Source organism: Phragmites australis, chromosome 9 (genome assembly GCF_958298935.1).
Source record: "Phragmites australis chromosome 9, lpPhrAust1.1, whole genome shotgun sequence".
NCBI classification, from domain to species: Eukaryota; Viridiplantae; Streptophyta; class Magnoliopsida; order Poales; family Poaceae; genus Phragmites; species Phragmites australis.
Window position 1 is genome coordinate 18,397,036 of NC_084929.1, and position 72,089 is coordinate 18,469,124.

Consider the following 72,089-nt stretch of genomic DNA (forward strand, 5'->3'; position numbering starts at 1 on the left):
CAGAAGGTCCGGCGCTGGAAGAATTGCACTCACAGGAGCATTATGTCCAGAGGCAGTTTGCCCCACCAGATAATCCGGTGATAAAGAGTGTACACGCCGTAGCAATTCTATCAAAATGAGTCAAAGTGGATTGCACTCACCGAAAGGTTTGGCGATCAGAAGAGATATACACCGAACTACTTAACATAAGCTCAATATTTTCGGACGAAATGGATTATAAGGCACCGGATGATCCGGTGATGAGATGGATATCACACTGGAGCATTTTGTGACTTGTGTCACGGTGCAGAAGACTATAACTCACCGGATAGTCCGGTGATGAAGACAGTGCACACTGGAGTATTTTGTGCAGAGAAGAAGTTTGGCGTGGTCAGGCTCAAGTATAGTCATCGGATAGTCCGGTGATGGATTGAAGATTACACCTAACAATCCGGTGTTCAGAAGAACTCTGAAGGGATTTCTAACGGCTAGTTTCTGAGAATGTACACACCGGATGGTCCGGTGCGGATCATCCGGTGTTCACAAAATATTTGAGATGTTGGATATCGGCTAGTCCACGGGGTTGAGGTTATATATACCCCTCCACTCATTCATTTGGAGCTGCTAGAGTCCAGAGAAACCCTTGTACACCTAAGAAGACATCTAAGCCATCCAAGAGCATAAAGTGTTCATCCAAGGTGATTAAGCACACAATTAGTGAGTGATTAGTGCTTATAGGCCTAGAGAGAAGAGTTGTTAGGTGCTGCAACCTATGTGGATCAAGGAGTGATCCAAAAGTGTACCGAGAGGTACACCGGCGCCTTGGGTCTTTGTGACTCGCCGGTAACTTGTTGACCCTCTGAATTGGTGTGGAGCGGCGACAAGAGGATTATCCGGGGACACGGAGGCCATTGTCTTTGTGACTAAAGCTCCGGAGTGAAGACGGTGTACAAGTGACTGGAAGAGAGGTTGGTGGAGAGACCTCACCTTGGTGGCTTAGTGGCTTATCGTGATTGAGGCCTTATCTTGGTGACTTGGTATCTCAAGAGCCGTGACCGGAAGAGACTTGGTGACCGGGAGCATATCCTTTGTGGAGCTCCAAAGTGGACTAGTGGTGGTTTGTGTGTCACCGATACCATAGGATAAAAATCCCTCATGCCGAGTTTATCTCTCTACTTCATTTACATTTCCGCATTTACTTACTTGCAATTTACCTTGCAATTATCTTAAACGATAGAGTAGACACACTAGATAAGCCTAGAGCATATTTAGATAGAAATTGATATAGACTTATCTTGTGAAAGCTTTAGAGCCAATAGTTTTAAGTGTCCTAATTCACCCCCTTCTTAGGATGTCCTTGATTCCCTTCACCCGGGGGCCTCGACGGGGGGTGAATCCACGACAGCATCTTCCCTGTCGCCCTCCAAGTCTAAATCAAAGATAGTGTAAATATCTCAAACCACACGGGCGTTGTCGTGTGCGGGAGGTAAGGTAGTAAGAGGCGCCGCAACAATAGGAGAGTGGGCGGGAGCCTTTGGGGCGGATGAGGTAGCCACCGTATCACCATCGCCGACTGGTTTTGAAGACGCACCACTGCGATTATCACCATGGCCCTTGATGATGGGGACAACCAACTGCTTCTTCGGTCCTGGCTCGTTGAGTGATTCAGAGCAACAGCGGGGGACTTTCGTGGCAGTAGGAGAAGCAGAGCCATCGTTTGTGGTTGCGTCCATAATTTTCCACCTACGCCTAACCTCGGGGGGCGGAGAGCGGGGCCTGTAGGGCAAGGGTATGATGCAGTTGACCCGTCCAGCCTTCACCCTTGTAGTTAATTCCTCATGCTCAGACCGCGTATACGGCCCGAGTAGGACCACCACTTCCACCTCTACATCCTTAGTGCACCCTAAAATGAAGAGTAAGAGACCTAAGCATTTTCCCAAAAAGGGGGACATCGAACACCCGGAGACACTTACCTGGCGATCCCTCAAGATGAATTTTAAAAGTCTGAAGTGCATCTGAAGATGTTGCAGGTGACACGTCAAACTTCGAGCTGAAGGAGAGTAGGCTAACCCTAGCTGTATAGTACTCCTAAACGAGGTCACAGACGCTGAGATGCTTTGAGATAGTTGCGATGGTCTTAAGCCTCGCACCAACATCATCTGTCATTTCCACTGGTGTCCTCCTTCGGAACATGATTTCCTTCTTGTCTAAGGACATCTTCGAACCATGGGGAACCTTGTGGTAGAACCAGAAATTGGTCCAATCGTTATCCCATCGATTTCGTTGGGCCTTCACAGGCACCTGCACCCCTGCGAAAGGAACGAAGATGACGCTGCCGTATGACGTGATGTGCTCCTCCCTATTCAACACTAGCTTCTTTAGCTAGCAATGCACGTAGTTCTAGAATGCAAAAACCGCAGAGCTAGGTTTCTGGCCCTGTGAACGCCAGGCCCACACAAAAACCGATAACCGAACAATGGCGTTCAGCATCAGCTGTTGGATTTGCAGCTCATATCGGCTCAACACACTGGCTAGGATAAAGATCTAGGGGAAGCGAAGGCCAGCAAAGAAGAACTCGAGGAAGATGATGACCTTGCCTTCGCATACCTACAGCATCGTCTCCTCAGTCGAAGGCAACTAGGCATCGTCCGCATCACGAATACAACCCTTCTCCACCGGGGACTTGATATGTCCTTCATTGGACCGACTGACTCCGAAGTACGATGTTGACGAAGCCATGATGCTTGCACATTAAAGTTTGGCTTCATCATCTCGCCGAAGGGGAGAAAATGAATTACTAGATGAAACGAAGGATACTCCACCCGAAGGGTCGGGGCAACAACAAGGAGGTGAGTGACAGGACAAAAGAAGTCAATGGGAATGAGGAAAGAATTACCACAATGGTTATGGGTAGCCCATATATACCCCGCACCCAAAATGCATCACCAAAAAAACTTGGGACATGTTGAAGCACACCACTGCACGTACAATGTATTAGGGTGCGACGCGTGTCCTGATACATAGGGCCCATAACGTCTGTATCACGTCTGCACGATGAGAAAACTGCAGGACATGTGAGGGACATGTGGCAGCAAGAAGTGGGGCTGTGCAATGCCTAGAAATTACCCACACCTTCACATGGCACCATAATGACATACGACACAGGTATTGAGATGCACTAGATTCCATGGAGAATCGCAAGTGTCGCCACTAAATCCCAAGATGCGTGCGACTGTTCGCATTGTTAAACCAGGCATAACCCGCCACCTATAAATACAAAATTCACTGTTGTAATCTCCTCACTTTGCCCACGAGAACTAAAAACTCACTCAACTCTCCTCCCTCATTTGCTCTTCCTTGTTCAAGCTCATGCAACCCTCATCGGAGGCGGCCATGGACTGGCAGAACTCCAGTGGCCCACTTTCCGGGGCATTGTCGATCGTTTTGACGAACCAAGGGACTTCACATCCTTCAGGGCAGTGTGCGTCCAATGGTGCGCTATAGTCTGTCACAAGGAGCAACCACAGTTCGTCCCATGGGTGCTCCGGAGCGACGAAGTCCACAAAATGGGTGAAGTCTCCATCTACTCACTAGCAGAGGATAGAGTCTTCAATAAGTATGTCCCAGCGTTTATGAGGCACAGATGGAGGGCCTCAGTTTTTGAAGGAAGCTACCTTATCGGCCTCGACTACCAAGATGACTTAGCAGTAGTCACGAACCTGTTGACGGGAGAGACCTTTGAGTTGTCATATCTCCCAGAGTGGGCCAGCCATGACCCTGAAGGGCTTCTTCGTGCGCCCGAAGGCAGGGGCCAAACCAAGAACATTCATGGTCATCTATGCATATCGCAGCTGCTACCTTGAAATGGGTGAGTGGTTCGAAGAGGCATCGTGGTGGCATGTCGGTAGCATGACTGACTAGATCTTTGAGCCAAAAGAGAGTTTCTGGGAAAAGATATGGTCCGAGGAGGGAAACAACACGCACATCATTCATGTTGGGGGCCACGTCCTCCTCCTTCGTAGTGACAAGCTATGGGCACACTGGGAATGTCCGATGGATCCAGCCTCCGCGAGCACCGCACAGCTTCACAGACTACAACATGCTCGATGAAGGTTGTTGGAGGTTCGGGACGCGCGTAGGTTGGTAGAAAAACCCAAAGCTTCATGGAAAGATTATCCTGTAGAGTTGGGGCGATACATGGTATGTTCTCCAAGGAGACAAAGACCTCACGAGACTTCGCAAAGACTACGTCTACTTCCTCATATGGCTCGACCACCACGGTGGGGCCCAATACTATGTGTGGTAGTGGGACATCGCAGAGAATGTCCCTGCCGTCGTTAAGGCTATTCTCACGGCAACTCAGTGGGCACCAGGGACTTAGTTTATTCCAAGCCTGAGGTAGGATGCCTCGCGAGGCGGAGAGTGATAGTTTCTCATATATATCACGTGTAGCTATTTTGTATAGGTCGCAAAAATGATATATTTTGGAACTTTTAGTTGGTAGCCGAATAGCTGGTGTAGTCATGCGAAGGATGTATTTTGATTTCACCGCTTGATAGGGGAGGATTTTACCTTTGTTCAAATATGTCTTCTTCTTCTGGAACTTAAGTTAACTTTGCTGTTTTTGGGAGTTGACTTTGGCCGGCCGAAGGGGAGGACTGAGAGAAGGGTACCACCCCACGGTCTAAAGATTCTCAGCTTCAGCTCCCCAAAGTCAGGACCAAAACCGCGAAGCGACCACTGTTTGGGGAATGGTACCATGTGGGCCCCTGTTCGTTGGCCTCGGCCACAACAGTCAATCCAAAAGGGAAAGTAGCGAGGCTAACATAAAGGAAAAGATGTTTTTCCTTTGTGCTCTATAGGAGTTAGGCTCGAGAAAGTACAACGAAGCCTAGGGAACGAAGTTCCTATGTGAGGACTGAAGGGCGGAAGTGGTAGCGAAGCCCAAGTGACGAATCTCGGAGGCGAGGCCCGAAGGACGAAGGGGTGCAACGAAGCCCAAAGGCCGAAGGAAGGCGGCACATGGGCCTTCGGGAATAGAGCGAAGGCTCACCTAAGAAGGAGCCCGCGAGCTAGTCAGAACTTGACTAGGAGATGGCTGGAGGGAGGTCGCTAATAGCCCTGGTAGGGGGTTTTAATGTGGGTCCCTCTAGGACATGTGTCAGGATTAGGTTGCATAAGGCACCGTAGGTGCGCAATGATTGTACTACCCTAGGAATATTCTAGGATATTCCTTAGTATTAAAAGGAATATTCCTGTAGATAAGTGGTACAAGTGTAAAGATCACAGGGAGTGGTTGAGGTATTCCTATAAATACCCCACTCACCTGATGTAATAACAAGAGATGAACAATTATTACACAAACAGTTAAAAGTACTGTTCACTGTGTTGCAATCATGATCCCAACATGTCTGTTTGGAGCTTTTCCACGAGATAGCTCCTCTGGCGAGGGTGAGGATATAACATGTCATGAATTTCTCAGTATCCACACACCTCGCAAAGTCGGGATCCTTATTGGATTTTTTTTAAAATATGAGCATGTAGTGTTTAGTGCCTTACAAATAGTGAAGGACTTTCTTAACAGCTTTCCAGTGGTGCAGTCCTGGATTTCACTAATATCTGTCAAGTATCCCAGTTATGAAAACTAAAAACAGGGTGTTCACATAATGCTTTTGACAGTTGAAGCATAAGAGACCGACTTCATCTGATCAGTTTCATAATGGTTCCTCGGACATTGTATATTAAAATATCCCAAATTTATTGCTCTTAACAATAGGAGTAGGCGAGACATATCACTTATGCATATTGTATTTTTTTAACACTCTGTCCATGTATGCCTTTGAACCTATCTCGGTGAATCTTAATGCCAAGAACGTAAAAGGCTTCACTGAGATACTCTTTATGACTAAAATTGTGAAATTTTCCCTTTTAAACTTTACATAAATGCACTTTACATAAATACAGTTGCTTGCGACTTTATAAGGAATCCTTAATTGAGCTTCATTATGGTCAATCCCTGCTCTTTGTAAGAAGCCTTGAGCCTTTGAACATTTCGACGTTTCCCTTAGAGTCACGTTTTATTTTGTAGACCCATATACAGTCTACTGTTTTGGTTCCGTCAAGAATTTCTACTAAGTCTCATTCATTAAGCCACTCAAGCAAATGTTCTTTGTACGAGACGGAAGTGTCGAGGCTCATCGTTATGTGCTTTATTAGGAATTTAAAAAACCTTAATAGCTCCCTCTCAATCTATGCGATGATCAGAGTTAGAGAAGTCTAAAGGGTGGAGAATCTATTTCTTAATGAAACACTCTATTCTCCCCCTCGAAACGTGGTCGAAAAGACAGTGCCACTGTTTCGAATAAGTCTCATTATTCACATCACAAACATTTAGAGATATCTAGAATTCATTCAGAGGAAGCAAGACTAATAGTTCCTGAATTTCAACTTAATGATACACTTATTGTCTCTGAAATTACATTAATAACCATAATCGTCCAACGAAGAACATGAAAACATTATTAAGATGAAGAATGAAGCCGCTATCTAATATTAATGGAAGTGATATGATGGTTTCAACTTCAGCTTTCTTCTATTGGAGACTATAAGATTTTGCTCCCCCTTTCTTAGGGTTCTCACGGTATGGAATGCTTGTAATGAGTTGGCAACGTGCACAATGACACCTGAGTCAATTCACCAGGTAATAAGGGAGAAATTATCATAAGGAGATTCATTAATAAACGTTATTATATCATTACCCTTTCTTGCGAGACACTTTAGGAACCATTATAGTCTTTCTGGTAATGTCCTTTCTTGTGGCAGAAGTGGCAGCCATCATTCTCAGTTTCTTTAGTGTCAAGAACATAAGAAGCAGGTGCCTAGGGCGCCCTCTGCGCTGCCTTGTTGTGCTTAGCGATGAAATTCAACTTTTTCTTAGACTTGAAGTCCCCTTGGAATTTTCTTTTATTGTTGGGGTTGTTAACATGATTGTGGTCAAATCGCTCATGGTCCACTTCTCCTTCTGAGTGTTGTAATTGATTTTAAATGACGTAAACTTAGGAGGTAGAGAGATCACAATGAAGTGGATAAGAAAACTTTCAGAGATTTCCTTATCCATGCACTTGAGCTTGTCAGCCATGTTAGTTATCATCACAATATGCTCTCTTATGTTGTTAGACTCATCATACTTAATGCTCAAAAGTCTTTGAATGAGTGTACTGGCATAAACACTGGAGGTGCCTTTGAATTGCTCCTCTACGGACGCCAAGCACTTTTTAGTTGTATCGGAGTAAGAAATTGCTCCCCTTATCCCAACTGAGATAGAATTCTTCATAACCATCAAAGACAAACTGTTCGATCGCTCCCACTTATTAGCAATTGCATCATAGCTTTTCTTTAGTTCATCAAAATTCTCCTCACCAACGGCAGGAGCAGTAGGACTATCAACCCTAAATGCATAATCAAAGTTTAGAACGCCAAGGACAACCGTTACTTTAGCTTTTCAAACGGAAAGATTGTTCCTCGTGAGCTACTCTATACCGTCAATTGTGGCGGTAGTGAAAGCATTAAGAGCTTAAGGAAAATTTAGGTCAAATTAGAACATTATTTTAAAGAAATATTTGCACGATAATAACCCTACATTGGTCTGATTAAAATCATGCAAAAAAAGAATTCCAATCTGGATCACCATTAGGGAAAAAAGGAAAATAATTTAATAAATACATAAATGTCACATAATTACAATCAACGTTGGTTAGAAAGTAATTATGGATATTCAAAAAATTAATCGTAAAATTTAGTGTATGATTGCAAACAACATTGGTCAGTATGAAACCATGGCCAAAACAACATCAAAATTCTCTAAATAAATTTTTCCATTGGTTCCAATTTACTCAGAGAAATGTTCGTAAATTTTGGTGCATAAAATATCGTTATTTAGGCCACATTAGTCAATTAAACCAGTGCATAAAAGGAAAACATTGAGTTTACCAAAAATAGAAAACACTTCATAGAAATAATCTTCAGTTTTTGTATATTAAACCTTAATTATTTGGGTCATATTTATAAAAAATTCTAGTGCATAAATGGAAAATCATTAAAAACCACTGGAAAACGGCTCGAGCGGCCCGGCCTATCTCACCGCACAGATGCCAAATCTCATCTGCCCGAAATTCATCCGACGGCATAGCTTCAATTTCGGTCGCAATAAAATGTCGCCGGGGCGAAAAACCCTAACCCTAACCCTAATTCTCCTCCCCCATTTCCCGTCCTCCTCCGAGAAAAAACACGCGGCCGAGAGAATTGCGAGAAGGAGAGCGGCGGCGAGAGAGAAGCTCTGGTGAGCGAGCGCCGCCGAGAGGGGAGAGTGCAAGGTAGAGAAGAAGACCCCCCACCCCCGGTCCCGTGGACATGCTCGCCGGCGCACGCGTGCTACCGAAGTCGCTCAGTGCTCCGTTGACCAGATCTCCGCTGAGGAGCATGAAAACGGTGCGCGTGGCAAGAAGAAAGGGACGCCGGTGGAGCTCCGAACCTGCGCACGCAAGAAGGCGACATTGGCGACGAGATGGAGACACCGGTGGCTGAAGACCTGCGCGCAACCGAGACGGAGGAGGCAGATCCGCCGGAGAAAGAGCGGGTATCAGCTCCTGCGACTTCAACAACGACAATAGTGCTCTCCAAAACAACGTAAGCATGACTCCTCCCATTACATTAGGGTTTCTGATTCGGTGCATGTGGATATGGAGTTTCAAGCAATGGTAAATTAGATAGGGGCTTCGGATTTGGGGATATTTCTTAGGGATTGCCTTTAGGGTTCTAAAAAGTCCCCAATCCCCTCCTTCTATATGCTGCCCGAGCCTGATTCAACCCCATCCGACCCCCAAAATTGCCCAAAACCGTGCCAACTTTAGCACATAAACATACATATGCATGAAAAACGTCTGATCCGGTCCACATTACTTAAAAACTGACAAACATGCACATAAACACATAAAAGATGTTTAATGTTTGAACACATAGCTCTAATCCGAGGCTAATTAGATCCAAACATGACCAATTGCGCCTAACTCACATCAATTGAACCTAAATTTGATCATTCTGAGCTAATACATGAACAATTTTGCATAAACATACCTAATATCACTTATCCGAGACTAAACACTAACATTAACATTAACAAAAGGCTTAAACATGGTTAACTTGCGCTAATCCGTGAGAATTTAGGGCTTAAAAATCCAAGATTAGCACTGATCCGAGTTCAATTAGACTATAAATTGATCACCAAACAGCTTCATCCCAACATGAGTGCGTACGTGAGGGACGGGCATCCCCTTTTCTCTTGATTCGGTTAGGATACTTGTCAGGTAGCCGAGATCAAATCCAACGCCAGGACGAGCTCATCTAGAGAGAGAGCTTATGTATTTAACATGGCTATCATGTCCTTTTCTGCAAATGCGCCTACATTATGAAGTCCTCCAAGCATGTTGCTTGCATGCCTGATTGTCCACGCTAACTTAGCGACATGCAAGTACGAACTCTGGCTACCTGTGATAAAATTTTTTAGGTGTCGATAAAGTATTCGTAGGAGATAGTAAAATGGTGTTTGGTTGGGTTGTTTTGAGCTAGAATCCGTTTATTGGGGTATCCAATACCGTTACTTCCTGTTTCAGGTGGGCCATAATCGGATCACACTGGGATCGGTAGGTTACTCGGCTGTGGAAAACCGAGTTTTTTATTTTTATATTTCGAAAATAAAAAATTGCAAAACTAGATGTACGTTTGAAAAAAATGCAAAAATTGAAGGAAACATGCAATCCTAACTAACATGCGCGAGGATTATCCAACAAAAATAGGCAATTGCCGCCCGTTGGAAGGGCGGCAACAAGGTGATGCCCTTCCAACGGGCGACACCTTTAATAAAATAAAGATGTCACCCTTACAACAGGCGATAGGATAAAAAATAAAAAAACAATGTGTTTTATTGCTCTCAAAATTCAAAACGCTATCAAAATAGTTATGATTTTTTTTTTTAAAAAATTATGTTGTAGAGGATGCCATATTCTATCTCTCCAAAAATTCAACTCAAACAATTACTTTTACAATGAGAAACAAAAAAGACAAATTTCATTATGTGTATAATGAAATTTGTCCTTTTTGTTTCTCATTGTACAAATTATATTTTTTTTGAATTTTTTTTGCAATTTTTATTTTTGAAATATAAAATAAGATTTGCAATTTTTTATTTTTTTTCCAATAGGTGACAATAGCCTATTTTTATTATTTTTTTCAAATCAAACGTCTAGTTTTGCAATTTTTTGATTTTTGAAATATAAAAATATATTGGTGTATGGAAAACCCATACCTCCCGACCTCCTAGTGTAAAAGCAGTACCGTTAATAGCGTTGATCCCTCCCAACTTTGCCCATCGGCTTTTCGTGAGCTCGCCAGCGACAGCAACAGCAACAACGATCTCTGTTCCCACAAGATCTTCGTCGTTGGCGACTTGCTGCTTCAGCCGCATCCTCGCCGGTGAGGAGCACCACACTTGTTGTCGCTTCCTCCCTCTCCCTCTCCTTCCAAACCTTTTTCTCTAACCAGATTTGGAGAGGGGCAAGCACCGCAAGAGGGGCACCACCAGCCAGGTCCGCTCTTGCGTGCTGCTCAACCACAAACTCCAGTGTTGATTGACAAGCCTCCGCGCGCCGGCGTTGCATCTTGTCTCAGGTGATAGACTGACAACCTCTCGAGCTTCTCGGGTTATCGGCCTTTGGCCATCTGCACCCTCCTTACAGTGCTTAACCAAACAAACCGTGGGATTTGCTTAATCCTCTCTCGACGGTGGGAATTGATTTTTTTGCCACCATCAAGAACTGACTTCACTTATTCGCCACTTTCCCATTCGCTTATTTACCACTCGCAACATTGCTTCTTTGATTTTCTTGCCATTATCACATTTTAAGTCGTTTTCTTTTTCTTTTCTCCTCTCAGGCCAAGTAAATGGACCAAATAGCCCTTTTTCATCCCGACCAGTCGAACCTTGGTGCCTACTCGTCCTCTCCACTGCCCCTCCCTGTTGCGAGGCCTCCCCTGCCACCGGCCTCCCCTCACCCGCAGCCCCTGGGAGGCAAAGGTGCTGGTAGATGGCAAGCTTGGCTAATTACTTCTTGGCGTCCGCCCACAGATTAGCAGTAGCCTGGCCGTCCGTCAAGTAGCCGCAAAGCCCATCCAACCCTAGCACAGCAACATCCTCTCCACACGTAGATCTGAAGGTCAAGGCTGTAGGCCTTGGTCTGAGGCTAGCTCGTGTGGAAGCAGGCAGCCACAGGGCCTACGACATCTAGGAACTTATTGAAGGCGAGCTTCCTTGTTATAGATGAATGAAGAAACTACAGTTAACCCATGTTTTTGTCTAGTTAGAGGAAATTGAGTAGTTGTTACCAGAGTTCAGAGCATCTCTAGCTGAAATCTGAAATCTGAATGTAAAGCTTTGTTCTCTGTAAGGCTTTGTTCTGAAATCTGAATGTTATATCTCAAGTGCAGAGCCTCGTGACTGTGCTGCGAATACTTGATTTCTTTTGTTCTTTTGGATGTAATGGCTATGAAAGGGACCAACGACTAGTGTGTTCTTACAAGAATTCTGATCCTACTCTCGAAAAAAATTAATTCTGATGCAGTTGTATCACAATAGTTTGGCACTGTCTTATCGCTCTAATATGCGGTCAGAACAATAAAACAGATCCTTCACAGCAGCTATTAGCACTGTAGCAAAAATACTATGGCAAAATTCAGGGAGCAAAATGGAGGGGGCATATAAAACAGATTGTACACCATCACTAACAGATTGTACACCATCACTAATAGATTGTACATCAAGCATTCATACATTGCTTCACTTTACAACCATCACTAACATACTGTACATCAAGCATTCATACATCGCTACGTTGTTGAGATGATGATGGACAACAGACTAATTTTGGGGCTCTCTTTCTGTCCTCCTGAACCAGGCAACGGTTTACCTGGGATGTTAGAGATCACACTAGTTTCTACAGGTTCTACCCCAATAACCTGAAATGATAGGAGGAAAATATATAAATACAATCAAACAGTTTCAGGTGTGCTAAATTTTAAGCCAGCTTCCTGGTCAGATAAATCACAGACAAATATCAGATGTGTGGAAATCACTGTATTTCCTGAAACTATGGTAGTTGAACAACTTTAGAATGAAAAAACAGAAGAGCATTCAAGGCTCAATGACTTCAAAAAGGTATAAAATCTAAGCACAACAGCATTGAACAGGAAATCAAAAGCTCCTTTTAGTCTGTTGCTAGGATCATTTAACACAATCTCTACTCCAAATGCACATAGAAGAATGCGTATCTCGACTTATATTGATGAAGGCATAGTTGCTATCAGCTTGTATCCTCTAGCTGCAGCCACAGAAGCGATGCATAACCAGTGTTCCCAGTGGTTGATTCTACCAAAATGGTCTGCGTAGGTACAAAATATCTACATAAATTCCAATATTCATGGTAATAATATTGCAAATTATATATGAATGGTCTGTAACCTTTTTTGGATATAAATTAATCCCTTCTCTTCAGCATCATAAATCATGCTTAACCCAATCCTGTAAACATACACATGAGAGGTGACACATAAAAATTTGCATCATGGGCATTAAATAATACTGAAATCACAATTGCGTAGCTATCTTTGACGCTCATGCTCCATTTCAGCCTGATGATAGGCAGGAGGAGGGGAGGGGCATGCCACGGGAGAAGGGTCGGTGACGGGGAGGGGCAGGTGGCGGCCTGCTAGAGGATGAGCACGTATCTATGTCTGGCTGGGAGTCGATCTGGATCGGGTTCGACCGACCAGTGCATATGGATGAGCATGGGCAATTTGGTCCATTTACTTGGCTTGAGAGGGGAAAAGAAAAAGAAAACGAATTATGGTAACATATTCAAAAGTCATTCTTAGTAGCAAACAAATGAAGACAATGGTGGGATTGGCAAATAAGAAGGAAAAAAAATATCAATTCTGTCCTCTAGACGTGTCCTCCGTTGCATCTTTTCCTGTTGGCCCCTGCAGTAGGGGTTTCACTCAACTGTGCTGCGGCTGGGACGCGACGGAGTTCCGTTCCTTGTCCGGCAATCTGCGAACGCCGTCTCTTCTTACGCTGTCCACTGCCCTTTGCGCCCCCTCAGATCAAGGCAGACATCTCTCCACCGCAATGCCATCTCTCTTCCTCTCTCGTCGGGGTTGTCGCCGCCTTCAACCCCAACCTGGACCATCTTGGAGAGGGGATCCATCCGTGCTTGTGTTGATATCTTCTCTCGGTTGTAAGGAATCCTACTCTTACCCCAGCTTGCTTGGATGGACTGTTCGTTTTCTTCTGCAAGATCCTTTATTTGCTGCGAACCCTGAACTCCAAATTGATGAATTTGCAAATTTGTCTGTTGCGTGCTGGAAGACTACTAGCAGCAGTTCATTCATTTTCCAAGTTTCTTTTGGGGGTTAAATTGAATCCCCATGCTCCCTTGTTAAACCCGTCTATTCTCTGATCTGTTCCCCTCTCCTGGCAGGATAAGAAGGTAGACTAAGAATGGCTGCATGGAACACTTCAATGGCCTCTGAGGATGATTATGAGGTAAGAAAGAAATGAATTCCAGTTCTTTGTTACCTTCCTGTTGCTGTATTTCCCTATTTTCGATTGGTATCAAGTTTGTACTGGTTTAGGCAAGCATTTGTGGAGTTACGGCCTTATTTATCAACTGCTAGATGGTGGTTGAACAAATGACATCTTTAACTACTTAGGAAGAATTGGATTACCTTCTAATTGTTGGAAGAGTTCATCTTGAGTTTGTGCCTCTACTTGGGTATATTTCTTGATTGATGACATCTTCAACTTGTACAATATTCAAGTATACTTCTGTTTCGGCAGAGTATACTAGCTTCAAACCACCTTTCATTTACCATTATTTGGCTTCGATTATATTGATTAGAAACATGAGCACAGTTGTCAATGCTCTGTTGGGCATGTAAGCAAACTTCTTAAAGGGCTAGAGCTGACCTCATAGAACTGTACAACTGTATTGACTTACTGAGGAATAGTTCAGAATGTAGAATCGAAACAGCTATCGTGAAAATAATAAGATGGGTGAAGAAATATATGTGGCAGAATAATGGGTTTGGTAGAGGATGCAATCCCATCCACAGGGTAACATAGCACTTCTTTTTGTTTTTTGAAAAAAGATCACTTATCCATATATCTGAATTTACTAAGAATTGTGCTTGATATATGCTGTTATTGTGAACTATGTGTTGCAGACTGAGCAGAAGAAAGAAGCTGCTGCAGATGTTCTTTTCCACTATTCTCAGTTTGTTATGGTGTGCATTGGTGAGGGTGTTCGGTCAACTGATCTCAGGTGTATTTTTTTTTTATCTTGAGTTTAAATTTTGTGTCTCCTCCATGTTGTGCATTTATCACACATTTTTTGTTTTTGAAAAAAGTGCTCCCTGAGGCCAGAGCAGATGAATGCATTGTTCTCTTTAGAGCTTCTTTCTTTCTTTTCGTTCCATGCATTGTCTAGATACTAAAGTTAAGGGTGTTTCAACCCACACGATGAGTAAACGATAACAATGCTTCACTACTCCAAGTGAAGTTCCAACATGTTCCCGAAGTTAATAGAGGTCAATGCCTTTATAGACTAAATATCTTAACACCTTCTGTTTTGTCTTGTAATCAACTTTGCACCTCCCCTCTCTATTCTTTTGTTGCTCAGTGATGAGACATAGAAAACAAAGCAGTGCAATTTGGCTAGAATAGAATCTCCATTTTCTTGCAAGGTGATTCAACTCAAAAGACTGAAATGATGACCATGTTAACTCTATACAACGCAATACAGGCTTATCCTTCCTTGAGAACACACTAGTGGCACCCTGTTTAGCAATTTAGGCTTCGAGTGTATTTAAAGTTAAGTGTTAAGTGGGAAGACTCACAAAATAAAAATAATGTGGTACTTTTGACAAATTTGTGCCTTGGCGTTCAGGCTATGTGATAAAGAAATTCCTCAAACCTTGTAGGGTATAAGGTGTGTCATTATGGGTCAGCACATCAGTGACTGCACCAGTCAGTTCATAAACTGCATGAATCGTTTGGGCGTTCAAAATGTCACGGATTTCAGTTGGTGTAATGGCTGTATAGTGCACATACAGTTTCTGCTGTTAATATGCATTTTCTTCTGTAAAGAATAGAATTCTCAGCTGTTATTCTTTTTTTCTTTAATGCAGTATTGTTCTTGATGCTTGCTGCAGTCCATAAGTCATATGATGCTAGCTCAGATCATTTGCTCTCTTTACATCAGGAAGTTTCAGGATTGCCCATTTCTCTAAGGAGCCACAACAGGCTGCTGCCTCACCGGATTCTAGCGGTGAACCGTCCTCCTCTGGAACAATGAAAGGGGACAAGAACGAAATCTCATAAGCTTCTTCACTCATCCCTCCAGTCTCCTGGTGTTCCTGATGCTGTGAGATGACAACGATCTTCGGAGGATGAGGCCGGCTCGCTGCTAGTGCTTTCAACAAGCATTAATGGATCATAGGAATGTAAATATGTTGTTTTTTTTTTTGCTTTTTTTTTGGTTTTGTTTTCCAAAAATAGACCATATACAAAACTATTTCTAGTTTTGACCCCTAAGCTCAACGCCAAACCCTAAGGCACATAAACTTGAATGTGGTAGTGGCAGGGTCTAGCGCAAACTCTTATGCCACACTGGTTCTGAGATGGACGAGCCCAGGTGATGCATCAGACCTCAGCGCCTTGAGTCATTAGCGAGGGTATGACGTGCCTGTCTCGTTGGAAGCAGGGTTCCATTTACCGACCGGAGCTCGGTTACCGAGCTCCGGCGGTAACCGAAAATGCGTGATAACCGCGGTTACCGGTCAAAAATTCAAAAAAATTTGGAGAAAATTTATTTGGCAAATTTTAAATTTTTACGAAAAAATCATGTTTTTGCCCTCTCGGTAACCGAGCGGTTTGGGGCGGTTACCGAGCGATTTTCTCGTATTTTTGGTTCGGTCGGTTACCGAGCGGTTTGGGTCGGTAACCGCTCGGTTTTCTCGATTTATCGAGCGGTTTTATCGAATTTCAGTGCAGTTCAACAAAAAACCTAAAAAAGGGTTCAATCTTGTAAAATCAATAACTAATTCATCCGAGCTTCAAATCAAGTGAAACAAATTTTGTTGGCTTTCTTGTAACATGATCTACATGATAAAAGTATTTATACTCATAAAAAAGATAAAAGTATTTATACTCATAAAAAAGTTCAAAATTTTCTGTGAGAAATTTTATTTGTTAAACCAAAGTAAATGCATAGTTTACTCTTTGCTAATCCAAAAATCATGAAACTAATTTTGTTAGTCTTCTTACATGATCCTATATCTTTTAAAAATATATGAACTCATGAATTAGTTATTGTAACATGCATGATTGTGTAAATGTGTTGCGACTAGATTAATTCATAACTGACCCATCACACCTTAAAAATTAGTGAAACCACTTTCATTAGCTTATTTATATTATGATTTACGCAGAAAAAATAATAGTAGACATGAAAAAATCAATTACAGTGATGTTTCTTAACATATTCACTTTATGCTTGTGAACTTTGTAAAAATCATAGAGAATTTAATAAAACTCTAAATAAAGTGAAATCAATTTTAAAGATTCTCTTAAAATACGTTTTATACAAGAAAAATATGTGTTTGCATGTTACACTTTTCCTTAACGTGAGTTAATAATTGAGCCGCACGCTTCAATTTTTTTCATTTTTTTCAAACTTTCTCCCTATAGAATATGATGCAAACGACATTATTTTTGAAATTTTTTTTCACAGAAGTTCTTAGAATTATGTCTAGTTTTTTTTTTGAATTTTTTTGAATTTTTTTGAATTTTTTGAATTTTTTGAATTCAAATTTCGGTTACCGAGCGGTTTTTGAAATCGGACCGGACCGGGAAGGTCGGTAACCGCGATTTTTGAGCGGTTACCGACGGTTTTTTGAACCCTGGTTGGAAGTGGATGTGTCATTGTAACCCTAAAGGTGCTGCTGTAGACGAGATGCCTGGGAGGGTTTAGTTGATGTCTTTATGTGTTAGGGATCAGGTCATTCTCTTAACAAGATTACCGCAGCTCTCCAATTGCTAGGTTTACTTTAGTTTGCAATTGTATCTGTGTTCTTAATTCGTGCTAATTTTAGTTGATTAGTTCGTCACTAAGATTCTCTAATTCTCCAACAGAAACAACACAGACAAAGCTGGTCTTTTTATTTTTATTTTTCATGTTCTATCTTGCGTTGTTGTGACTCCTTCCCGACCCACGCGCCTCATGTTGGATCTGGGGAACCAGCGGCTTCCATCACGACTCCATTAGTCTCCTCCGAATGTTGCAAAAAGAAAATTTGCTCTCCCTTTACCTTCCAGATGAGATTTGTGCTCAGCGTATGCTGAAACTCCCAAAGGAAATCTGATGTTCCGACTGAGGTTGTTGATGGATCAGAACCTAGGTCCTTTCAGAAAAAATAGTCTGTACTTTTAGAGTACATGCTCTCTACTATGATATACTACATAAATAAATTAGATATACTCTTTTATCATTATGAACATATTTAGGCAGGACAGTTGCAATATCAAAAAGTAGAACAGTTGGAACATGCAAGGCAGTGTAGTTACTAGCAACACAGTATACCAGTTACTACAAACATAATATATCAGTTGCTACCGATATAGTATACCAGTTACTACAAACACAGTATATCAGTTACTATCAACGTAGTATACCAGTTACTACAAACACAATATACTAATTATCAGTAACTACAGTATAACACAAAGCGCAACTGGTAACTTACATGGATGTAATTCTTTGTAGTAACTGACCTATCCAGTGGATCGCAACTATACTATTTTTGAAATCGTAACTGGGGTGTCTACCATGTTGTAACTATGTTGTTGAGCATGTTGTAACTCAGCTGTTTATGAATTACACTATAACCCAGGTCATAACTGTAGTATAGCACAAAGCGCAACTAGTGACTTACATGAACGTAACTCCTGGCTCAGTCGGAAGCATGCGAGAGGGAGGAAGGCTCGGTCGAGGGCGTGCGGGAGGAAGGAAGGTTAGACCGGAACGTGCGCGGGGAGAAACGGGCTCATTAACTGGCTAGGCGCAATGTCAAGCTACACGTACGTACACTTCTTCAAGGCTGGCTGGCTCACGCACGCCAGCTGAGAGAGTCACGTCTTGTGCCGTTGCTCAACTGAGGGGTGCTGCCGCCGTTTTTCATTCCGCCGTTTTTCATCGACGAAGCGGAAGGCGGCTTCTTGCCAAGGAAAACATCAGTGAGCACAGTCTTGGACTGCAGCGACGCCCTGAGAATCTCCAAACCCTGCAAATGCATTAGCATCATCAGTGAGCATGCATCTAGGCATCTAGCACGATTGGTGATGATTATCAACCGAGAGAAGTCACCTCCTTGTACCCAATCTGCACGGTCCTCTCCTGGAGCATTCCGAAATCCCTCACCCCGCAGGCGTTGAGCAGCGCGATGGTGGAGACGTTCGACATGGGCGAGATCACGAGGTCGTCCGTCACCGTGTACACCACCATGCCGCCCTGCACGAACCCTTTCCTCACCGGTTCTTTCGCGTCCACTGGTTGTGGCGACCCTACAAGATTGGTCTCCGTGTACATCCGGTTGCCGCAGTTGGGGCAACAAGTGCCACTCACCTCCGTCACGTAGGACCCGCAGTTGTTTCTGTAGTAGCTGTTGCCGCAGTTGTAGAACTTCTTCGGGGCCGGGGCCGGGGCCGCCGGCGCCGGCGCCGGCAAGGGGAAAACCCAGCTGTTGGGTCGCACCGCCGCGGGGGGCGGCATGGCGGCGCCGAGGATCACGTCCTTGGCCGCGCCGGGCTGGACGTAGGGCTCCTCGAGCCTCTCGGCACTGCCGTAGAGGTTCCCCATGCAGCCGACCATGGACTCCTTCCCCAGCAGCTTCACGGACGTGCCGGCCGGCACGGCGAGGAGGGAGAAGAGGAAGTCGACCGTGTCTTTGCCGGCCTCCGCGAACACCACGCGCCAGCGTTGGGAATCGACGAGTAGCTTCATGGTGAGCGCGGTGCTCGGCGTGGTGGTGGTGGCGGCTGCCATCTTACAGCTCAACGACTTATTGCTACTCTGTCTGGCTACCTTTACCTATGGCGCGGTGACCTATATAGCATCTGGACGTAGTGTGAGCAACTTTTCAACGGAATGGTATCTATGGCAAGCTGGTCTGGCCCTGATATTTCGATGGGCCGGAACGAGACTAAAAATGAGATTTTATTATTAAATATAAATCACTTAGATCTAATTTTTTTAGTTTGATTTTAGACTGATATACACAGTATACATATACATATGAGACCTTTGAATTTTAGGGGTCCGGAGCGGTCGCACCGCTCGACCCCTCCTCTGGACCGGCCCTGATGGCAAGTAGTAAGTGAATGAGAGATTAAACTCAGTTAATAAAGTAGAAAGAATGAAATTCTTGTAGCAAGTAGTAAGTGAACGAGAGATAAACTCAGTGAATAGAGTAGAAAGAATGAAAGTCTTGTATTGATTCAATGAGATATTTACATATATATATACATGATGAAGGGGTGTATATCTCTCCAATAGACATAATGAAAGGGTCAATCCCTTTGCTAATTGATCACACTAACTATAATCTAATTCAAACACTCCCCCTTGATCAATTATCTGTAATGTAAATTTCTTGTTAGAACTTCTCCAAAAAACCTTGTGGGAAAAATATGAGGAGAAAATAATATGTTGATTTGCCATCAAAACTCCTTCAAAACCCAATGAAAAAAGTAAGGAAAAAATAATATGACACATATTGGTTATTGCCTTATTGTAAGCTCATATGAGAAACCTAAATAGAAAAAACTCATTTTGGTGAGCTTAGAGAACAATAATTATGATCTATGGATCATATTAAAATCTCCGAAAACCTCTTGAAAAAACAAGAGGAATAATAATGATATGTTGTTAAAACTCCTTTAAAACCTAGTGGAAAAATAAGGAGAAAATGGTACATCATATATTAATTATTGTGTCTTTGTAAACTCGTATAAGAAAACTTTAAAAGGAAAAACCTATAAGCGATTTATGGAACAATAGATATGTCTCTGATACTTCCTTAAAAAACCCCGAAGGGAAAATAGGAGATATGACATATGTTCTTGTGTAGATATTGCCTTATAGAAAACCTTATGTGAGAAATTGTATAGGAAAAACTTATAAAGGAAATGAGTGCAATATAATTATGAACAGGTTATTATTTAGGGATAAACTCCCTCTGAACCTTGTAAATCTTGGAGTCGCCGCATACCAATTCCATAAATACATTTTGGAATGTGGAAGTTGGTAAGGACTTAGTGAATAAATCAGCGAGATTATTACATGATTTAGTTTGCAAGATTTCTATCTTCTCATTATGAGGATAGAACAATTTAGGAGCAATATGTTTGGTTATATTGCTCTTTATGTAACCTATTTGTATTTGAGAAATACATGCAGCATTATCTTCATAGATAATGGTTGGTGATTCAATGGAACCAATACCACATGACTTTTTATGTGGTTGATTATTCTGCGAAGACATACACATGTATGTGATGTTTCAGAATGATAGGTGGAAGTAGCCACTGGAATCTGTTTGATGACTCCTGTGAGATGGCTATATCACCATGATATTAGTCTGTGATACGACGTTATGGGGGTTAGTTATATAGCCACTGTCAGAATATCTCACTATGGTCATAACTTGATTTTCTGATAGAAAAACTTAGATCTTTGGTGCCATAAAGATATATGTTGATATCTTGTTTGACTCTCGCCTAAGGGCGTTGTTAGAACTGCGCTATTTAAGCTAGCAAGTTATCTGCAAATGCAATATCAGACATGTTGCGATTTGCAAGATATATGAGCGCTTTGATGGCACTAAGATATAGAACTTTAGGTTCAATATCTTTTCATTGTCAATCCAATGTATGAATTGATATTAATTTATATTAGGGATTGAATGACCATATGTATTTTGATAGATATGGTTGTCCAATATCATTTAGATATTGATGGACTGATGGATAAATGTTCCTGAGGGGATATGCTCAAGTTGTAGTCTTAAGCGAAATTTGGTTTTAATCAAATCATTCATCTCAAATTCCATCATAAGATGATTGTATACTTTGTCATGTGTGGTTTAGAGATGATACAAAATCCAATTACGATTTTATTATGAACACACATATGCAATCATTGCAGTTGGAATAACTCTTCTGTGGAAGGAACTCATTTAGTCAGTTGTACCACAATCAACTTAACTATTTGAAGTCATGAAGTGACTTACAAAATATATATTATGATTTGTATTTAGATTCAGAATGTGAAGCCCATTAGGGACTTATATGTTCGAATCCATCCAATTCATTTTATTTGCCAATTATATTGAATATGAGAACATAATTTCCACACATACCTTGGGGTATGTAGCATCGCAATTGATGCCGGGTCTCTGCGTGAACCCTTTTTGCTACTAACCCCATTATTTCACCACCTTATGGAATAAAAATCCATTTTGCTTCCGTAGGAAGATATTAGATGTGTAGGTATTACTTTTGTGAATACCTATCTTTTTGTGAGCAAGTGCAATTCTACCTCAATTGCTTCCTTCTATTTGGTCTAGTCCGAGTGCTTAAGGCACCCTGCCATGACCATAGACTTTGGCCTGGATTCAATTGAAGATCTTCCGCAATTTTCGAGGAGAAATTATTTGTCGACAATTTGTAGTCTTTAGTATTGATTGATTCTATGGAATCAATATAGTTTGTGGAAATATATTCCATTTAACTCCATGTATTTCTCAAAACAATGGAGTTAGGGTGTTCTCATGACCCAGCGCCTGAATTTGTGTACACATTTGTGCTGGGTATTTGGATGCTGAACATCCGTAGGCATTTGGATAGTGAATATCCATAAGGTGTCTATCAACTTGATATTGTTGATTTACATTTACTGTCGTAGATGAGGGATTCCTCTGTTTCCGCGGTAGCTTGCAAAAAGCTTTATCCTTTGTGACTGTACTTCTCCCCCTCTTATTTTGATTTGGGAGTTGAGTAGTTTTGTTTGGTACCTCCACTCTTTCCGGCACGCTCTTAGTAGGAATGTAGGATTTGATGACACCTTTATGACGAGTAAATACATCTGGCAGATGATTTGCAATATGTTGCAAATATAAGATGGTCTGCTAATGATTCAGATCTCAGATACGTGGATATGAGGACTGAATGTGAACGTGTGTGACATTCTCTTATGATTTCTGGCATTCTTTGTGGTATTAATCTCCCCATAATACCTGGAATTGTCCTCAAAATGTTATGAGCATACATGCAATAAATATGTCCTCTGTGAGGGACTTGAGGTATTATATGATTTATGGATAATTATACCTCATATAGATCCCCAATGCCCTTTGATGTATGTTGTACGGTGGTGATATCGATACGTGCAGAACGTAATCGATTCACAGATGGGAAATACTTGACTGAGGCCAAATTTCCAAGTATTAAATGCAACAGAGGGAGCCGTCTGATTGCAGTTAGATGAATTTGGTATAATGATGCGGTGTGTAAAGTTTCATGTCACCAACAAGATGTTGACCAATTACAATTCTTTAGTCGGTCAGGCAAATGATTTGATTCTCTTGATGAGAGATTCAGCTAGACCATTTTGAATGTGCACATATGGTACTTAATGCAGTAGTGCCCAAAACCAAACAATAATTGAATGCACGTTAAGGAACGGCATTATCCATGTGAATGGATTTGATCCCGCGTCTAGGATTATTTGCTCTAATTTTGATAATTTGAGCAATGAATTTGGCGTAAGTGTGGTGCCTTATGTATAAGGGACACATTTGAGACTATTTTGTAGATGCATCAATCAGCATTGTAGACTACCTAGATGGTCCATAAAATTACCGAATAGAGCCACATGTATGTTCTTGAGTGCGTTCAAGAAAATTGGGTGGCGCATTATGAATTTTAAGGTAAGAGGGCCTTAAAATTAAATTCCCTGTGACACATGCGGTGCACACAAATCTAAAGATATTGGGAATTGTTATTATGACCAATAGAGTTGTTAATAATTTTTCTCATCATCTCTAAGGTAGAGTGGCCAAGGCAATAATGCCAAGTCTTGATTTGATCAAGATAGAAAAATTATTTTGTACGCAGTATGTGGTACGAGATTTGATGTATGTGTAGTACAATCCAGATGGTATATAGGGAAGCTTGCCATATCCGTTGATTAATAGGAGAAATTCCTCTTTTGTTGTCATCATGGGTTTCAATATGGAAACCATTCTGACGGATATCTCTATAACTTAGTAAGGTACGGGTTGAATCGAGATACTATAGAGCATCATCGATTTGACTTGAGTACTCATAGGGAGAGTAATTATGGCACGACTAGAGCCAACAATCACTGCATTGCGTCCAGCGATCGTCAAAATATAGAGTTTGTGGTGCAATTGTCCACAAGGCACATTTCCTCCTCCATCGGATTGACTCCCGTAAAAATCTATATATAGAATTGAAGAATTTAATATGAAATTCTTTATCAGATATATAGAATACATACATACTTTATTATAGTACCATAGTGCTGATACAATATTGTATTACAATATTTAATGGGATGTAGATAACATGGTATCTAAGGAATTGGGAGACTATGTAAGATCTCCAAACATGTCGTGCGAAGAAAATTCGACAAACATGTTTTCCGTGCTAATGGGATCTTCTGGTTGGAGAAGAGTCTGGTTGTTACTTGGTTCTTGTAGAACTTGTTGTGAATAACTAGCCTTCTTGGTGGAGTCAGTTTGAAGATTGAAGTGTGCTTCAAATCTTTGTCCATGAGCAGGTCGGTTACGTCCCACAGATTGGAAATAGAGATCAATGAAATGTCTTGGGTGCAGCATTTCTTAGTGGAGTGCTTGTAGCATCCATACTTGTGACAAACAATAGATTTGTCAAGTTTGGAAATACCTTTCCCCTGTTCCGGTGCATATAGCTTCTGCTTCCTGTTGCGTTTACGTTTACCATTGAAGTTCTTTGGATAGCGTCTAAAAGAGCCATCAAACTTGTTGTTATTCTGGACATTAGTATGAACTTCAGGTAAAGGAGCAGCGCCGATTGGACGCTAATGATGATTCCTCAGAAGGACTTCATCATACTTTTTGGCTTGAAGTAATAAATGAATTAATTCAGAATAAACTTTGTATTATTTTGCACGGTTTTGTTGCTGTAAGATCCTATCAGCGGGAAGCATAGTAGCTCTATCTTTTCCACATCTGTAGGTTCTTGTTCGCAGAAACGTAATTTTGAGCAGATTTTATGAACAGCATGATCGTAATCTCTGACGGATATAAAGTCTTGAAGTCGAAGATGTGTCTATTCATGACTTGCATTGGTGCAGAATGACTACCTTTTGCTCTTCATATTTAGCCATAGAGTGCTCGGATTCTCTTCCATCAGATACTCAGATTTGAGATCCGGATGGATATGGTACCTTATTATGTATACAGCTCCATATTTAACTTGATCTGGTAGCGGTTGGTCTCTCTCTTAGGGAGGTTGGAGTGCCGCTACTTTTTTGCGGGACACAAGAATGACCTTGATGTCCATTACCCATGTTAGATAATTGTGACCATCAAGCGCGAGTTCATCAAACTCTTGGCCGGTCATTGTATCGTACATGGATTTTGAACCATAGATTTGATTAATTTACTATAGGTAAATTAAAAATCATCATGGTAATGTTGTAATAATGATGAAAAATTTATAAAGTCAAGTTGAGACTTGAATTACATAGTGTAGACCTCAAATTATGTAGCTAACACGTTGAAGATAATCACCAAATGTGGTATGGATCTCGCAGTAGTAGGAAGCATAATCTCACATTTATCAGTAGATACCTATGTTCCTATTACCTTGTGTTATGCTAATTATAATATTTGGAAGAACGCATTGAAGGTAATCATTAAGTCAAGATGACTAAACGTTGACCTCACAGTAATGGTGGATAATCTGCAAATATGCAGTAGATGCCATTGTTCCATTACCTTGTGTTTCGCAAATATTAAATGGAGGTAATCACATAGAAGGTAATCACCAAAATGGTGTAGACTTCAAATGTAGTGCTTAAACCCTTTGACAGTAGTCACCAAAAATGGTGTAGACCGCATTGTAATGGTTTAACACTTTGACGGTAGTCACCGAAATAGTGTAGACCGCATAGTAGTGGGCGAGTAATTCGCTGTTATGAGCATAATATGCAAATATTGTAGTAGATTTCATAACATCCACGATCTTGTATTATACCGATATTAGTTGAGGTAGTCACTTAAAATTTTGCATTGTAATTCTGCTTGAATTAAGCACTTTTGGGCATAAAAGCTCTTTGGGCTTAATTAAGGTGAATTACTATGTAATTCTGCAAGAAAGTAATCTCAATTGCAAAATTAACATGGTCGTTAATTCAACTGCATGTTATAGGGATTACATGAAGCAAACATATTGAACATTGCACAATATTCCAGAAAAACATGGTCTGGAATACAGTTTTACATCAGTAAATAACACAATGGGTAATTACTGAAAACACCGAGGGACTAAACGTGAAAAGTACTAGGTACAGAGTACTATTCAGTTGGATGATCTTGCAAAATATTAGAAACCCAGGGGGTCATCTGCAAAATAATCATAGGTCTCGGGCAGCCAACCGAATGGGCTGAATTAACCTGGGCTGAGGCTCGGTTGGCTTTTTAGCCCATTCGGCCCATGTGGACTGCATCTTATAAAAGGGCTGGAGGTGGGCGGTTAGGGTTTCCCACCCTCAACTTCCCACAGCCACTGGTTGGCCGGCCGCCAGGCTTAGGTTGGTCACCGCCTTGCCTCCGCTGTTTTTGGCTCGGCTTGCCAGGCACGGCCGCCGTTTCATGGCTGGCCGGGCGCCGCCCGCACGGTCACTGAGCTGATGCGAGTCGCCGCCGTTCGGGCTGTGCGGGTCGTCACCGCTCAGTTTATGCGGGCCGCTTGATCTGGCCAGGGTTAGGCGCGGATGGGCGCCATGCACCCCTGAAGGGACGTAGCTGGCTTGTTGCAGCGCCACCAGGAGGGTGGGCGCCACCGGAAATCAAGTGCTGCCGGAGGCCAGAGGGCTGCCGTTGCGGGAGCTTCACCGCGTTGCGATGAGGGCCGCCATCGTCCTGCACTAGAGCCAGCATGCTGGCTCGAGCGGCGTCGGCACGGAGATCGGAGGTGGCCACGTCAGACAGGATGGATTTCGTGTCGCTGTGGAGTGCGGCGCTGTTGCGGGCGTGTTGCCACGTTGCGTGGAGCAGCTGCGTCGCGATGGGACGGAGGCCGCCGGATCCCGACGCACCACCACGGAGCCCTACGACCATAGAGTCCGTCAAGCACTTTGGCCCGGATAGAAACACCGATGGGCGCTCCAGCAAGGGGGCTCATCGGTAGCTGAGGGGATCCAGGTGCGCATGGCCTGGATATGCATGCTGGCCGGTGGCGCTCTAGCCTAGTGCTTTGCAACATTATCAACGTACGTGCTAGACGAGAACGTGCTGGCCCAAGGTCACATGCTGCCGCCATCCAGAGGTGTGCCGACAAGGGAGCCGCATTGGGTTGCCTCACTGTGAGGGGTTCTTCCATGCATTCAATCAAGGCAAGTCTTTCCTCTATGTTGTTGAATGCGTGAGGATTTGCCATGGTTGGCAGTAGATCTTACTCATTTGAGGCGACCGGAGGCCTTTGCTGTTTAGCATAGATGTAGTGGATTGTCCTACGAGCGTTGTTCTCTGTTGGCGTCATGCATCATCGTTCTGTGTTGCCGAACGCTGCTAAATTGATCCGAATCCGGTGAACGGGCTTTCCTAGGTTCGGATTTGGTCAAGGAGGCGGAAGATCATGTTCTGAATATCCACAGGAGTCTTCTCATGGCTCAATCCCGGCAAAAGAGCTATGCGGATCGTCGCCACCGAGACCTCGAGTTCGCAATTGGAGATCATATGTATCTCAAGGTTTCACCGCTCAAGGGTGTTCACCGATTCCAAGTCCGAGGCAAGTTAGCGCCTCAATACGTGGGACCATTCCAGATTGTTGCTCGACGTGGAGAGGTGGCATATCAACTGGAGTTTCCTTCTTCCCTCTACACCGTGCATAACATCTTCCATGTGTCGCAATTGAAGAAATGCCTCCGAGTTCCAACTGAGGTTATTGATGTTGCACCTCAGGAGTTGCAACCAGACTTGACATATTATGAGCGGCCACTCTGTATCTTGAACGAAGCCGAACGCAAGACACGGTGAAGTTCAATCAAGTTCTTGAAAGTTCAATGGAGCAATCACATGGAAGCCGAAGCGACATGGGAGCGGGAAGATAAGCTCCGCTCCGAGTATTTGAGAACTTGTAAATATGGATGTAATATAGCATATTTGGAATCTCTCACGTGTCCAAGTTATCGCCATGTGAATGAAAATATGCATGGATTCTATCTCTCACAGCGTGGTTCCTAGACTCATCGTGCTCTTCCCCAACTCGTACCGAATCTCGGGGTGAGATTCGTTTTAAGGGGGGGGGGGGGAGGTTTGTCACGTCCCAAATCCTTAATCACATATTTAAGCATAATTATGCTTCTTAAGCATTATGTTTAATTTTGTGTAATTTGTTTTGTAACTCTAGAGCAATTCATTTCAAGTCAATTGGATGAGAGGATGAGATCTAGGAGAGAAAAGAATGAAATTTGCAGTTAAAATGGACCTATTTCTCTAGCATATGGGACCCACCAGCTGGCCGGCCCCACACCTCACTCTCTCTCCCTCACTCGGCTGCCAACCCCACAACAGCCCCACCTCACTCTTGTGCCTCTCCCGTGCAAGCCAAGGGAGCAGCCCCCTCTCACCCCCTCTCTCTCAAACTCTCTCTTCCTCCCTCAAATCCGAGCTCAAGAGGAGGAATTAAGGTATGCATGTGGTATTCACGCGATCACAAGCTCATGAGCTATCCATCCCTCCAATTCATTTTCGTTTTCCCGGAGGATTTGAGCTGGATTTGGTGTCTTTTGGTGTTTAGGGTGGAAATGTGAAGAACACCGGATTTCTTCACCTCCCGAGCTTTTCCCTCCATTTTCTCCTTCAATCGGTGGTCCACAACCTCGGTAAAGGCCATTGGGTAAGTCCCCTAAACTCCCATGACAAGAATTCGCCTTTTGGATGGTTGGATTTCGAATTTTGAGCTAGGGGTTTGAAGTTCATGAGTTCTTGATGAATTAGAAGAAATAACCGAGTTTTGGTCGATTTCTGCGTATACATGTTGTCCTACGCGGTAGAGGAAGTCAATGTGATGCTCTAGGTCCAAGTCCCCACTCTAAATGTCGCCGAAATCGTCGTCGGTGAGCTCCCAAAGTGCCCCAGGCGACTCCCAGCGGTCTGACTGCCACCCCAAAGTCGGTCAGACCACCAGGGGCCAAAACCTTCTGCATGGGGGCGGTCTGACCGCGTTTTCGGCAGTCTGACCATGACTCTTGGCGGTCTGACCGCTGTATACCCAGACAGCACAATTACTGCTTGCTGAAATTTGTAAAATTTATAATAAATTCTCTGTAGCTCCAAATATTATGAAACAAATTTTTTGGGTTTCATAATAACCTACTCTACCTACTACAAATATCCCCAGCCATTCTGAGATTAATTAATTAGGTTAAAGTTTCATTAATTCACCGTTAATTCATCATAAGTCCAAAATCGATGAATCCAATTTTGCTAGTTTCCTTATGACATTTTCTATCTAGGAAAAATGTTTTCATCTATTATATGCATATTGTGGCATATATTTGCACTTTATTCATACTCATTGTATTGCACGCGTTGATCCTTTTTAGAGAACGTCGATCCGTCGATCCCGGAGGCCGAAGGCGATCCCGTTGCGCCGTATCTTTCTGATTCAGGGCAGCAAGGCAAGCATCTATCATATTGCACCATGTTAACTTGAAAGTCTAAAGTGTTATCTATGCTTATGTATGTATGTGTCGGGTACCTTTGGGTAGAACCTATGCCGTTGCATTCTTCTACCTTGGTCACGAGTTCATGTATGTTCCTTGAAGCCTAGAGGTGATGTAGATGTCTAAAGGTCTTCACTATGCTTAGCAATGCTTAGGTATTTCGGTAGAAGTCGAACGACGGCGTTCTCTGTTGTTCGCGAGGATAGGATCTACTACTGTCTACAATTACATGTTGTTGGTGATAGTATGGTTGGTGAGTGGTGAGTATGAGGCGAGGTGTGAGCGGTGCTAGGAGGGTGTTTAGCCTGCCCGGATGTGGAGTTCCCCTGGGTAGGATGGTAGAGGAAAACCACGCACCGTAGACCGTTTGCACCGGTTAAGCACCGATCGTCGGTGTAGTCGGCTTTAGCACTTAACTTACTCACCACACGTTGATATAATGGTAGGCAAGCCGAATACCTTTGCAGCTGTGGCTTTGTGGGTATGAACAACGACGGTGTGAGCGGGCGGGCTTGTAAGCGGTACTAGTTTGCTCAGAGAGTAATTCTTGTACCGCCGCACCAAGCGTTGCATGCCCCACACGGTTGGGGCTGGTTGGAAAAGGTTGTGACGAGTACCCCCTTGTGTGCACTTTGGCCGGTGGCACAAGCCGAATGGTCTTCGTGTCGTGTGGGTCCAGGAGTATCCCCTTGCAGGGTGTAAAAACAATTCAAACTGCCGCGCTCTCGGTTATGAGCATGTCTATCGCTTATCTGCATCGGTCGTAGAGTCTCGGTTGTGGGCAATGGTTTGGCTACGTGTTTGTGGATCGGTTATGTTGGAGTTATGATGGAGTGATAGTGGTGTTGGTTCAGATATGAGATGGTTTGGTGTGGTTATGGTTCGGATATGTGGATGTGGTTCGGATACAGTGTGGTGGTTTGGGCATGGTGATCGAGTTGGCACCGGTTATACTTTGATACACTTGTTGGTTATGTTTATATATGTTCAGTTGGTGGTGCGGGGTTGTTTCATATATGTTGGTTAAGCTAGTTGCTCACACCTACGTCTAGGTTGCTTATCGCTTAATTAACTTAACCATGTTAATTCTTGCTACCAGCTTAATGCATGATCCTTGGAGTCAGGAATATATATACCCATACTGTGTAAGACTTGCGAGTACCTTCGTACTCAGGGTGCTGCCCTTAAGTTGTTGCAGGTTCACAGGTTGGCGAGGAAGAGGCGCTGTTTGGCTACTTTGTGCCTGCCGATCAGGGTGGCAGGCAGGAGTAGCACATTCTACTCCGAACTCAGTGCTCTTGGTATGGAGCCTAAGGGCATGTGGCTCCATATCCTTTTGTTGTATAGTTTATTTTCCTCCGCTGTGTAGATCTTTTGTTGGTTAGGAGTTGAGGGGTTTTGTCTCCTCCTAGCTCGCTTTCGCTGTAAATTATTGAAATCAGTTGCATGCTTAAATTGTAATATAAATGTTTATTACTCGCTCTTTATTAAGCTATGTTGTGATGTACCTGTTGGAAGGCATGTGTTCCGATCCTTGGGCACAAAACACGTGCTGGGACTGCCGGAGCGGTATTTTGATTAATCATCGAGGTTGTGATTATGTTAATGATCCGCCTGATGATTAGTTTGAATACTGTTTGGTCGGGTCCTCACAATCTTGTTCTTGCAATTGCTCAGTGGAGAACAAGCGTGTCTGATAACGCATTGTAAGTAGTAAGTGAACGAGAGATTAAACTCAGTGAATAGAGTAGAAAGAATGAAATTCTTGTATTGATTCAATGAGATGTTTACATATATATACATGATGAAGGGGTGCCATTGGAGAGACATATCTCTCTCCAATGGACACAATGAAAGGGTCATGTCCCTTTGCTAATTGATCACACTAACTGTAATCTAATTCTAATAGTATCCTCTAATTTAGGGCTTATTTGTTTGAGCCGTGGCTTTTCTAAAAAATGTTTCTGCCTAATAGCACTAGAGAAGTTGATTTTTCGAAAGCTTGCTTATGTAAAAGTTGTGTCCGTTTGTCAGCTCTGCTTTTGGATGACCTGGCTGATGCCTTTTGTAGTTTGGAGTAATTATATTTGTTTATGTAAACTAGTTATAAGTGACTATTGTTAATATTTGTATAGAAAAATTAATATATAAGGTGTATATACATATAACTAGTATCATTGGAAATGTAAATAGTTGATCATCCATATATTTTAGTTTTTCAAAACATGCTTGAGTCCCAAAATATGTTGAGATAATTCCCTTGATTACAAAAGTAAAAAATTATGACAAGGAACATATGCATACATGAGAACTAAGAACAGTGAATTGCTATTCCAAAATCAAGGAATTTAACATAAACCTATGTAACATCCCGGGGACCACCACGAGTTCGGAATGTCACTTACACCAACCTACAGGGCTGCCAAAGCTTAAAGGAAATTTTAGCAGCACCTCCTCTAAAACTGGAGGTATAATTGGTAGCAAACATACATAGACACAGATAAAAGTTTATAGAACATCACATTAGCAATATATATATATATCCTAGCAATGGAGGAACAAGTCTCGATCACATCCAAGCCACCACGGGCCAAAACATAACATCACAGGGCAAAGTGACGCTATCTAACAACATATCAAGTTTAACGAAAAGATAAATGTGAATGTGCAAGCGACGTGCAACTACCCATCCCACATGCGCGCCATCACCTCAAAAAGTACCTGGAAAGAAAGCAAGCGTGAGATTTAAAAATCTCAGCAAGCGAATTTGCTTTAAAGAGTTAATGAGCCACAGTTAATTAAGCAATCATCTTTAATTAAAACTAGAACCAAAACATACTAGCAACATCTAGAAAATATGACTAAGCAAGACCAATAGCAACATCAACCCTTATAACATCCTCTAGTTTGGTTCTTCACAACCACATCATATACAAGAAAAAAGAAAGACCTCCTTGCAAAGTAAGACATTGATGCGATTAAATTAAAGAACTTCATATGAATGCATATGTATGCACATAACATGCTCTTCCTCACCCTTTCTCCTCTTCGGGTAACGTAAGGGTGTGCACCATACCATTTCTTAGGTAACATATGGTACTGTACTGGTATGTTTGTGGCCAGAAGATGGTGACAGAACTTCCAATGCATAAGATACATATGTATGACATACTTCATGCATAACCAACAACATAACTTCAAAGATGTGCTTAAGATTTCAAAAATTGCATAATGTAGTAATAAACAACCGCAAGTGACATATCACACTTACTGTACTTCATAAATCAAGAATCGAGTAAACTTCTGAAAGGTAAACAACATGGTAACAAGCTCATAATCAATTTATCAGGTTAGATGTATGAATTACAGTTAAAAGAATAGAGGCAACCAAATAACATGTTAAAGCGTAGCCATTCGCTACATTCACTTACCTTCACCAGCGTTGAAGGCGGGTACTAGCTGCGACTTGGAGCAGCACCACCTGAACAAACACCCAATTAGCACCAAGACGCCGCAACAGTGAAACAAAAGAAGGCACACGCTTCTATGCCCCAAAGCCCCGCAAATCAGACAACCGAAGGCTACGAAAAGACATCTACCAAAAAGCTCACTAGACGCTGAGCAAGAACCTCCTCTAGCTTGGTTTAAGACCGAAGAACAAGACACAACGCACGGCTAAACCTCGCCAGAACACTAACATCGATTATCCAAAAACGCATAAACCACTTACCAAAAAGAACAACGCCAACACCACTGGAAAGCGCACGACAAGAAGTACAAGTTCCATTATAACCATACACTCGCATCCAATGTCGGTTAGGCCTCAAATGAATTAACCCGCTACTTTCTAAACGTACCAACAAAAGCCCTCAACCGACGATGAGAATGACCAATATCGACTACCTATGAGCATCTAAAGACTACGAAGGAGTCATCTTTGGAGCGAAACTACAAATTAGCTAAGAAACTGAAGAACTCGCGGAATACCACCTTCTCCTTCCTTCCTCTTTCTTCCTTCTTCTTCTTGTTTCTTCTTCTTGTTTCTTTTCTTCCTTTCTTTCCTCTTCCCTTCTTGTCTGGCCGGTCCCCCTCACAACATCCCCACAGCACCCTCCCACGCCCTCCTGCACCCCTCGTGCCACTCGTCGACGGCACAATAGCGGGGAGGGGCACTGGCTGGACACAGCAGCCGAGGCAGCGGGAGGCGGGGGCGACGGTCGGGGTGGCAGCTAGGGTTGGGAGGCTGGGCGGATGGGGGCAGGTCAGGCCGAGCGAGTGCGAGGTGAGATAGGATGGGAGCCGATCCCACCGAGCCTTATCTTTTTTTTTCATTTTAACCAACGGTCTAAACTCATTGGGCTCGCCACAGACCCACTGGGTGCCCAAACACGACGTTAGGTAGCAAAATGGAATTGTCTCAACGATATATACGCATTTGCGATCTCCGATCGTCCATCTGAGCAATGATTCAAAACATTAAAATTCGTACTCCTTGTTGGTCCCACGGTCACAAATGCATTTTGCATTTTCTTCAGGTATTACATTCTCCCCTCCTTAAAAGAATTTGTCCCCAAATCTACCGCTCCAAATCTATGATAAGAAAAGGATAACAAAGCATATATACAATGATAAACAATGATTAACACTCACCAGCTTCAAAGAGCTCAATGTACTTCTTTCGCACTTGATCCTCAAGTTCCCATGTTGCTTCACGCTCAGACTGATTCAACCAAAGGACCTTCACATACTTGATGGTCCTCCTCCTCCTCGTGACTCGCTTAGATGAGTCCAAGATGCTCACTGTGATAGACTCCAGATCAATCTTATGCTCAGGGTCGCGTGGGAACTCGACAGTCAGATTCTGCTCCACTGTGATAGACTCCAGATCAATCTTATGCTCAGGGTCGTGGAGATACTTCCATAGCATAGAGACATGGAACACATTATTCACTCCCCTCATCGAGTCCGGCAACTCTAGACGATAGGACAAACTACCAACACGTGCTACAACAGGAAATGGGCTAATGTACAGTGGGATGAGCTTCCCGGGTACCAAAGTGAACAATGCCCTTAGTCGGTGACACCCTGAGAAGCACGTGATCCCCAACATCAAACTCCAGATCAAGACGCCTAACATTAGCATAACTTTTTTTGTTGGCTCTGAGCGACCAACAGATTGTAGCGAATCTCCTGCACCTTCTTTGAGGTCTACTGAATGAAGTCTGGACCAAGCAAGGATCTCTCACCCACAACATCCCAACAAAGAGGAGAAACACACTTTTGACCATACAAAGCCTCAAGAGGAGCCATCTTGATACTTGCCTGAAAGCTATTATTATAAGCAAACTCAACCAAAGCTAGATGGTCTCCTAACTGCCCTTCCAAGAAAAAATGTAGGCATGCAACATATCCTGTAGAGTCTGAATAGTCCGCTCTAACCGACCGTCCGTCTGAGGATGGAAGGTTGTACTAGGAGTGAGCTTCATGCCCAAGGCACTCTGCAAGCTCTGCCAAAAGTGGGACACAAACTTGGAGTCCTGATTCGAAACAATTGACTTTGGCACTCCATGCAATCTGACTACTTCCCCAATATACAAGGGAGCCAAATCCTATGCAGAGTTAGTCGTCTTCATGGGAATAAAGTGCGCACACTTGGTAAGCTTGTCCACGAAAACCCATATAGCATCTCGACCACGAGGAGAGTGAGGCAACCCAACCACAAAGTCCATCGTGACATGCTCCTATTTCCACTCAGATTGGTAAAGGCTGCAACAAACGGGTAGGCCGCTTATGCTCGGCCTTCACTTGCTGGCACACACCACAAGAAGCAACATACTTAGCGATCTCAACCCTCATATGCTTCCACCAGAAGATCTACTTCAGATCACGGTACATCTTAGTCTCACCCAGATGCACAGAGTATGGCATCCGGTGAGCCTCACGAAGGATATCTGCCTTCACTTTTATCTTCTGGGGCACACAAAGATGGACTCTGAAACGAACTGCACCATCCTCATCTAAACTGAAATCTCAAGACCGACCCTCTGAGATCTTCTTCTTGACACTAGAAAGAAGCTGATCATGCTGCTGATCCTCACGAACACGCTCGGGGTATGGTAGATTGAATGATCATCTATATCTCCTCCTGTGCAACACTGGAAAAACAGAAAGAGATATGCATCTGCTCAAACTCTGAGATCAAAGACATCACAGTCCTAGGGACAACTGTCCTGCTTATAGCATCAGCCACCACATTGGCCTTGCTTGGATGGTACTGAATTGTCAAATCATAATCCTTTATCAAATCTAGCCATCTACGCTGCCTCAAATTAAGTTCTCGCAAAGTGAAGATGTACTTGAGACTCTTATAGTCGGTGAAAATGTCACATGACTACCCATAAAAGTAGTGCCTTCAAGTTTTCAATGCAAAGACAACAACAGCTAACTCAAGATCATGCGTGGGATACTTCTACTCATGAGACTTCAACTGCCTGGAAGCATAAGCGATGACACGTCCCTCCTGCATTAGCACGCAACCCAAACCAATCCGAGAAGCATCCATGTACACAGTGTAGTGCTTGCCACTCATAGGTAGAGAAAGAATAGGTGCAGTAATGAACTTATTATTCAATGTCTGGAAGTATGCTTCACACTCATCAGTCCAAGTAAAAGGAACCCCCTTCTGAGTGAGCTAGGTCATTGTCTTAGCAATGATGGAGAAATCTTGCACGAAACGCTGATAATAGCCCACAAGCCCAAGGAAACTCCTGACCTCAGTCACACTGATCAGCCTCTACCATTTGACTATTGTTGCAACATTCTTCGAGTCAACGGTGATACCATTATCATTGATAACATGCCCAAGAAAACCCACTTTAGACAGCCAGAAGGCACACTTATTGAGCGTCGCATAAAACTTGTTCTCCCGAAGAGTGTCCAGTACCAAGCCAAGATGCATAACATGCTCCTCCTTAGTCTTTGAATAGACAAGGATGTCATCGATAAACCACCACGAAGACATCAAGGTACTCATGAAACATCTTGTTCATTGCCTCCATAAAAATAGTAGGGGCATTCATTAGTCCAAAGGACATAACTACAAACTCAAAGTGCCTATACCTCATGCTGAAAGCCGTCTTCTCAATATCCTCCTCTCTAATCTACAACTGATGGTAACCAGACTGACCTTTTGTCCTGAGTGAAATGCTCCAACTTGATATGCATCTTGTTGAGGAAAGCGGTAGGGTGGAACTACCTCTCGTATTAGCAGGCAAATTCCTCCCAAGAAGGACTACCCAACACGATGAACCTGAAGGCCAACTCACCGTCCCACTAGATATGAGCCTCTCCCTTTATCAGCTGAGTCACAAAGTGCACACGATCCTGCATCCCCACCTCAGAAGCCTAAAACTGCTTCACCATATAGGCCAACCAATCTGTTGCCTGGATCGGACTGCCAGACCCGATGAAGCTATTGAGCTTCAACCTGACCCAGCCTCGTAGCATCATCCCACTACCACTCATAGTTGTAGTAGTCCTGGGCGCCACAGCGGCGCGACCAGCACCAGCAGCCTTACCCTGGCTTTGCCCCAGCGTCCTCAACACCACTTCCTGCATCTCTCTTATGGCAGCAACAAGGTCTACCTGACATCCAACCTCTGGCACAGGCGACTCAACCACCGACTACGCATTGCCATGCCCAGGCGCCACAGTGCGATCACGTCCTCCCCGCCCTCCACGACTAGATCGATGACCCCGAACCTTAGGCGGCATGTACAAACCACAACCAACAGCTCAGCATACAACAATAACACTTAAGGAACAATTGAACAAATAGACTTAGGTAAATAGACGCATGCAATGAAAATGCAACCAAAACCCTTCCTACAAGTGTAAGTGTGTTAGTTTTAGCATTTAATCACCTAGAATCTAAAGCCTAGACTCTAATACCAAATGTAACACCCCGGGGACCACCATAAGCCCAGAATGTCACTCAGACCAACCTACAGGGCTGTGGAAGCTTAAAGGAAATTTTGGCAACACCTCCCCTAAAACTAGAGGTATATCTGACAGCAAACATACACAGAGACAGATAAAAGTTTATAGAACATCACACTAGCAACATATACATCCTAGCATGGAGGAACATGCCTCGATCACATCCCAGCCACCGCTAGCCAAAACATAACATCACAAGGGAAAGTGATGCCATCTAACAACATAACAAGTTTAACAAAAAGAGAAAGGTGAATGTGCAAGCGACTTGCATCTACCCATCCCACATCCGCGCCATCACCTCAAAAAGTACTTAGAAAGAAAGCAAGGGTGAGATTCGAAAATCTCAGCAAGCGAATTTGCTTTAAAGAGCTAATTAACCATAGTTAATTAAACAATCATGTTTAATCAAAACTAAAACCCAAACATACTAGCAACATGTAGAAAATATGGCTAAGCAAGACCAACAACAACCTCAACCCTTATAACATCCTCTAGCTTGGTTCTTCACAACCGCATCATATATAAGTAAAAAGAATACTACTACAGAAAGGGTCATCCGTGCCCCTTCTTCACTGCCGGTTCAACAATAATTGGCAGTGGTAAGGTATCACTGCTGGTTCACAAGGTCCAACCGCTGATCAATCAATGAGCAGTTGAGAATCGGCTGTGATAAGTACTATGACTGATGGTTTTTGTTACAAACTGGCCATGATACAACACTGCTGGTTCGTATAATAGACCGGCAGTGATACTTATGTTATCACTACCAGTTGGTTAGAAGAACCGATAGTGTTGAATCACTGCCGGTTGGTGTTATGGAACGACAATGATAAAGAAGTATCACTCCTAGTTGGTGTCATGGACCAGCAGTGATGTGTCACAGGATATAATGGTTCTGTCTATGAGACCGAGCAGAATAGAGGAGCTCTATTCTTCTCGGTGGCTCTGCTCGACGCGCGATGGCTCTTTGCGGCGAGCTTACACGTCGAGGCTTCAAAATTTGGTGGAATCCACGTGACCTAGGTGCTCCAAGGTTAGTATGTTCATCTACATTTAATTTTTACCTTGATTTACTTGCTAGATTGCTCTAGAATTTGGAAATCAGTGCTTGTTCCATGATGATGAATTTTGAAGGAGCTAGAGCTCCAAGTGACTTAGTGAATTTAAGCTAATTTATTTTAGGTATACAATATCCAGGTAATTAAGTTGATCTACATTTTATTTGTACTTAGATTTATTTGTTAGATTTCTCTAGATTTTGAAAAATGGTGCTTGTTCCATGATGATGAATTTTGAAGGAGCTAGAGCTCAAATTGACTTAGTGAATTTAAGATAATCGATTTTAGGTTTTCATATTCTAGGTATGAATTTATTATCATTATTTAGCATTATATTCTATTTTGTTGATAATAATTAATTAAATTGATTGTTGTTTCACATTAATGCAATGGATTTATAATGATTGATAAAATTGTTGATGGACTGAATTTGGATGTACGATGTTGATTGTAGTGGCCCAGAGTTTTTTAATGGCATGAAAGCATTTTTTAGTGTTGCCGTGGCATACAAGTCAATTAATTGTGATGACTAAATATGTTGTCCATGCACTGATTGCAAGAATGAGAAGCAGTCTTCAAGTATAGAGTAGATCCATGCACACTTGCTTCGGAGGGGTTTCAAGCCTGGCTATACACTTTATATTAGACACGGTAAAGATGAGGAGTTTGAACATGAAGATAACACACTATCGAAGAAGATAGAGGCAATGATATGATGGCTGATGAAGACAATGATATGCTAGCGTTCGAAGATACTTTCGTCCACGATGATGAAGATGATATAGATCAGATGTTGCGTGATGGGGAGGGGGACTTCACCAGTTAGAGACAACATCAAAAGTTCCAGCATATGATAGCGGAATCTAAAACACCCTTATTCCCAAACTATAAGGATGAGCACACAAAGCTGCATACAATGTTGACACTGCTACAATTGAAGGCTAGCAACGATTGGTCAGATAAGAGCTTCAACGAGTTGTTACGTTTCTTGGGTGAGTTGCTACCAAAGGGGAACATGTTGCCTGAAACCACGCACTAGGCCAAGCAAGTTGTATGCTTATTGGGTTTGGAAATAGAGAAAATACATGCATGTCCAAATGATTGCATACTGTATCACAAAGATTTTGTAGAATTGGATGCATGTTCGGTGTGTGGAGTATCACAAAATAAGTGGCGCAACAATGATGATGATGTGGGGGGTGAACCATAAGAAGAAAAGACCCCCCCGCTAAGGTGGTGTGGTATTTCCCTATAATCTCCTATTTGAATCAATTGTTTGTGAACAAAAGACATGCCCAGTTGATGCGATGGCATGCCAAAGAGCGCAAGAAAGACAGAATGCTCAGACAACTCGCTGATGGCATGCAATGGCGGAACATCGATAGAAAATGCAAGAAGACATTCGCACATAACGTGAGAAATATAAGGTTCGGGTTGAGTACAAATGGGATGAATCCTTTCGGCAATATGAGCAGTAATCATAGCAGTTGGCCCGTGACTCTATGTATCTACAACCTTCCAACTTATGTGTATGAAGCAGAAGTACCTTATGATGCCGTTGTTGATCGAAGGGCTGAGTCAACTTGGAAACGATATCGATGTGTACTTGAAACCGTTGGTTGAAGATCATCTTATAATGTGGGACGATGGTGTACGGTTATGGGATGAGTACAAACATGAGAACTTCACCCTAAAGCAATGTTGTTCGTAACAATCCAAGATTGTGTTGGGGAATGGGTAGGCTATTCTAGACTAAAACAAAAAATTTCTACCGCATTCACCCAGGAAACCTTGCTAGTAGGAGATCATCGTGTGCGTCAATCTTCCCGATTAGCTCCGCGACCAGCCCCACGACAATCTCCGTGCAGGTGGTCACCCTCCTCGACCAGTTCCGAGCAGGTGATCGCGCTTCTCAACCAGTTCCTTGACCAGCCATCGAGCAAGCCTATCGCGTGTTCGACCAGCTTCAAGTGGTTGTGTCGTCCTCCTCGACCAGTCCCAAGTGGTCATGTCGTGTTCTTCGACTAGTCTCGAGTTGTTTTGTCATGCACCTCGACCAGCCGAGCGGCGGTGTCAAGATCTTCACGCTGAGGAGATAAGCGTCGCAATAGTAGAAACACCTCTACGGTATCCACACGTACTAGCCAAGATCGCCGTGTGCCAATGTGCTAGCACAACGCGCACTAGTAGGGTTTTGGAAGATCAGGTGGAAGGTTGTGGCTAGGGTTTCAGAGTGACTCACACCTCATGCTACCCCCACCCTACTCCTTATATAGAGCTCACCAATGGGCTTCCACATTGGAAGCCTTTAGGACTCTAACTCCTCATGGATCACAATCTAGTCAAACCCATATATGAATCCAATCCGTATGTTTTGTTCCAACCCATTAAGTGTGTGACCCATTAGATCCATGTACAAATAGTGGTCCCTAGCGGGACATGTTGAGTTCTGAGTATACACAAAGATCATATTGACTGAACATTGATATACACATGCACCGATCCCTTTGCCTCATGATACCAGTCAAGCTCAAGGCGAGATAAGTGACACCCTTGTGATAGCTCGACCATTCACTCGATCATGTAGTGGATTCATCATGATTAACTCTTTAATCATATATTGTCATGACCATGCACTTTCCCAATCCAACTACTTTGATGGGCTCAGAGATATCTCTCCCGTTATTAAGGAGGGGCAAATTCTATCTTGATTGCTCACACCGCATGACCTGTTTTATGATAAACCCAAAAACTACCTTTATGACTACCCAGTATGGAGTAGCGTTTGGCAGCCCTAAAGTATGCCACTACACATTATGGGAATCTACGATGATCTCAGGTCTAAGGATCCTGCAGGTACACTATTTGAGATGAAAACTAATGGTGCATTATAAATAACAATCCTAGCAGTATCTCAAGGTGTGTAATACCCTAAATCTCAATTTTTGCAATAATTTAAAATTTTGCTAGAAATTAATTAGGTGGTTGCAATTTTGTTCAATAGGAAAAATTAATTTCTAAATTTAATTGGCCTAGGTTAAATGTTTGTTGCATTCATGCCGTTGTAGATGCATTAAGGTTTTATTGTGTGGAAAAAAGTTTGCCAAAATTCGCTAGAATTCGCTCGTTTAAAACTCCCTTTTGAAAATGTGTTGAAAATCAATTTGGAAAAGCCTTTAGAAATTAGAAAATGCCTTTGGGACGATTCTCTCTCCCTCGGCCCATCTCCCCTCCCTTCTTTCTCTCCTTTCCCGCGTGGGCCTCCTTTCTCCCGCGCCGGCCCGTAAGGCCAGCCGGCCTCCCAGCCCGCTTAGCCAGACCCCTTTCCCGCCCTTGCCGCTGCCAGGTGGGGCCCAGCCAAGCTGCTCCCCTCCCTGCCTCTCTCTCCCTGCGGGCGGGCTCGGTCGAGCCGCCAGTCGAGCCGCCGAGCCGAGCCGCACGCTGGTCGGCTTGCCTTCTTCCTTCCGCCAAAACCGAATTGCCCCCAATTTTTGCGCGCCTGCTTCAAATCCTGCCGCCCCGGTCCGTATCTCCCCAATTAATGTGCATGGCTGTCACGGCTGGTTTTTCAAAAGAACAACCAGGTGCATTCCACATGTATGCCATGATCAGTTTCATCATACATGCGGTGACATATCAGTGATATACAGTTTTATATCGATCAAAAACAACTTTATTGAAATAAATACCAGAGTTACAAGGCAGCGGCGGAAGAGCTCAAGATGACTCCTATGAATCTTCTGGGCACACCACAGGCAATCGATTGGGGACAACGCGATCTGGAACACTCCATCTCCAAACAATGGTCTTTAGCTTCCTTGATTTCCTTGTAGTCTTCTCCCACTGAGCAGCATTTATTATTGAAAATAGCAAGTGTGAGTACATTTCATACTCCGCAAGTGTGGGAAAGCATGACATGGGGCTAATAACAAGAATGGCTTAACTTAGAGGTTTATTTGCATAAAATGCCATTTTAGTAGTTATAAAAGCAATCTATTTACTACATAAAAGATTCTTTAAGGCTTGAGCCAAGGTTCCAACCACCTTGCTCCTCAACTCATGTTCCATTCACCTGAAACCAAAACCAAGGTCGAATCACAGTTCCCACTACTATGAACCACCCGGTCCAACTAAAGACCATCCAAACCATCCGAAACCACCCGACTAATCATGTGAGGGTCCATGCCGCTCATGACCGTGAGCACGGCTGAATATTCAGTTTGACACTCTGCAGAGTTTGTACACTTTACCCACGAGTCGTGATCTTCTCTTTTGCCGGTACCCGTCGGTACCTTCCACACTTCCGAGGTGTGCGCCAAGAGATCACTACGAGGCTTTTCCAAAGAGTCTCCCAGTATGCACTTGCCCCCTGAGGTTTCATCGCCGTACATAAGTGGAGTAACCCTCCACCCCAGAAGCCCCCTCTTGTGCCGGGTAGAATCGGGAAGTAACCCTTCCTTATCTACACATCCAATTGACTCATACAACACTGGGAGAACATCTAATTATCTCCACGAACCGGTCCTTAAAATGGTCTGGGCAAGACCGCCAATAACCCCATTCAACCCTTTCTTGCCCAAAACCCCAAATATCCTTGTTGTTAACTCCCTTAACAACATCAGTTTTCATGACATACTTCCTATATCAAATTTTAGTTCATAACTCATGATTCATCACCTACATGCTACATGTTCATCTAAAAAGCATGGCTAAGCATAAACATGATGATATTGTAAGGATAAAACCTCTACATCTAACACTAGTATCTGCTATACTACCCATTTTTGTAAAACAGCATGCATATTTGACAAAGACTAGCTTTATGTAAAAAAACTTGGTTTGCAATATGGTCAAGACACTTGCCTGCATGCTGCTCGGTTATCTTTGTAAACTTGGTTCTGGCATATCTTGAAGTCTCGACCTTGCAGCTCATCGAATCTCTATAAACGCCATAATCTGCTCACAAGATCTACCGACAAAAGAGAAAGCACAAAACAACTAAGAAACAATACACCAAAACAGAGACAACACATCATAAAAACACTATGGTTGGAAAGGATACGATTTTAGAAGAATTTTGGCGCGAGAACTGCTCAAATCAGAGTTCAAACGGAGGAGAACAGGCTCTCAGAAGATTAAATTAGGGTTGAAAGAAAAAGGAGATAGAATATTCCCTAAAAATATTCTCGACGGATTTATGACAATATTGCCCAAGGGAAACCCTAACTATGGCAATGACATGACATCGGCAGGGAAAGAAGGAAGGACAGAGTGCATGCGACGATGATGTGGTGGTGGCATGTTGGGAACTAGGGTTTTACTGAAAAGAATATCCGATTAGATTTGGTATGTGAGATCCTATACAATTTTATCAATATTATTTTAATATTTGAATTCATACCGTGTGCACAATGACATGTGAGCTCTACATGTCGAAGTCATCTGATATGCATCCAGCTATTAAAATAATACTATTTAGAATTATATAGTACTACGTGACCAAATAATTATCAGACAAGAACACTGATGGTTGGTTTGGAAACAGACTGAATTTAGATGAATTTACAAAGTGGCATTAGAGTTTGGATGAAATTCACTGAATTGGACACAAGACGAATTTGTGGTTACTAAACAAGATTTGAATAGCTAACTATAGATGTGGCATGAAAATAAGAGATGGCAATTTGGATCAAAATTAGCTGAAAAGAATCTGAATAGGTGAACTTGTATTTGTGCTGATTGAACTGAAACGAAATTAAAGCTATATTGCAGGGGCTAGCATAAAAGAATTCTAAGCAATATTCAAAGGAAAGAGAGGGGGCTTTTTAAGAAACTTCATGAGGTGGGAGGGCTGTTTTGTATACATAACAAATTGTAGGGGGTTATGCAGAAAAATACCTTCTTCTACCTTTAGACTGCATGCAAGCACGCATGCATGCTGCCATTGCTGCAGCAAGGAGCTCCGGCCAGCGGTGCATCAGCCAGCCGGAAGAGAGGAGGGGGGCTCGGCGGTGACCTCCTCGGCGATCTCCTCAGAAGGGTGGCATCGGACGGCAGGACACGCAACACGTAGCGGCACACGGCTGAGGTCTGCATGCGGCTGCTGGGCATGCACGGCTGCGGGGCAGCAGCACGGCAGGGATGCGACACGCCCAGGTGCGGCCTCCACCCAGTCTGCAGCAGCGTACACACGCAGCGCACTGGGCAGGACGCGCAGAGCGGCCAGCCGACATCGGGTTCCGGGGGTCGTGGACGGCTGGGAGGCGAGGCCTTAGCACCGCACGAACACATGAAGCCGTAGGCGGGCGTGGTCGGGTCGGAGGTGCAGCGAGGAGCCAGCGCGACGAAGCTCGGTGGCGGGTCAGCGAAGAGGCTCGGCGTCAGTTTATAGAGGGAAAGAGCAAGGGAAAGGATAGTTAACGCTCGCCTGTGATAACGGCCGCATTTCCACTCGTTCGTTACTACACATTGAATTGCGTTTACAAAAATTGATTGTGAACCATGACCGTGGGTGAGCTGGCTTTGTTTCATGTTGACCATTAGGACGAGGTTGCATCCAGGTTCAGAGAAGGACAGGTCGCCGAGCGTCCACACGTTGAATGCGACGAGGCGTTTCATACATGGCATTAGTGTGGTTGGTGCACGAAAAGGAAACGGAGGGGCAGGAAAGCACATGTTGGAGTTTCCATCCGGAGGAGCATTGCGTAACTCGAGCATGGTTGATTCACGTGCTGAAGTTGTCTGCTGCTTGGTCATGAAGGAGAAAGATAACTAGGGGCGAGAAGAGAGAAAGGAAACAGAACGGTGAGGTAAAAGAAAGGAAAGGAATGACAGCGCACATTGGGTTGGATCGAAATGACGTGAGATGAGATTGTACAAGGAGGATTTTTGGATGATATAGAGAAAAAGGAACAAGGATTTATCCAACCTTAAAATTCCTTAACCTATTCTAATATTTTATAAAAACATTTTTTTAACAAGGTTATTTTATTATTTTAAAAAGCTCACAACCCAAAATAGGAATTTTGGAATGTGACAATGGCCGCGATCCCCTTCCTCCATTACCTCCTCCCTGACCGTTTCCCCCTTGATTCCCCTCTCTTGGACTTCCTTGCGCCGTTTCGCACCCGAAGAACCCGTTTCCCCTCTCTCTTGCGCTCGGATTTGCCCCGGCCGCCACCTCCACCATCCGCTGGTAAGAAGCTCGGCCGCCGCCCTATTTCTCCATGGCCGAGCCTCAATTGATCTCGTTCTTCGCTCAATCGGTGTCACAGGGCCTCGGTCAACATCTTGCGTTGGTTCTTGGAGCCTTTCCCGCCACCGGACACTGTCCCCGTCGAGCTCCAAGGCCGCCGCCCATTCCTCTCTGTTGTCGACCTTCTCCGGACCACCTTCACCGCTGACAAACCCTCTTTGAGACAACCCGTCCTCTCCTCTCTCTATTGCTCTAAGCGTCGTCAAAAATCGTGGCCGGATGCGCATCTCTGGTGAGCTCGCCGCTATCACCGCTGCCGCCGGCCGCCGTCCACCCCGTCCCGTGCTGCCGGCCACCGCCCCATTCAATCTCGGCCGTCCGATCCCTTGAATACGGTCGAGATTAGATACCCCTTGGATTATGAAGTTCGGTCCACCATGGACCCGTGGACCGGCCATAAGGCCGTGGTCCACGACGCTCATGGACATATTCCGCGAGTTTTTCAAAAGCGAAACAATTCCGTAATTCCTTTATTGCGTCATAAAATTCCAATTTTCAGTATAAAATCAATTGGGGTTTCTCTCGAAAATAAAGTAAAATTTGCAGAATAGTCCCTATAACTTCAAAAGCTCAATACTTTTTGCTCGTAGCTCCGATTTGGGCGATTTTTGCGTCCAAATGTTCGTAGCGATGTGTAGAATCTTTTTGTAGGATTTTTTTTGGTCTAGTTTCAGTACTGTTTGGTGTACTGTTCTTAGGTTGTCCTTTGTGTGTGCTTTTTCGGTATGTCGATTAGGAGCTGAGCAGTTCGACAGTCTCTAAGACCAAGCGTTTGAAGATTTTGAGCAGCACCCTGTTGAAGGCAAGTGCCCTTGTGAATTTCTTTACCCTGTTTTAGGATTTGCAGGTGTATTTTTATCCTTCATTATGTATGCTTGTCTAAATATGAAACTCCATGATAGGGTTTACTAGTTTCCCTTTAATATTCCTTGTCACCGTTGTTTATCCATAATATAGAATGGGTAGATATGCTAGTGTAGTCAGGGTTGGGAAAAATGTTAATCTTGACTAATGAATCATGGAACAAGAATCGGGAAAGGGTAATTTTTATAGCAACATGGTATAGGGATCCTAGTAGGATGGATGGTTTGAGGTGGCGCCTATGGCAAGCTTGTGTTTGTTCATGTGTGGGGTCCTAAGGACCGGCTCTTGAACATGTAACCAAGTTAGATTTGCACAACCATGAGGCCTAAATGGGTACGGCCTGGCCAATTAATTAGCCACCCCTCTGGTTCTGGGGCACTGTTGGATGGTTATGTGGCACAAGAGGGGGCCTCTGCAGCGATGGAATCGTCTGTTAGCTGTGAAACCTCAGTGGATGCCTGCAGGTTAGTGGGAGGAAAGGCATTGTAGTGAAACCCTGACTCCACACCCCAGAAGTGTGAAGCAATACGGGAATCATGACTTGTGGGGAAAGCTGTGCAAACTCTACAGAGTATAAACTGATTAATCAGCCGTGCTCACGGTGAAGAGCGAACTTGGACTTCTTCAGGATTAGTTGGAATCAAGGTTTGGTCAGGTTGGTTGGGTAGCTGGGTAATGGGATTACCTAGTGAGTCTTGATAGTTGGATGAAATCCGATGAGTCAATCCTATTGTCATAGTTATGTCTTCACTTAGTAAATATGATGCCTGTTGTTGGAATCTTAGGTTCATGTTGCTTAGTGGAGATAGTTTGCGTCTAAAACTTTTCCTTGGCTTAAACAACACATCATGTTTCCGTCCACTTGCGGAGTACAATCTTTCTACTCACACTTGTTGCTCCCCTCCCTTGCATTCTATCGCTGTTCAGAAGCCGACACTGAAGCTGCTACCTTCGACGAGGACGACTTTGACCCAGAGTTACTTTTCTAGACTGGCGTGCCCCCGGTTGATGCCTGTGGAAGATGGAGTCCCTGCTGGCGTTGAAAACCTCTTCTTAGTTCCGCCGTGTTTTTCTTCTAGACCCTCAGGTCCTTTTGTAATAGTTTATTATCGTTGTAATCTTGGCACTGTGATGATACACTAATGAAGTAAGCTCATGTATGAAACTTGATCCTGGAATACATGTGTTGTGCCCGGTTTTGTCCGTTTAAAACTGGGTGTTACAAGGTGGGTCTATCCATCATCATTTTGTCTAACATAAATGTTCATATTATTGATTCAGTATCTCAATACCTCTGACCCATGAAACATGATCATCAATTAATACATGTGTTGGTTTTATGAATCATCACAATGATATGTAACTAGGGATCAATTTAGAATAACATCATGATACAGAAAAAGAGTTCCACGAACAAGTCACATACTTGCTAATCAATGTAAATGATATTCACTCTTAGAATAACACATTATTCAGAAGTGTATAAACATAGACGTGATACAATCATCTCTATGATTGCCTCTAGGGCATATCACCATCAATCTCCAACTTGCACTAGAGTCAATCATATAAGTATCTAATACCTATAGCTCTCATGTGCGCCTCGTGCTTGGGCCGCGAGAGTGGCATTGTCAACGAATCAGAGATATTCAAATCCGTGTGCACCTTGCATATCTTCACGTCACCCCGATCTAAAGTCTCTTGAATGAGGTGATAGCGCCGTAGTATGTACTTGGACTTCTGGTGGGACCTAGGTTCCTTGGCTTGCGCAATGGCTCCACTAGTATCACAATAGAGATCCATTGGACTAGAAGTACTAGGCACCACACCTAACTCAGAAACAAAATTTCTGATCTAGACAACCTCCTTTGCAGCGTCAGAAGCTGCAATATAGTCAGCCTCCATCATGGAATCAGCCACTGTTTCTTGTTTGGAACTCTTCCATCTCACTGCTCCTCCATTAAGGCAAAACACAAAACCAGATTGCGCTCTTGAATCGTCTTTGTCAGTTTGGAAACTAGCATCTGTGTAACCACTTACAATGAGGTCCTCCTCACCTCCATAGACCAGGAACATATCCATAGTTCTTCTCAAGTACTCAAGGATATTCTTTATTGTTATCCAGTGACCTTCACTCGGGTTTGATTGGTATCTACTCGCAACACTTAGAGCATACGAAAAATCTGGGCATGTACAAAGCATGGTATACATGATGGACCCGATAGCAGAAGCATACAGGATGCCACTCATCCTCTCGAGCTCATCAGGTGTCGAAGGACATTGACAGTTGCTGAGAGTGATGCCCTATGACATTGGCAAGAAACCTTTCTTGGAATTCTGCATATTGAACCTTTTCAATGTGTTGTTGATATATGTACTCTAGCTTAATCCGATCAGCCTTTTCGACCTATCTCTATAGACTTTTATGCCCAATATGTATGCTACCTCTCCTAGATCTTTCATTGTGAACCTTTTTCGCAACGAAGATTCGACAGCATCAAGCATTGGAATATCATTCCCGATTAACAATATGTCATCTACATATAAGACCAGAAATACAAGTGTGCTCCCACTAGCCTTTCTGTAAACACAAGGCTGTTCTTCATTTTTGATGAAGCTAAACCCTTGGACCACTTCATCAAAACGAAGATTTCAACTCCGAGAAGCTTGCCTTAGCCCATAGATGGACTTTTGCAGCTTGCATATCTTCCTAGCATCTTTTAGATCAACAAAACCTTCAGGCTATGTTATGTATACATCCTCACTTAGGTTTCCATTAAGGAAATCCGTTTTGACATCCATTTGCCATATCTCATATTTATAATATGCGGCAATTGCTAGGATGATCCGAATAGACTTTAGCATTGCGACGGGCAAAAACATTTCATCATAATCAATACCTTGAATTTGCTTGAAACCTGTCGCCACCAATCGTGTCTTATAGATGCGAACATTCCCATCAGTGTCTATCTTTTTCTTAAAAACCCATTTACACTCAATAGTTTTAACACCATCGGGTGGATCAACCAAGTTCCAAACTTGATTATCGTGCATGGATTCTATCTCGAATATCATGGCTCCAAGCCATCTCTCAGAGTCCGGTCCCACCGTTGCTTTGGAGTAGGTCTTAGGTTCATTATTGTCCAACAATAATATATCACGCTGCTTCATGGTTAGGAACATAAACCTCTCAGGTGCACGACTGACCCTTTCCGACCGATGTGGGGTTGGTGTCTCCACAACAGGTTCTACAAAATTTTGCATATCCAGATGTGGATCAGTAGGAGCTGAAACACTTTTTGATGTTTCCCGAATTTCTTTGAGTTGCACTGTGCTCCCACTAATATCTCTAGAGAGAAACTCTTTCTCCAAAAAATACCATTCTGGGCGACAAACACTTTGCCTTCTTCCTGGTTATAGAAGTAATATCCTTTGGTTTCCTTAGGATACCCCACAAAGAAGCACTAATCTGATTTGGGAGTGAGCTTATCGGATGTCAAACATTTTACATAGGCCTCACAACCCTAGATCTTATGGAAAGACAACCCTGGACGCTTCCCGGTCCATATCTCATATGGTGTCTTCTCTACAGCTTTAGATGGAACCCTGTTTAAAGTGAACATAGCAGTTTCTAGAGCGTATCCCCAGAAGGATAATGGAAGATCAGATTAGTTCACCATAGACCGGACCATATCCAACAAAGTCTGGTTCCTCCATTCGGACACCCTATTCCATTGAGGCGTACCTAGCGGAGGCAACTGTGGAACAATTCCACATTGCTTTAGATGATTACCAAATTCACGGCTCAAATATTCACCTCCATGATTAGATCACAGAAATTTGATTGTCTTGCCAATTTGATTTTGTACTTCATTATGAAACTCCTTAAACTTTTCGAAGGACTCAGGCTTGTGCCTCATTAGGTAGATGTAACCAGATCTACTAAAATCATCGGTAAAAGTAATGAAGTATTGAAAAGCACCTCTGGAGATATAGTTCATTGGTCCACATACATCCGTATGTACATGGGCCAACAAGTCACTTGCCCTCTCACCTTGATGGGTGAAGGGCGTCTTAGTTATCTTTCCAAGTAAACAAGATTCACTCGCCTTCTGCATGCGCTTCTCATTTATATGACCTAAGCGATAATGCAAAATAAAAGTGGGATTGAAATCACTAAGACGAAGCTTCTTTGCATTAATGTTATAGATAGGGACATCCTCAAGATCTAGAATATATAATCCATTCTGCAATGGACAAATACCATAGAACATACCATTCAAATAAATCGAACAACCCTTATTCTTTATTATGAATTCATAACCATCTTCTTCCAAACATGAAGAAGAGATGATGTTTTTGCCCAAGACAGGAATATAATAACAGTTATTTAATTCCAAAACTAATCCTGATGGTAGCAATAAGGAATAAGTGCCGACGGCCAACATAGTAACTTTTGCACCATTGTCGACGTGAGCATCCATCTCACCTCTCGCACACTTCCTAGTCATTTTTAGTGTCACACCCTGATTTTCAGATTTCTCAAATTTCTAAAATTTTCAAGATTTGATTGTAGGTTGGATAATTAGAATAGAAAAAAAACCTATTTTCTAAAATTCAAATTCAAATTTGAATTAAGGTTATTAATTGTTTATATGCATTCATACTGATTAATAGGCATTTAGGTTTTATTGGATCTTATTGGATTTTATTTGAGCTCCTTTGGATTTATTTGAATTTGTTTGTGTTAAAATGATTTCCAAAATGAATTCATAAGCTCAAAATATTTTGTTTTGTTTTCAAAATGTTTTCAGATCTTGTTGGATTTTCCTAGAATTTGTTTAGGTTTCATTTGGTATTTTATTTGGGATTTTATTTGCTCTTCTTCTTTTCTAGAATTTCCAAATAAAAAGAAATCCTAAATATCAGCCCACCTTCCCTCTCTCGGTTCGGCCCAGCTTAACCCGGCCCATCTCCTCACCCTAGCCCGTTCTCTCTTGCCAGCCCAGGTCTCCACCCTCCCTTCCACCTGGGCCCGGCCATCCCGGCCCGTCCCACCTGCACCCCACCTGCCTCCTCTCTGGGCCACGCGGTCACACGCGCCCGGCCCAGCTGCTGCTGCACCCACCCACACCCGATGGCGCCCGGCTGCTTCCCGCCTTCGTCCGAGTCAACGCCATGTGGACCCTGCCCGTCAGATTCGTCCCCAACAAGGAGACCGAGCTGGACTCCACTCGCGCCGCTGCCCTGGTGTCCCAAGCGTCCTCGAGACCTCTCCACTCGCCTATATATATATATATATATATATATCAGAGAAACTCGGCGAATCCCATGCCCAAACTCGCCGAAATCTCAGAGCCGCCGCCACCATTGAAGCTCGCCAATTCGCCTCCTCCGACCGCATTGCCACCAACAAGCCATCAGCGAGCTCCACCTCCACCTCATGAGTGCGACCGTGCGCTAGCCGTCGCCTCTCCATCTCCGGGGACCCCATCTCGACAGAATTTGATCGCCGTCGCATCTCCTCGCCGCTGTCGTGCTTCTGTGGACCTCCCCAACGCCGATGTATGCTCTAGGTAAGTTCACCGTGCTGCCCTAGTGCCTCTCCGCTACTCGCCGTTGTAAACCATGGCCGGCGATGAGTTTTTCCATCTACTCCGGCGAGATCGCCACCGTGCCTGAGTTCCCACCGCCGTGAACTCCCTCTCCGACCGTTCCCTTTGATCTCAAGCCGTCGGATCCATCATCATCGGCCCAGATTAGATCTATTCCTACCCCTTCGGCCACCAATTAGAAGTTGCCATGCATCCACATAGATCCAATCAGCATGTCTACCACCTCGCCTTGCCAAATCAACCGATCTGCATATGTGTCATCCTTGTCACCATGCCACATCAGCAATTCTGCTCAGTCATCATGTCCAGTCAGCAAGTTTTTTCTTTTTCTTTATTTTCTTCTCTGATGACATCATAATTCCTCTACTGACATCATAAATCTTCTTTTCTAGTACAAAAATAATTCTAGAAATTCCAGAAACTAGTTCTTTTGCAATTAGACCCTTGAACTTTTCTGTAATTACTTAAAAGCCTATGTCTTTTTACAGATCAGTCCCTAAACTTTTCCATAATTACAAATAGGTCCCTCTATTTTTACAAAAAGGTCCCTAAACTTTCTGTTTTATTCAAAATAAGTCCTTTTCTTTTTCAGATTAAACACTAGAATTGTTTTAGCCATATCTTCTTCATTTTAGCTCCGATTTGAGTGATTCTTGCGCTCAAATTTTTCTAAAAATATGATCTATCTATCCATGCTAGTTTTAAGTATCAATTCTCATATCTTTACAGTAGTTTTTCCTTAGTAACATCTAGATCTCTACAACCATATCTTTTTCCCCAGAAGAACTACAGTCAATCTTTTCTATCTTCCCATGTGAAACTTTAACCCTAGTTCCCATCCCTTAAAGTTTCCTCGATAGTGATCCAGTCAATTCTGTTCTCCTTGTTCAGCCCAATCCAAGATCCCAGTTTATCATTCTGTTTCTTTTGGAGTTATTGGGTGTTTATTCTATGGTGTTTTTGTTTGTCGATAGAATTCGCGATTAGTCAATAACGTTTCAGAAAAGTTCGAGTGACTTCAAGACCAAGATTTTGACAACACTGAGCACCATTGGGTACAAGGCAAGTGTCCTTGATCATCTTGAACCTATGTTTTTAAACTGTTTTGTTTTACAAAATTGCATGCAATGTCTGTCAATATGATGGGTAGTCACCTATGTTAGGGTTTTCCCTAGATTTTCCCTTATCATCCCTTGGAATCTAGATGGTTTATGGTTAGGTGTCTTTTATGGGTAGATTGATTAGCCATGCTTTTTGGGATACTGGGAAGTGTCATAATCTTGACTAATGAACATATGCAACATTGATGGTTAATTTGTTAATGGTCTAGCAACATGGAACCTTAGGCCTTGAGCAAAGTGGTTTTGATGGTTATCATGGTTGTGATGCTGGTTTAGTGTTTGCTCAAGTAACCGAAGTAAGGACCGGTTCGTGGAGCGACAACCCAAGAAGTAACGTATCAACTACGAGGCTTATATGGGTAAGGCGTGACATACTGATTATAGTCTATCCAGTGTGTGTTGTGTCAGCGCAAAAGGGGGCTTCTGGGTAGGAGTTGAACTCACATAAAGCCTGGCGGTGAAACCTAGTGGGTAGACATATACTGGGTTAGTCTCTGGTTAGTGGAAAGTGTCATACAGTGATTCTTGGCAGCACACAACTGGCGTGTGTTAAGTGTTTGCGCAACACGGTAACATGGAATTCACTGACTCGTGGGGAAAGCTGGACAACCTCTACAGAGTGTAAAACTGTTATAACAGCCGTGCTCACGGTTATGAGAGACTTGGATCCTCACATGATTAGTGGGTTGTGATTATTGGTTGTGGTTATGAGTTTGGTTGTGGTTATGGTTATGGTACAGGGAGTACTGGATGGTTGTGGTTATGGTTCTGGTACAGGGAGATGGTTGTGGTTATGGTTCTGGTACAGGGAGTACTAGAAGGTTGTGGTTTTGGTTATAGTACAGAGAGTACTAGACGGTTATGGTATGCAAGGTGGGGAGCCATGTAGGCTGGGTGTTGGACTGTATGGGTTACATTCACTTAATAATTGTTTAATGATTTTTGAGTACAAATATGTTTTAATTACTTGTATTTACGCAAATATACCATATGTTAGCCTATTCTTGATATAAGCCTGCATATCATTATCTTTCCCACACTTGTTAAGTACTCTATGTGCTCACACTTGCTATTTTCCCTACACCATGCGACATGTGTGCTGCTGCTCAGTGAGTGAAGATGTTGAAGACTATCAAGATGAGGATGTGACGTTCTAGGCGCGTGTCTCCCGGTTGGTTTCCTTCGGTGTTGTTGGGCACTAGTGCTTCTGTTCCGCTGCAGATATCTTGATACAAGATAATATATGTCAATTACTGTAAGAGTTTAACGTTATTTAATAAAAGTGTTGTTTTTGTTACTTCACCTATGACGTCCTTATGCGTGTTGAATATCCTGGGCACACATAAGCCGCATCTGGTTTTGGCCGTTAAAATCGGGTATGACATTTAGTCCCTGCAATGATTTGCAAGTATGAATCATCGATCTGATATCAAATACCCATGATCATTAGGACAAGTAACAACGTTAACTTCTATAACATTTATACCTGAAGCAGAAGTTTCACTTCCCTTCTTCTTTTTGAGTTCTTCCAAGTACAACTTGCAATTCCGCTGCCAATGGCCAGGCTTTTGGCAGTGGTGACATGCATTAGCAGCAGCAGAGCTAGCCTTGGACTTTCCAATGGGTTTAGGCTTTGAACTTGAGATCTCATCTGTAGCTTTAGCCTTGGCCTTGCGCTTTATCTTCTTGCTACCCTTTTGAACCATCATCACAGGACTAGAGCTTTTCTTAATGCTTTCTTCAGCCGTCTTAAGCATCCCATGCAATTCAGCCATGCTCTTCTCCATGCTATTCATATGAAAATTCAAAATGAATGGCTCGAAGCTCGCAGGGAGCGTCTGGAGAATTACATCCGTAGCCAACTCAGGGCTAAGAGGAAAACCATGTTTTTCCAAGCTCTCAATGTAACCAATCATTTGATCACATGAGGACTGACTGGACTGCCTTCTGTCAACCTACACGCAAACAAGGACTTAGAGGTGTTGAAGCTCTCAGCCCTAGCTTGGTTCTCAAACATGCCTCAGAGTCCCATAATCATATCATGAGCATACACATTCTCATATTGCTTCTAAAGCTCATAGGACATAGTGGCAAGTATGAGACAGCTAGCATCAAGTGAATCGTTGATGTGCTTCTCGTAAGCCCTTCAATCAGTGGCAGATACATTATCGGTTGGTTCATTAGGATAGGGAACCTCTAGAACATACTCCTTTTTCTCTTGTGTGAGAATAATTCTCATATTTCTATACCGATCAATAAAGTTTGTTCCAGAAAGTTCTTCTTTTTCAAGAATCGAACACAAATTAAAACTGGAATTGACGTTAACAGTAGGTGCCATCTACAACAGAAATAAACATGCAAAGTTCATCACTATGTTTATGCAAATCTTTCATTAGAAAATTTAATAAAAGATACTCCCATTATATGTTTTCAAACCGTTTCCCTCTAAGCACATATAGTGGGTCAAGATCCATATTAAACTAAGTTCTAGTGAGCTTTGGCATCACTCCTAAAAACCTAATGACATAGGTAAGCAACACTTTGCTAATCATATCATATATGACTCTTGTTTGTTGGGTGGCATCCAATGCCCCGGCACCCAACTCCATGCCCCAAAGCCCAAAACCGTTTTGATAGCTTTGTCAAGTAAACCAACACTATATGTGTGGATGTCTGACATCCACCATACCTGGTTAAGATAAAAGATGGCACCCTGCCTTGGCAGACCTACCAAATAATAATCAAAACCTATGTTGGTGCAACTATTGGAAGGACATCAAATACTCTTAATTTTTCTATGGGAAGCTATTCTATCATGTAAAACTATTCATCTCATAGATAACATGAATAAAATAGCATGACATGAACATAAATAAACATCAAAGGCAATCATATAAACTGTGAAGTAGTATGGCCCCTTCACATGGTGATCTCCATCCCCACGGTTCCTATCCTCCGGGTCATCATGCTTCAAGTTTCCATGATCATGTACTAGTCTATTACACCTAATAGCACTAGACGAATTACATAAGAAAAAGAAGCATCACAAGTTGACACGCAGGTTGTTATACAATAACATCACAACCTTTGGCTACAATTAACCATGACACGCAGGCCATGAAAATTACACACATGCATCATATACGCATAAAGGCCATACCAGTCACAACATTCTTTGCAAAAACAAGTTAAGCGTAGAATCAAATTCTAATGTCATGATGTGAACATGTTATCCTTAGAAATCCCTATGAATGAATAGCACGACGGTCACGTGAGGATCAATCATTTTGATCATCAAGTGAGGTTTCCTGGAAATGAAGACAACACACACAACCTCGATATGCTATTCTTCCAACCATACAACGGTGCGCGCTGTTAGTCACAATGGTGATTCCAGCTGGTAGGGGCAAGTCGCACGCGTGGCCAGGTGGGAGAGCGAGCTAATCTTTCTGGTCATTTGGTTCAATCAATTCACACCTCATTCGACCCCAAATACAACAAACCGTGCAACAACCGATCCACCCCATGAACCGATCATGAGAACAACAATAGATCCAATCTATTACTACCACATATCATCTATATGTGATCGATCCAGATCAAAAACTATGCATGTAGGTTCTGATACCACTGTTGGGGAACGGGTAGGCTACGCTAGCCTAAAACAGAAAAATTTCTACCGCATTCACCCAGAAAACCATGCTAGTAGGAGATCATAGATCGTTACCACTTGACATGCAATGTAGCGAAAGAAGAGTTGGAGTAGACTGATCCAACATCATGCACGTCAATCTTCCCGATCAGCTCCACAACCAGCCCCACGACAATCTTCACGCAGGTGGTCACGCTCCTCGGCCAGTTCCTCGACCAGTTCTGAGCAGGTTGTCACCCTCCTCGACCAGTTCCTTGACCAAGCACCGAGTAGGTCTGTCGTGTCTACGACTAACTTTGAGTAGTCATGTCGTCCTCCTCGACCAGTCCCGAGTGGTCGCATCACGTTCTTCGACCATTCTTGAGTAGTCACATTGTGCACCTCGCCCAGCCGAGCGGCAGCATCACGATCTTCATGCCAAGGAGATCATCGCCGCAATAGCAACAATGCCTCTACGGTATCCACACGTACTAGGTAGGATCCCCATGCGCCGGTGTGCTAGCACTGTGCACGTGGCTAGGGTTTTAGGAGATCAGGTGGAAGGTTGCGGCTAGGGTTTCAGAGTGACTCACACCTCACGCTACCCTCACCCTACTCCTTATATAGAGCTCACCAATAGGCTCCCATGTTGGAAGCCTTTAGGACTACTCCTGATGGATCACAATCTAGTCAAACCCATATACAAATCCAACCATATGTTTTGTTCCAACCCATTAAGTGTGTGACCCGTTAGGTTCATGTACAAACAGCTATGACTCGGAAACCTTTTTTGAACCAAAATCAATAGTGGTCCCTAGCAAGACATGTTGACTTCTGAACCTTGATACACACATGCGCCGATCCCTTTGCCTCATGATACCAGTCAAGCTCAAGGCGAGATATGTGCCACCCTTGTGATAGCTCGATCATTCACTCGATCATGTAGTGGATTCATCATGATTAACTCTTTAATCATATATTGGCATAGCCATGCACTTTCTCCATCCAACTACTTCGAGGGCCCCAGAGATATCTGTCCTGTTATCAAGGATGAGCAAATTCCATCTTGATCGCTCACACTCCATGACTTGTTTCATGACAAACCTGATAACTACCTTTATGACTATGGTGTCAATTTTTGGTCTTAGTTTTCATAAATGTATTTTTTCTATCATGAAGAAGTCCTTCAGATGGAAATTAATTTGTATGTAGGAATGGCACCTTCAAAAGCAAATTGCCCCTCCTTGGATCAGGGTGTAGACTTGGATGGAAATGGGCACACAACACATGGAACAGATGAGAAACGAGGGCCCAAGAAACGATGGTAGCTAGAGTGAGTACCTCAACTTGGATCACCCAGATGATCTAGAGGCTCAGACTGAGGTTCAGAACTCGACTGTTGGTACAGATGGTCAGACGTGCCAAGTACAGAGAAGGCATGGCTGAGGTTCCAGCAAGTTGCCTATGGGACGCTTTGTCATCACAGAGGTTGACACAGTTGGAGAACCTTTGAAGCCTTTGCATGTATTGGGGCCGTACAAGACAACATGTGAGGTTCTTGTCAGGGATCATCTTCCAATGAGCTATAGAAGTTGGAGAGGCTACCCAAATGACCAATGGGTCATTCCCAATGACATCAAGAACTTTTTGTGGGAGTAGTTGACAGATAAGTTTGAGTTCCCTGAAGGGTGCAACCTTGAGCGAGCGAAGGCCCGTGCATTGACTATTGACAATGGATAGTTACCATATATGGGCACCCCAGGGTTTCCTGTAATTCTCGTGACATATCTTTATCTCTGAGAAGGGAATCCATGGAAGAAAGAAAACTACCTGTAGATCCCCAAATCGTCTCGTATCTGGGAAGGTTATCTCCAAACGCAAGAAGGAGGAGCCTAGAGGATGTACGACACCCCAATATATATATGTAGCCAGGGGACCCTACGGAGGAGGAGAAAGGGAAAATCAAGTGGGAACAAATCATCACGAGTGATACGAGTTCCACAAGCTGTGCTACAAGCCACAACAGATTACAAGCCCATGAAGCAACCTTTCGACAAGTCAAAAGAAGCCCCAGAGGAAGTCACCGACTAGGTTTAAATCCATCTAGTTTAGCTATACTCCCTTGTAATAGGCTCAGATCAATTCAAGACATACATGACGTAGGGTTATCATCCTCCGGGAGGCTCAAACTTGTCTTAAAACCCCTGTGTGTTTCCCTTGTAATTCTTCTACTCAAAGTATCCCCATATTCTTCAACAAGTTTGCTAGATCAGTGGTTTACCAATCGTTGACAGCTGGCGCCATCCGTGGGGATCATGAAAAAAGGTGTTGAAGGGTCTACACACGACATGCCATTGACATCGCACAAAGCTTCGCCAAAAACTGGTTTTTCAGATGAGGACTTCAACGACAAATTTACCTCTCTTCCTGATGAACTGGTGATTGATTGGGTGGATTTCGGCGATGAACTTTTTGGCGACGATTCAAGTGATAAGATAAGTCGATTTACGGATCAATACACCAAAGGTTATGGCATCGAGTTTGAACCACTCGGTTGCCAAGACAACTGTGAATATCCGATTCACAGCAAGTCGGGATTGATCCCCGCAGCCTCTAACAATATGGATTATCAAGATACTAATCCAGAGAAATCCGATGAAACATCCATGATGGATCTGGACACCTCCTCCAGCAGATGTTACCCATGAGAAGTTTTCACCATCGGAGACGGGGGTGACGATCTAGGTAATCATGATGACAACCCTACAAACGGACAATGTCATTTCACTCTGGGTTTGAACAGTGGCCAGCTTCTGAAGGGTGCACCATCGCCTAACCTTACCGGGGCCCTGTTCTTACCATCTCTTGACCATCAGTAGGGGGCTGACTGCTTCAAATCCATAACCGCTAAGAGGATTTCAGAAGCCAAGTTAAATGTGTCTTGGTTTATTTGTGATGAGTGAATGACAAGGTTTTTGATGCAGTTTGATGATTTTGGGATTGTATGAGCATGTCTATGTATTGCAATTATGATCATGACTCACCCAAGTTGCAGAGAAGTGTTTGGAACTTCCGGTCCAAACCCGGAACTTCCGGTGTCATGAGAAGACCATAGCAGAGAGCATCCTTCCGAAGTGAATTCGGAACTTTCGGTGTTCGGAACTTCCGGTCATGAGAAGACCAGAATAGAGGCCATCCTTCCGAAGTGAATCCAGATGTTCTAGTGTTCGGAACTTGTGGTCCAAAACAAGAACATCCAGCATCATGAGAAAACCAGAACAGAGAGCATCCTTCCGAGTTGAATTCGGAACTTCCGGTGTTCGGAACTTCCGGTTGAAAACTGGAACTTTCGGTGTTCATGATTTTTTTTGGGATATGCCTTTAATTGAGTTGGGGTTTCAACTAAGCATTTTTTATTTTGACTAATTGGAGGTGCGCGTGCGCTTGTCTTATGATGTGCAGGTGATGGATGTAACTTGGCAGTCGACGGCGGGATGATCAGGGTTAAGTGGGGTGCTTGGTGCCGGATGATCAAGGAGGCCGGGCGGATCCAAGGGTGATTCTAGATGTACACGTGGAGGTCAAGCAAAGCATGGTAAGATGGATGAAGATGATGTGGTGACTAAGAGTGAAAGAGATGCCGGTGCAAGTGACAAGGCGGCCCGAGGGATCTGGAGCGGGAGAGACTTGCCGGTGGTTAAGATCACAAGACATAATCCAGGTGGTTTCATTGCAAAGCTTGCATCGAGACGAAGCTAAGTCATGAAGGCACCATAGTCGTTCGATGGATAGAAAGAAAAATAGATGAAAATACCCTCGGTGGTAGGTATGAATGTATTGGAGAGTTGTAGGTAGGAGGAGCACTTTGGGAACAGGGGAACTTGGCATCTAAGGAACCTCCCTAAGCCTATAAATAGAGAGGTAGGGCTATGGGAGAGCTTTGAGCTAGCCATTTGAGTTGTGTGTAGTTGAGTTTTGGGAGGGAGGGAGAGATGAGAGCTTAGCCTTTGTAATAGGTGAGAGCTTTTTGAGAGCAAAAACACTTTGTAATCTGCCAAAATAGGGTGTTCCTCTTTGAGTAATAAAGTTCATGGTTTCCCACATGCGTGTATTCATCTCCTTGTAGTCTCCTTCTATTGGCTCTCTTGCTTTATTTGCAAGATTTGTGTTTTTCGTGGTGATTTTTGTTCTTGGTTGATAAGCTGAAGTTTCTGTCATGTGGGAGTTGATCTTCTTGTTACTAGAGTCTTAAGTTTCACATATGAGTTGGTCTTGAACCTTCCCTTGCCTCTAGATCCATCAACTTGGAGTTTTCCTTCACCCGGTGGTGAGTTTCTTTGCTTTGAGAGATCTTTCTTTGAGTGGCAAGTTTTCTAGCGCTATGACACTTGATATGGTTTTCAATTGAACCTAGGGTTCACATCCATCCAAGTGGAGCAAAGGCTTTTGGGAAGATTATTTGGAGGAATTTCTTGTCTTTTGGTTCTTGCTTCTGCTTTTGGTTTTTGAGGTGTGTTGGGTGAAAATAGGAGAAGGCCATCCAAGAATTTGGTAAGACACCTATTAATCCCCCTCTAGTTGCCTATCTTAGTCCTACAATTGGTATCAAAGCCGTGTTAGATCACTAGTTGACCTTAACTGGCTTTATGGTCTGCAGGCGACAATGGGGAGACGTGGGAAGATCCCACTCCTTGAAGGTCGTGACTTTTCGTACTGGAAGGTGCACAAGGAGGCTTATCTCTTAAGCCAAGGAAGTGCAATATGAGAGATAGTTGACTCCAACTATGAGATCCCTGCTGCTCGCACTTGTCAGGCCCAACATGAATAGTATGAAGCCAACAACAAGGCTAGAAATATATTGTTCATTAGCCTGAGTCGGAATGAGTATGATACGGTTCAGCACCTCCGTACTACTAGGGAGATTTGGTCTACTCTGAGTGTCTTTCATGACAGCACTAACCAAATTAAGGCTAGACACCAAAGCACATACAATCAAGAATATCAGATGTTTGCGCCAGGACCTGGGGAGTCTTTGGATGCTATGTTTACTAGATTTGATGTAATTGTTAGCAACCTTAGATCCATTAGGGGTTTTGCCCTACTCTGATCATGAGAGGGCGATCAAGCTTCTCTATGCTTTTGACCGTAGCTTATGGGAAGTAAATATCTCAAGCATTGAAGAGTCATCTAGTTATGACACAGTGACTTGTGATGAACTCTTCAGCTAGCTCAAGTCCACCGAGATTTCCAAGGCGGCAAGGATAGGTCTTAGAAACCCCCTGTCTCAAAACATGGTGTTGGTTTCAGGACCTAGTGGTGGCAATCAGGCATGAATTGGCTTTTCTTGTGCTAATACTTCACTTGGTGTATTTGCTTTGTCTTCCTTGGTCTCTATCACAGAGGAGCAGGTAGTGTGCTTGATGATGAGGACCTTGCATTGATTGTGAATAAGTTCACCCGCTTCTACAACAACCGGCGAGACTGAAGGAGGGGTGGTCCTCGTGCCTGTTTTGAGTGTGGTGACACCATTCACTTCAAGGCGGACAGCCCCAAGCTCAAGAAGAGGGAACACTGCAACCACGACCACTACAAGCACAAGAAGAATAAGAATCCTTTCCTTAAGAACCGTGACAAGATGGCTAAGAAGGCAGCCAAGGTGGCGTCATGTGAGGATGAGAGCTCAGAGGAGGAGGAGCAGGCCGTGAAGAACAAGGACTTCACCGGCCTTAGCTTCATGGCAGATGACAATGACAGTGACCCCAAGCTTGATCCCTTTGAGGTATCACCTTCCTACAACTAGATTTCTGTTCAGGTTGGTACTTCGAATGATGCACTTGTTAGCTAGGATAGATTACTCAAGAAAGCGGTTCGTGAGGTTAAGGAACTCAAGTCTAGGCTAGAGTGTTCTTCTTCTGAACTTGAGTTGCTTAAGTCTAGGGCCAAAGATGAGGAATGTGAAAGCTGTCTTGTTGTTATGACTGAACTTGCCGAGCTTTAGACTCTGCATGCTCAAGTTGCTAGTCGGCTTGAGACTGCTGAGAAGAAGCTCCTTAAGGAGGAGCCTGTTGGGGGGGAAAATAAACCAGCTGAGGATAATGGTTGAAGATCACCATCCAGGTCCCTCTGGAGCCTTGATCTCCGAACCCTCTATTAAAAGCTCAATCTCTAGTGTCATCAAATCCTTTTATGGTACCCCTTCGCACCTACGAAGCCTTCCCTTGGCTCCGCCGGCTCGACCTCCCGAAGCCTCCTAAAACATGACCTCCCAAAGCCTCAGTCCTTCGAAGCTTCGGCCTCCCAAAGCCCCAGCCCTCTAGGGTCCCGCTTCCCGAAGCCTTCACCTCCCGGTTCTATGCTTCCCGAGGCCCCCGCCTCAGGCTCTTCGGGCCGCCTTCCCGATGGCAGCAGGGTGATTCAGAAGGCCTTAGGAAAGATCTGCAGGAAGGGGAGCGCCGGTCGTGCTTTGCCTACAATGAAGTGACCGGCATTAAAGGCCTAGGCTAATGGGCACCACTCTGACACCTCGGCATGGTGAAGGCTATCCTGACACCCCTGATAGTGCGGCGCCAGGTTGCAATCGGTGACCGGCTTGCCGCCTTCAGGGGATAGGCACCACGATAATTACCATGGTATTTATCTCCCCGATAGGATAGAAGGTAGTTACCCGGGATAAGGCCCACTAACTTGGCCAGATCCTGGATATTTGTACGCATGGCCCTATAAATAGGAGGCCATAGTCCTCTGGGCAAAGGACAGACACAGCGGGAAAGAATGAGCAAAATAGCGAACGCTGTGATACTCCTCCCAGAGTGATACATTCTTCTATCATCAATATATTTGTGGTGTTCCTTCCTCTCAAACTTCGTCTCCAAGCTTCAGTCTCCTCCTTAGAAGAAACTCTCGCCATACTTGCTGGGGCAAGACGAACTCTTGTTCCAACAGCGCGCCATCCATGGGGATTCGAACATAGAAGGGCTAAGAGAGTTAGGAATCCACCAGGAAAACCACCAAAGGATTAGCTAAAACCGCCATACCTACCGTTGCAAGCATGCAACCATATGCATGGCTGCCTTAGCAATACGCACCGCATGTATGCTCCAACCCTGCTGCCGTATGGGATGGTGTTCCTCCGACCTTGGCCAACTCAGAACCCTAGGTCGGTACAGGAGCTCCAGACAGCGCGGAGGACTTTCGGTCTCTGCACGACGAAGACCTCACCGCCTCAGGAGAGGATGTAGCTGAAGCCATGGTCAAGCAAGCCGCCTTCCAATGGTTCTGGGTGGTCCAACCCAGGAGTGCTCCCACCTGGACTTGGTCCCTAGGTATCCCATTCGACCACACCTGGGATACCTCGAGTGAGTCAACATTTTCGGGAAGTCTGTCCACCCAGTGCCCTCATTGGGCCCCTCAGGCGAAAGAGGGTTCCAAGGAGACGCAGGGCTCCGGGGTGCGTGGACCCCGCCAACACCTCCGACGTCGCCTTCGCAACGCCAACCACGCACAGGGAACCCCAAGCCCACCTTGTCCGGTGAGGCATAGTCAGAACCACTTCGGCTCCAAAAGCTGGTTCACCGGGTAGCCTCGATGGTCTCCCAAAGGGAAAGAGACCCTGAGGAAACTACAGGCTTCGGGACACAGCACCTTCGGCAGCGACCCCGATGACAACTCCAAGCTCCGGCGCCCACGGAGGCACACGGGTGCATCCTGCACGGACCAGGGCGCGGCCACAACACCAACGACTGCCGCACCCTCATGACCTTCTCGGAGGAATACCTTGGAAGGCAAGCAGAACACCTGGTTTGGAGGCCTGGGGAAAACTCCCGGGCAAATCCCCGGCCCCTCAACCCTGCATCGTCACTACCAACCATACTACCAACGATACCACATCCAGCAACGAGAACTGAGTCGGGGACACACTGTCGCCCGGCTCCGGACGAGGTATCTCCGGAGCTGGGTAGCGGCTAAGGGCCGAGGCAGTCGAGGACCGCCTCTCCCGGCTAGCATTCGACTACGCCTCCAACATACTGTCACCAGGCTCCGGATGGATTACCTCCGGGGCCGGGCAACGGCTAAAGGCTGAGGGAGTCAAGCACCGCCTCTCCCAACCTAGCCACAGGCTTCGAGGCCACCAAGCCTCACAATAAAGGCCTTATTCTGACAAAGGTACGCCCACTATTAACTACCAAGTAGTTTACCTAGTGATCCGTCTTTCGTACGGCAAGGTTAGAGTCTGTTGGAGGCCTCCAACCTTACTGCTAGGAGTCTTTTTTCAATAGATAGCCACTAGGTAGAAACAGTAGAACTTAAGTTACATTCTCACTTAGCATGCACAGTTATATTACTTAGCTATGTTTTATACTACAAATAGCTTCTTATTGCCAACAGTAGACTGCAAAACTTAGTTAGTATAACCATGCAAAATCCCTACACTTCCATAGACGCATCATGCTTAGGTCGCCTAGGGGCGAGTCTGCCCAGGTTTCCTGGAAGGTATTGTGTGGCCTCGGATGTGTAGTTGCCACGTATCAAGGGATTTCCTTGATAGACCGTGTTGTGGCACCACCTGTAGGACATCTTCGGGTGGCATGACAAGCCCCTCCACGGATGTAGCATGCCTAGGACAACTAGAAGGCAAGACTACCTAGATTTCCTAGAAGGCATTGCGTAGTCTTGGTAGACAGTGAGGCCCACACACCGCGGGCGCCGCTTATGCCTAGGTCACATGCAAGGCAGATTGTGCCTAGGGTGCCCTGGAAGGCATTTGCATAGCCTCAGGTGTCGAAGCCACGCCCCGGGGGATGTCCCCAGTGGTGGAGTTGCAGTGCTTTGAGGAATGTTATTGCAAGGAATCCTCGTTGCACAACATGCCTACACACCGTGGGCGTAGCATGCCTAGGTCACCTGGAAGGCAAGATTGCCTAGGTTTCCTGGAAGGTATTGTGTAGCTTGGATAGTGTGTAGATGCCGGTTATCAAGGGACTTCCTTGTTAATGTAGTTGCGGTAGCCCCGGGGGATTTCTCCGAAGGCGTGACAAGCCCACGCACCAGTAAGCATCACTTGCCTAAACCCAAGGTCACCTAAAAAGGTTTCCCAGAGGGTAGGCTTTACCCTGGTAGGAAGTGGAGCCCATACACTGCAGGCGTAGCATGCCTAGGTCACCTGGGGGGTAAGACTGCCTAGGTTTCCTGGAAGGTATTGTGTAGCCTCGATAGTGTGTGCATGCTGCATATCAGGGGACTGCCCTAATGTGAGGATGTGGTGCTCTGAGGAATGCTGTCGCAAGGAATCCTCTCTGCACGACATGCTTATATACCACGGGCGCTGCTTATGCCTAGGTCACTTGCAAGGCAGATTATGCCCAGGGTACCCTGGAAGGCATTGCACATCCTTGGTGGACAGTGTTGCGGTGCACCCCAGGCATTTTCTTGGGAGCATGACAAGCCTACACACCGCGGGTGTAGCATGACTAGGTCACCTGGAAGGCAAGACTACCTAGGTTTCCTGGAAGATATTGCGTAGCTCCGATAGTGTGTAGGACCTTCGGTATTAATACATGCCAAGGAGTCTTACAAAAACCTCTGGCAGAAATGGAGAGTCTTACAAAAACCTCTGACAAAAACGGAGAGTCTTACAAAAACCTCTGAGAAAAACAGAGAGTCTTACAAAAACCTCCAGCAAAAGTGGAGAGTCTTACAAAAACCTTCAACAAAAACAGAGAGTCTTACAAAAACCTCTGACAAAAATGGAGAGTCTCACAAAAACCTCCAACAAAAATTTAGAGTCTCACAAAAATCTCCAGCAAAAATGGAGAGTCTTACAAAAAACTCCAGCAAAAATAGAGAGTCTTACAAAAAAACTCCGACAAAAACAGAGAGTCTTACAAAAATCTCCAACAAAAACGAAAAACCTTACAAAACCTCCAATAAAAACGGAGAACTTGACCAAAGCCTCCGGTAAAATTGGAGAACTTTACCAAAACCTCTGGTAAAAATGGAGAGATTACCAAACCTCCAGCAAAAATGGAGAGCTCTACCAAAAACCTCCAGTAAAAATGGAGAACTTTACCAAAACCTCCGGTAAAAACGAAGGGCTTTACCGAACCTTCGGCAAAAACAGAGAACTCTACCAAAAACCTCTGGTAAAAACAAAGATCCTTACCAAACCTCCGAACAATGGAGAGCCTTACAAAACCTCCGCACAATGGAGAGACTTCCGAAAACCCCCGAGATGGAGATCTTTCTTCGAAAAACTCCACTGGGCAAAAAGATTCTGAAAAGACCTAACGAGAAAGGTACCCCGACATTTTGAAGGCTAATGCCTCCGTGCCAAAGGGGTACGAAACCCACTGGTTTCCAAAGATCACCACACAGAGATAAAAGAGGTATAAAGATCCCCCTCCCTACATGGGAAGGTATGATCACGTGTCTCAAACACATATGGTAAAAGGTAACAACATTACCCTACCATCTCCTTTGAAAACACCCTTTACATGTTATTTTATGAGGGTTATACTAACATTTAATGGAAGCCCGTGCCTCGTGGCGCGTGAAGCATAGTGGAACCCCCAACTATCCATTGTAGAGATGGCAAAGCCGGGCAACAGCTAAGGGCCGAGGGGCTCGCGGATCGCCTGGCCTTTGGCTTCACCTCTGACGCACCATCGCCAGGCTCCGGACGGAATACATCCAGAGCCGGGCAGCGGCTAAGGGCTGAGGGGGTCACGGACCTCCTCTTGCACCTGGCCTTTGACTTCGCCTCTGACACACCATCACCAGGCTCCAGACGGAATACCTTCAGAGCCGGGCAGTGGCTAAGGGTCGAGGGGGTCACGGACTGCCTCTCCCGTCTTGCCTTCGGCTTCACCTTCGACGCGCCATCGCCAGGCTTCGGACGGAATACCTCTAGAGCTGGGCAGTGGCTAAGGGCCAAGGGGGTCGCGAACCGCCTCTCCCGCCTGGCCTTCAGCTTTGCCTCCGACACGCCGTCGTCAGACTCCAGACAGAATACCTCCGGAGCCGGGCAGTGGCTAAGGGCCGAGGGGGTCGTGGACTACCTCTCTTGCCTAGCCTTTGACTTCGCCTCCGACGCGCCATCGCCAGGCTCTGGACGGAATACCTCCAGAGCCGGGCAGCGGCTAAGGTCCGAGGGGGTCACGGACCGCCTCTCTCACCTAGCCTTTGGCTGCGCCTCCAACACATCATCACTGTCAAACCGGACAGTCGCTAAGGAACCCGAAAGGTCAAGGACCACTTCCAGAGTTAGTCTCCAAAGGTTCCAGAGGGACTCCGCTGAGTCAAAAATCTGGAACAAATTAGGAAGGAGGCCCAACCAGCCCTAGGCCCGAGGGATATGCAGTAACCAGGGTCGACAAGGTCGCCACTGCTCCACCCGATTCTCCTTAGTTACCCTACATATCCATCACTACCAGATCCTCGAGGCCACCTCTCCCCCCAAAGAAACAAAATTAGCAAGGATCTATATGAAGGCTCGGTGCCCCGGTCGTCAGAAAAACTAGCCATCACCTTCGAAAGGGACAAAGAAGTACGGTTTGAAGGCACAAAAGCATGAACGCATGCGGTCATCCGCTCGAAAGGTCCCCTCACGTTTTGATACGGAAGGAGACTCCAACCGGGTAACCCCGGCTTTATACCCGGGCCACACAGCCACGTAGGTCCGGAAGATGAAGTGGGACGAACATCGCCGTGTCCTCCCATTGAACACCTGGGGAGGGGGCCGTGGCCATATCCGGTTTCCCTCGAACACATGGTAGCGCTCCACGTCGAATGCCTCATTTTCTAGCACGGACGTCCCATTACATTAATAATCCAAACCCCTTTCGGCGCGCGACAGGATCGCAGGCGCAAGACCCTAAACGACCCCTCGCATTATCCAGTCATAACGCGGTTGTGGCACGTCCTGTCCCGCCAGGCGAACCTGTGGGATTCTCCAAATCCACAAGAAACCTCTACTCTAGCGACTTCAAAGGATAGAGAATTGCCATCAGGCATCCTTGATACTACACCCGGCCGGGGTTGATTTTTCCTCTACATCCTCTCCCCCCTCTGAAACATCAGGGCCTGAGAATGAGGGGGTACTGTTGGGGGGAAAATAAACCAGCCTGAAGATAATGGTTGAAGATCACCATCCATGTCCCTCAGGAGCCTTGATCTCCGAACCCTCTATTAAAAGCTCGATCTCTGATGTCATCAGATCCTTTTACGGTACCCCTTCGCACCTACGAAGCCTTCCCTTGCCTTCGCCGGCTCGACCTCCCGAAGCCTCCCAAAACATGACCTCTCAAAGCCTCGGTCCTTCGAAGCTTCGGCCTCTAGAAGCCCCAGCCCTCCAGGGTCCCGCTTCCCAAAGCCTTCACCACCCAGTTCTATGCTTCCCGAGGCCCCCACCTCGGGCTGATCACCTGCCTTCCCGAAGGCAGCAGGGTGATTCAACTGGCCTTAGGAAAGATCTGCAGGAAGGGGAGCGCTGGTCGTGCTTTGCCTGCAATGAAGTGACCGGCATTAAAGGCCTAGGCTAATGGGCGCCACTCTGACACATCAGCATGGTGAAGGCTATCCTAACACCCCTGATAGTGCAGCGCCAGGTCGCAATCGGTGACCGGCTTGCCGCCTTCAGGGGATAGGCACCACGATAATTACCATGGTGGATATTTATCTCCCCGATAGGATAGAAGGTAGTTACCTGGAATAAGGCCCAGTAACTTGGTCAGATCCTAGATATTTGTACATTATGATAACTTGTACACCAAGCTACGCATGGCCCTATAAATAGGAGGCCATGGTCCTCTGGGCAAATGATGGACACAACGGGAAAGAACGAGCAAAATAGAAAACACTGTGATACTCCTCCCATAGTGATACATTCTTCTATCATCAATATATTCGTGGTGTTCCTTCCTCTCAAACTTCGTCTCCAAGCTTGAGTCTCCTCCTTAGAAGAAACTCTCATCGTACTTGCTAGGGCAAGACAAACTCTTGCTCCAATAGAGTCTATACCTTCTCTTTTAGGCGCTTGCAAAAATTGCCCTTTGATCACAAAGGATGTTGAAGTGAAAGTCAAGCACATTCAAGAGCTAGAGTCTAGATTAAAGAGTGCTGAGTGTTTTAAGGATGTGAAGCCAAATTGTTCCACCTGCATATTTCTTAAGGAATAACTCAGCTGGGTTAGAAAGCAAGTTCAGAAGCTCATGGAGAAGAATGAGTACCTCCTTTCTCTAGTGGAGAAGTGCTCAGAGGGCAAGGGTAAGATGAATTTGATCTTGGCCAAGATCACAATGTGTGCGGACAAAGTGGGTTTGGGTTTTGAGAGGGTGGCTTACAATGAGGTTGGTAAGACTGTTTTCACCTCACCTACCACCCTAGAAGCTGAGAAGTCCAAGAGAAATGGCACACCACAACCCATAAAGAAGAAACTCACATCACAACCCACCAAGAAGAAACCCACACAACCACCCGAGAGAGCTCCACAACCCAAGATGAAAGCTCCTGTGAGATAGTCTGAAGTGACTAGCAGTCATGTTCTTGAGAGACGCTATCATTGCACCTACTGCTAGAGGGAGGGTCACCATGTTGGGTTTCGCTTTCGCCGTAGGAGATATGAGTGGCGTGATTGGGAGTGGAGTACTCGGGACATGTACCGCCCCTGTTTTGGTGTACATGAGCCTCTTCCTCATTCTTACTCACAAATTTCTGGTGCTCTTCTGTTTCCTCCGTGTGGATCTTACCATGACTCATATGGTGTTGGTTCACGCATCAGAGGCTTTGAGTCCCAGAGCTTTGGCGAACCACATTTTCCTCATTGTGGTATTCGCCCCCAGCATGCTAATGTTGATTTGGTTGCACCTAATTTTACTGCTTTAGGGTGGATGACCCATTATTGGATTCCCAAGAGGTTTAAGATGCTAGTGGGAGTAAATGCTCGAGGGACTTTTAGACAGGTTCGGGCCGCATGGAGCGTAATACCCTACTCCTGTGTGTATGCTATAAATGCTCTGGGAATGCCTCTTTGTGGATCTCTTGTGTTACAAGGTTTTCTGTCTAAATCTAGAGCTTCGGTGTGTCCTGTCTTCGTTAGCTTGTCTACTTATCTTCATCTGTCTTCAACCTCAACCTATCCTTCTCTGGGGTGTCCACCCCCTTCTTATACCATCGAGGAGGCTTGGCGTGCCCAAAAAGGAGGGCACGAGTCCCTATGAGCCATAAATGGAAAGCAACCATCATGGGCTGCAACTCGGTGTTACAGGGGTTGAAAAGTGTGTCCCAAGCCTGTCTTGTCGCCCATTACGCATGGCTTTAGCCGTTTGCAGGAGGGGGCCCACCGGGCAGCCGCCGAACCACCCCGCATGCCCGCTCGGTCAAAGCGGGCCTGACACAGCAGGGGGGCAGGCGATAGTCCTCGAGCCCAGTGACAATATCTCCAAGCTGCGCAAGATGACGTGCGATGGGACCCATCGCATTAAATGCCCCCACGCCTCCCTGACGGGCAGTGGCAGGGACTGACAACAGGCGTGGGGGGAGTGGTTGGAAGTGACAGGTCATGCTCCCTCTTAAATGCAGCATCAGGCCTCTCACCAATTGACACCTCACCGCTGAGCCCTTGTGGGGTCCACCGGCAAGGGGCTTCTTAGGTCCTCGGGGAACTCTCGGTGCTCGGGGGATTACTGTTCATAGCCCCGAGCGCCCTCTCCCGGATATGTCTCTTCTCGGTCCTCAGGGAACTCGGGGACTCGGGGACCACTGTTCATGGCCCCGAGCGCCCTCTCCCGGAACTGCCTTCTCGGGTCTTCGAGGAACTCAGGTACTCGGGGACCACTATTCATAGCCCCGAGCACCTCTCCCGGAACTGGGCCTTCTCGGGCGACTGGAAGATAGTCCCCAAGGGAAGGCGCCACGTGACATTCTGCTGTCCTGGCCTTGGGACTTGGGGACCCCTGGTTTCCATGTCACCGACAGTATGGTAAAGGTAAATGAGAGTTTCACTCTCAAAGATGTGGCTTGGTGGAGCATTTGAGATACAACTTGCTCTTTGTATCTCAGTTGCTGGATGAGGACTAGGAAGTGCACTTTAAGCATGATGCTTCTCGAGTTCTTGATTCCTCAGGCACTTTGATTTGCCAGATTTCTTGGATTTGGAGAGTCTTTGGAGCTGATTTTTCTGACACTTTTGGTTCTTCTTGATGCTTGATTGTTGAACCTTCTTCCGAGCTTTGGATGTGGCATAGGAGACTATGGCACATGAGTTTTGATTTTCTCTTTTGTTTGAGTGCTCTAGGCTTGATCCGAGGATTGCCCAAGCTTAAGTTTGAGAAGAACCTTGTTTGTGCTCCTTGTTGGCATGGCTAGATGGTTGCCGCTTCTCACCTACCAGTTA

The 72,089-nt window shown here is 44.4% G+C and overlaps 3 protein-coding genes across 8 annotated transcripts; 1 reads left to right on the top strand and 2 right to left on the bottom strand.

Annotated features, from left to right (window-relative positions):
* Nucleotides 1-8,165: 8,165 nt before the first annotated feature.
* Nucleotides 8,166-15,679, top strand: LOC133928716 (uncharacterized). 6 transcript variants are annotated; one of them, XR_009911507.1, is made up of 6 exons: nt 8,166-8,664; nt 9,648-9,677; nt 10,966-13,322; nt 13,566-13,630; nt 14,311-14,408; nt 15,274-15,679. XR_009911507.1 is itself a non-coding variant. In XM_062375170.1 (3 exons), exons 1-3 carry the CDS (start codon nt 8,543-8,545, stop codon nt 15,438-15,440), a joined length of 387 nt encoding a protein of 128 aa, XP_062231154.1. In that variant the 5' UTR covers nt 8,166-8,542; the 3' UTR covers nt 15,441-15,679. The 6 variants fall into 6 exon arrangements, 2 of the variants coding, with proteins under 2 accessions (XP_062231154.1, XP_062231155.1); XR_009911506.1 differs by lacking the exon at nt 9,648-9,677; XR_009911504.1 differs by lacking the exons at nt 9,648-9,677; nt 10,966-13,322.
* Nucleotides 15,680-17,844: 2,165 nt separating this feature from the next.
* LOC133928714 (uncharacterized) lies at nt 17,845-19,241 on the bottom strand. Its single transcript, XM_062375169.1, has 2 exons — nt 18,510-19,241; nt 17,845-18,426 (listed from the first exon to the last, which is right to left on the bottom strand). Exons 1-2 carry the CDS (start codon nt 19,185-19,187, stop codon nt 18,253-18,255), a joined length of 852 nt encoding a protein of 283 aa, XP_062231153.1. The 5' UTR covers nt 19,188-19,241; the 3' UTR covers nt 17,845-18,252.
* A 14,494-nt stretch (nt 19,242-33,735) lies between these two features.
* On the bottom strand, nt 33,736-34,119 carry LOC133928042 (uncharacterized). The gene is made up of 2 exons (XM_062374334.1): nt 33,810-34,119; nt 33,736-33,749 (listed from the first exon to the last, which is right to left on the bottom strand). The coding sequence occupies exons 1-2, from the start codon at nt 34,117-34,119 to the stop codon at nt 33,736-33,738; spliced, it is 324 nt and encodes a 107-aa protein (XP_062230318.1).
* Between the last annotated feature and the right edge of the window lie 37,970 nt (nt 34,120-72,089).

Bases quoted from the DNA above. Each gene is read 5' to 3' on its own strand.
- LOC133928716 (XM_062375170.1), top strand. From the start codon at position 8,543: ATGGAGACACCGGTGGCTGAAGACCTGCGCGCAACCGAGACGGAGGAG. The intron at 8,665-14,310 runs GTAAGCATGACT...TATGTGTTGCAG, and splicing joins ATAGTGCTCTCCAAAACAAC to ACTGAGCAGAAGAAAGAAGC. The intron at 14,409-15,273 runs GTGTATTTTTTT...TCTTTAATGCAG, and splicing joins GTTCGGTCAACTGATCTCAG to TATTGTTCTTGATGCTTGCT.
- LOC133928714 (XM_062375169.1), bottom strand. From the start codon at position 19,187: ATGGCAGCCGCCACCACCACCACGCCGAGCACCGCGCTCACCATGAAG. The intron at 18,427-18,509 runs GTGACTTCTCTC...ATGCATTTGCAG, and splicing joins TGCAGATTGGGTACAAGGAG to GGTTTGGAGATTCTCAGGGC.
- LOC133928042 (XM_062374334.1), bottom strand. From the start codon at position 34,119: ATGAGGGGAGTGAATAATGTGTTCCATGTCTCTATGCTATGGAAGTAT.